Source organism: Geotrypetes seraphini, chromosome 12 (genome assembly GCF_902459505.1).
Source record: "Geotrypetes seraphini chromosome 12, aGeoSer1.1, whole genome shotgun sequence".
NCBI classification, from domain to species: Eukaryota; Metazoa; Chordata; class Amphibia; order Gymnophiona; family Dermophiidae; genus Geotrypetes; species Geotrypetes seraphini.
This window is the reverse complement of record NC_047095.1, coordinates 117,497,562-117,569,650: the sequence shown is the minus strand read 5'-3', so window position 1 is coordinate 117,569,650 and position 72,089 is coordinate 117,497,562. Positions and strand designations below refer to the sequence as shown.

The 72,089-nt window shown below is 42.3% G+C and overlaps 2 protein-coding genes and 1 pseudogene across 2 annotated transcripts; 1 reads left to right on the top strand and 2 right to left on the bottom strand.

Moving 5' to 3' along the window:
• Positions 1-39,340: 39,340 nt before the first annotated feature.
• Positions 39,341-40,120, top strand: LOC117346330 (annotated as a pseudogene).
• Positions 40,121-44,831: 4,711 nt separating this feature from the next.
• Positions 44,832-49,180, bottom strand: LOC117346362 (putative uncharacterized protein DDB_G0283467). The gene is made up of 4 exons (XM_033915785.1): positions 49,051-49,180; positions 45,963-46,151; positions 45,568-45,650; positions 44,832-45,453 (listed from the first exon to the last, which is right to left on the bottom strand). Exons 1-4 carry the CDS (start codon positions 49,127-49,129, stop codon positions 45,430-45,432), a joined length of 375 nt encoding a protein of 124 aa, XP_033771676.1. The 5' UTR covers positions 49,130-49,180; the 3' UTR covers positions 44,832-45,429.
• A 3,511-nt stretch (positions 49,181-52,691) lies between these two features.
• LOC117346804 (cell wall protein DAN4-like) lies at positions 52,692-58,667 on the bottom strand. The gene is made up of 5 exons (XM_033916913.1): positions 58,535-58,667; positions 57,058-57,189; positions 54,465-54,545; positions 53,473-53,555; positions 52,692-53,352 (listed from the first exon to the last, which is right to left on the bottom strand). Exons 1-5 carry the CDS (start codon positions 58,611-58,613, stop codon positions 53,329-53,331), a joined length of 399 nt encoding a protein of 132 aa, XP_033772804.1. The 5' UTR covers positions 58,614-58,667; the 3' UTR covers positions 52,692-53,328.
• Positions 58,668-72,089: the final 13,422 nt, after the last annotated feature.

Here is a 72,089-nt window from a genome sequence, read left to right as displayed (position 1 = left end):
GTCTGTTCATCCTATACGCTCCACCTCGCATGCTTTGTTCATCCCAACAAGCCCTTCTGTTTCTTCCTCCTCCCTCTTATCTTCACCTCGGCATCTCTCGTGACTCTGCTTTCTGTAGAGCTCCCTACCATTAGAATTCAGACTCAAACTCTCTTTTTGCAAATTTAAAAGGCAGATCAAGACCCGGCTATTTGACGGACCCTCTCGTCACAGTCACTTTTGCTCTCTCCCTCCCTCCGTGTCATTTGAGGGACCCGCCTTACACCCCTTTCTCTCCGTCTCCTGTTTTGGTCAAGAGAGACGGACAATGTAATTAACGACTTGGTTGTGTTGTAAATTTCTTAAGGATTAATTCTTTGCTTTTTTTTTTCTAATATCACAACTTGTTTTGTATGTGATTAAGATGAAAATTCAACAAAGAAAATATTATAAAAAAGTTTCAAGTTTCAAGTTTCAAGTTTATTTTAGATTTGTTGAATCGCTTATTTAAATTTACTAAGCGATTTACAAAAAAATAATACAAATAACAGGTTAGTTAAAATTTAATACAATGTTAAAAATAAAATTAAAATTATACAGACTAACGGACACATAAGGAAAGAAGGGTAAAATTACAATTGTATAAAAAAAACAAAAGGATTTGAAGGTAAAAAACATGAGGTAAGGGAAAGAAAAGAGGAAAAAGATAAGTTGAGGAAGAATTAGGAAAATTAGTTTCATACGTTATATGCGTCTTTAAAAAGGAAACTTTTTAAGCTACTTTTAAACTGCTTCAAATCTTTTTCTACTCTAAGATACTGGGGCAAGTTATTCCATAATTGTGGGGCTATAACAGAAAAAATGTCAGTACGACGAGTTCCAATAATTTTTAGTGATGGAACTGTTAGAAGATTTTGGTGGGTTGATCTTAAAGTGCGAGGAGTACAATATGGGATAAGTAGTCTGTTGATAAATTGAGGTTCATTTGAGATCAATGTTTTAAAAACTAAAAGTAGTATTTTAAAGGTAATACGATGAGAGATAGGGAGCCAATGAGATTCAATAAAAAGTGGTGTGACATGGTCAAATTTTTTACAATTATGTATTAATTTGATTGCTGTGTTTTGGACTATCTGGAGACGTTTTTTCTCTTTCTGAGAGATATTAAATAATAATGCATTACAATAATCCAGTTTTGAAATAATGAGTGAGTGAATAAGTATGTTTAATGATTTAGGCTCTAAAAATTTAGTAATTGATCTGATCATACGCAATCTAAAAAAAGATATTCTAATTGTATTTGTAATATGTTCATGAAAGAGAGACGGACAAAACATGCAGACAAGTAAAAATGAACATGTTTGCAGGGAACAACCAAACTGGGTGCTGAAAGCAGGAATACTGTGTTTGCGGTACCTGTAGTGCAGCCTGTAGTGGTAGAGCTTGAAGTAGTAGAGCCTGTAGTGGTAGAGCCTAAACTGGTGCTTGAAACTGTCGTTGTAACTACAAAGAAAGAAATGTAAGACACACTCGTTTCCAGGCTCTGCTAAACCTCCTGCTTCCTCTTCGCCATTGTTGGTAATATCCTGAATATCTGGATTTCTTATGCATGACAGAAAAGGTGGCCTATAATCAAATCTCACACTTTGGCGAACAACCCCCCAACATTCTACACCCAAATCAAACTGGGTTCCGCCAACACCATTCCAAAGAGCGTTCCTTCCTAGGACTGGCCACCTCAATTCAATACTTCCTAGGCCAGGGGTGTCAAAGTCCCTCCTCGAGGGCCGCAATCCAGTCGGGTTTTCAGGATTTCCCCAATGAATGTGCATGAGATCTATTTGCATGCGCTGCTTTCGTTGTATGCTAATTGATCCCATGCATATTCATTGGGGAAATCTTGAAAACCTGACTGGACTGAGGCCCTCGAGGAGAGACTTTGATTGACGGTGTCAGGTCAAAAGCGCGCCGGGACAAAGGCGCGCGCAGACAATTGAGCGCAGTGTGGAGGCACGCGCCGAAGAAAATTTCTGTTTTTAGGGGCTCCGACGAGGGGCGTGGGGGGGAATCCCCCCACTTTACTTAATACAGATCGTACGGCGTTGTGGGGGGTTTGGGGGGTTGTAACCCCCCACATTTTGCTGAAAACTTCACTTTTTCCCTGTTTTTAGGGAAAAAGTTGTTTCCAGTAAAATGTGGGGGTTACAACCCCCCAACCCCCCCCAACGCCACCGCGATCTGTATTAAGTAAAGTGGGGGGGCTCCCCAACAAAACCCTCCTTCGGAGCCCCTAAAAACAGTAATTTTCTTCGGCGCGCGCCTCCGTCTTTCGCTCAGTTGTCGGCGCGCACCTTTGTCTTCCGCGATTATGTCTATGAACCGACTTTGACACCTCTGGCCTAGGCCAACATAAGTCAGTAATTCTTATCTCATTAGACCTCTCAGCTGAATTCGATACATTCATTGCTCTTGAAAAGATGATCTACAAAAGGGATCAAACAACAGGTGGAACCAAGTCTAGATAAATTTAAAGGAGCTTTAAAAAGTTTCCTATTTAGAGAAGCCTTCGAACACTAACACCTGCACTCCTTCCTTGAATCCTTACAGGCAGCCCAAATGAACTCCCTCCCCTCCTTTTGTTTTTTATCCTTTCAGTGTGCTCTTTTCTTGATATTATTGTAGTTCACCCTCTCCCTTCTGTATCTTGTTTCTGTATTTCCCCGCATTGTAGGCCGCCCCTCTGCATAGGCAGCACCATATATAGACCGCAGAAAAGGGCGGCATATGTTTAAAAAACGGAAGATAAGCCGCCCCATGGTATTAGCTGCGGCTTATTTTCCGATAGCTCCCTGACTTTCAAAATCTTCCCCCTCCCCACCCCGGTACCTTTTTCGGAGCCCCCCTGGATGGCAGCCGCAATCTCTTCTGCATCCGGCCTGCCCCCGCACTGCTTACTGAATGGTTGATGTCAGCTCTCGCAGAATTTGCGGGGCAGGCCGGATGCTGAAGAGATCGCAGCTGTCCTGCACCGCTGGAAATTTACCGTCTGCCATCCAGGGAGCTCCGAAAAAGGTACCGAGGGTTGAGGGGGAAGATTAAAAATTTTTATATAGGCCGCCCCATATAACTAGGCCGCGCTCCTTACACGGGTTTGTAAAACCCATGGACTGTATATGGGGGAAATACGGTAGTCTGTGTTGTCTTTGTAATAAGTTATTTTCTTGATTTTTTTTATCCCTCCCCTGTTTTTATTACATTTTGTATAATCGCTTAGAATTTTGATAGGCGATACAGCAAATTATTGTTAAGCTTGAATCTTGATTTTATTTTTATCATAGGAATATAGTAAATGATGGCAGATAAAGACCTGAACGGTCCATCCAGTCTGCCCAAGGTCACGCTCATTATTAATGTCTCGCAGCGCTATTGAAATAAGTAGCAGCAGTAGTAGTAATTCATGATTAAATTGTTTTTCTTTGGCATTTCTAGGACGTAGATCGTAGAAGTCTGCCCAGTACTGTCATTAGGTTCCAACTAGCCCACTCCAGCCTATCCAAAATATCTTGTCATTTGCGGACACCCACCATAAAAGTCTGCCCAGCGGTGTCCTCATGGTCCAGATTATTGGAGTTCCTGTCGAAGCCCTCCCCAATCCATCCTAACCCGAATTGCCATATACGGGACACAGACTGTGCAAGTCTGCCTACTACTGGCCTTAGCTCTTCATTTTATAGAGATCCTCCGTGTTCATCCCACACATTTTTTAAATTCCATTACCATTTTCATCTTCTCCATCTTCGAGAGAGAGCATTCCAGGCATTAACCACCCTCTCCATGAAAATAATTTCCTAATATTACTCCTAAGTCTGCCATCCTGCAATCTCAACTCATGCTCTCTAATTTTACCATCTTCTCTTCTCTGGAAAAGATTTGTTTCTATATTAATACCTTTCAAGGTAAAATAACACTATTCGCCGATGACGCCAAACTATGTAATATAGTAAGTGAATGCAGTTTACAGAATTATATGGCGCAGGTCCTGCTTACATTGGAAAGTTGGTCCTCAACCTGGCAGCTAGGCTTCAATGCTAAGAAATGTAAGGTCATGCACTTCGGAAGCGGAAATCCATGCAGGACGTACTTCTTGAACGGAGAAACTTTAACTAGGACTTCAGCAGAACGAGATTTAGGAGTAATCATCAGTGCAGACATGAAAACTGCCAATCAAGTGGAGAAGGCTTCATCTAAGGCAAGGCAGATATTGGGTTGTATCAATAGAAGTTTCGTCAGCCGAAAGCCTGAAGTCATAATGCCGTTGTACAGGGCCATGGTGAGACCTCATCTGGAGTACTGTGTGCAATTCTGGAGGCCACATTACAGTAAAGATGTGCGCAGAATTGAATCGGTTCAGCGGACGGCCACCAGGATGATCTCGGGGCTCAAGGGTCTCTCGTACGAAGAGAGACTGAACAAATTGCAGCTCTACACTCTCGAGGAACGTAGGGAGAGGGGAGACATGATCGAAACATTTAAGTACCTCACAGGACGTGTCGAAGTGGAAGATGATATTTTCTTTCTCAAGGGACCCTCGGCCACAAGAGGGCACCCGCTCAAACTCAGGGGCGGAAAATTTCATGGCGACACCAGAAAGTATTTCTTCACAGAGAAAGCTTCCAGTGCAGGTGATCGAGGCAGACAGCGTGCCAGACTTTAAGAATAAATGGGATACCCATGTGGGATCCCTAAGAGGATCAAGATAAGGAAATTGGGTCATTAGGGCATAGACAGGGGGTGGGTAAGCAGAGTGGGCAGACTTGATGGGCTGTAGCCCTTTTCTGCCGTCATCTTCTATGTTTCTATGTTTCTAAGTTAAACATCTGTATCATATCTCCCATGTCCTTCCTCTCCTCTACATATTCAGGTCTTCCAGTTTTTTTCTTGTACATTTCTTGGTGCAAGCATCATATCATTTTTGTTGCTTTCCTCTGAATTGCTTCAAGTCTTTTTACATCCTTAGCCAGATATGGCCTCCAAAACTGAACTGTTCAGTCTAAATACAATACTCCAAGTGAGGCCTCACCAATGACTTCTACATTGATCCTTCTCTAATTTTAAGAGATAGGAACTGCAACTGTGTTGTGCTGCCAGAAATCTGTCTCCCTTTATTGGACTGAATTTTAATCCCTTGAGTCCAGAAGGCAGTGGCTCCCAATTCTCCCTAGGAGCACATTACCTCCTACTGTAGGACTCTGATAATAATAATAATAATAATAGTTTCTTTTTAATTTGAAGTACATTTCAGAAAATTTTATAGAGCTATACTTCAGAAAAAAGCATGCATCTGCCTCTGGAGCACATAAAAATATTTGTCCTTTTAAAATACACTAAGAGAAGTGGGTATTTTGTTAATGAGGAGCAGTAGGAGAAAACTGAGGTACTGAGACAGACCGAAGGTCCATCAATCCCAGTATCCTGTTTTCAACAGTGGCCAATCCAGGTCACAAATATCTGGCAATATCCCAAAAGAGTAAAACAAATTTTATGTTGCTTATCCCATAATTAAGCAATGGATTTTCCCAAGTCCATCTTAATAATGGCTTATGGACGTTTAGGAAATTATCCAAACCTTTTTTTAAACCCTGCTAGGATAACTGTTTTTTACCATGTTCTCCTTCCAAGACCTAACAAAATAGACATATTTTACTTTAAAAACTTCAAAGCACGCATGAAATAATATAGCATGCCCAGAGCTGTGACACAATTCTAGGCTTCTGTTCCAATTCACCTTTTACCTTAGATGTAAACCCCCCCACCCCAACTACTATTTCTCCCCAAGAAAAATAACCCTTTCCCCTCCTCTCTCACCTGTTGTATTATCTGCTGCTGCTACTACTTTATGGTAGCTCAGAGCCAGAATCAGCACCAGAAACCCAAAAGCCAACTTGGGACCACCAAATCCACGAGCCATTTCCAAAAAATGAGTATCAAAGGATGCCGGAGGAAAAGTCCGTAGAAAAACAAAAGCAGCTTGTACTGTCTCAGAGGATCAAATAGGAGTATATATAGTTCTTGGGAAGGGAGGTACCAGTTAGCTATAATTGTCCTTCATAGCCTGGGAATGACTGGGAATCTGTGCAGTGCCTTAGGCTCAAGACCTGGGATTACGAAATGCGCTACAGTTCCATTCCAAAACTTCGCAAAAGATGCACACAAAGAGATCTAGGGAAGAGCCCTATCAACACATACTTATTATCAGTCCTGATCGAAGTGGTAAAGGCCTACCATCTAATTAATTACAATTCTATTGGTTTTTATAACACTTTTCAATTAACGATGCCGATTAAGGTTTATTAATTAATTTAGGTGTGTAGATCAGCTAAGCGTGCCGATCGAGGCGCCAAACTTTAGACTTCTTTAATGGTGCTCAGCAGGGCAGGATTAACCAAGTAGGCACGTGCCTAGGGCCTGAAATGGTCAGGGGAGCCCGATGAAGGAGGGCATCAACATTGTTTTTTCTAAACGGCGATAGGCCCCTCCAGCATCGATCGGCAACGCGGCCCCCCCCCCGATCGGCAACGCGCCCCCCCCCCCATTGACGGAAAGTAAAACAAGCAAGTAACGCGGGTAAGAAAGGCAACAGGAAGTGTAATTGTGCAAGTGGTGCTGCTTGCCCAAAGCTTCCCTCTGACGCAGCTTCCTGTTTCCGCCTGGGTGCGGTGGGGCGGGGCAGGGGGCCCAGTGTACTTGGGTGCCTAGGGGCCCTCGACGAATTAATCCTGCCCTGGTGCTCAGGGTGGAGGAGTAGTTAGAGCAGGTGTCTCAGCACTCTGAGGTTGTGAGTTTAATTCCCACTGCAGAAACTTGTGACGCTAGGCAAGTCACTTAACCCTTCATTGACCTAGGTACAAAATAATTACCTGTCTAAAATACGTAAAAACCACTTTGTAACCACACAGAAAAAGTAGTATATCGAGTCCCATCCCCTTTAACGCGGAATTGAAAAATGAGCCAATCAATACAAACCATTGGGTCCCTAACAACCAACCATTGGTGTTAATTTAAATTTGCACGCGCGTGTAAATTTTGCGTGCAACTCCCCGAATGGGGCGTGGCCACGGGAGGGTCATAGGCAGATCAGTGGCCTTTTCGAATCAGGAGGAGCCGCGCCTAATTTAGGCGCAAGGATTTACATCCGAATTCTGTTGCTCTAAATCCTCATGGCTAAAGTCAGTTGCGCATCCCAGTGCCAAGCGCTATTCTGCAGATGGCACCATTGATAGAATAGCACTCAGCGTCAGCATCGATGACATACTAACCATTGCCAGACAGTAAGGCCCTGATTCTATAAACGGTGCATAAAAGATACGCGTCAAGCAATGCAGCGCATAGTGGCCGTCAATCTTCAATTTGGCACTGTCTATATCGAATCGCGCCTAGCAGCACTTAAATTGGACTTAGGAGCCAGGAGAGCGGGAAAACCTTAGGCGCCTTCCCATTTATGCCAGGCACCTACATGAAAAACATGCCCACGATCTGCCCGCGATCTGCCCCTAACTATGCCCACTTCCTGGTAGGCGCCTTGGTCTAGACGTCTACCTGGAAGTTGTAGGCGCCTACTAAGTCCATTAATTGCTTTTTGATCATTTTTACATTGCAATTTTCAATTCAAAGTGTTAAGCCTAATTGAATAATTAAGTTAGGCGTCTAATTGAACTCCGTGTGCCGATCTAGGCGCTTTACTGTAGGCACCGCTTATAGAATCTGAATCTACGGGCCGTCCCAGCAGACCATTCTATTCTGTAACGCCTCTTCTCGGTTATCTCTTCTGCCCTGTAAACGTTTGCCAGCTCTTAATTATTCATAATATGGAAGCAGGAGATCTGGTATTTTAGGGTGGAGATGTTAAGAATGTGATTTCAGAAACGAACAATTCAGGCTGCATTTCAGCAGTAATCCAACTGACGTACAAATATTCCACGTTCCGAAAGACACTATGCATGCAACTTGTATATTCTTTTGAGAGCAGTTACCCTGGAATTTGTACAGTGAGTGATAAATTAATTGCTACTTTGCACACACTGATGATATGTTAATGCATTGCTTTTTTCGGCAAAGGCTGCTACTGGTAGAGCTGCACAGCTGCTGAACAATGTGAAAGGATGTGCATTTCCCATGAATGAAAAAAGCAGAAACTATGGCAGGTTGGAGCTTAGGTAGGGCAGGGAGAGTGATTGTAATAGTAAGTAATAGAGCATTTTTATATACCGTCTTAACCAAATAACTCCGTTTAGTTTGCAATTCAAAAACAATCTATTTAGCTGAGAGCTGCATTTCAGTTTCAATTTTCAATCGTGATTAAGGGCAGGATTAAAATTTTTTTTCATTGTGATTAATCCGACAATTAAAGGTATTTTATTTATTTCCTCTCCCCCCACACACTGCAGCTCCTTATGACTTTGGACAAAGCATTTAATCTTTCACAGCCCCAGGTACAAAATAAGCAGCTGTATATAGTATGTAAACTGCTTTGATTGTAACCACAGAAAGGCAGTGTATAAAATCTGTCCTAAAGAAATTATAATTTCCCTCCCTCCTTTCCTCAAATCCAATATCTCTCCCTTTCTCTTCCTTCCCTCCCTCTCCTCTTCTCCTAGGTCCATTCTCTCTCTTTCCAACCTGAGGTCCATTCTCTCTCTCTTCCCTTCCTTCTTCTCTTTCATTGTACTGTACCTCTCCCTCCCTCCCCTCTCCCTCCATGAACAGTGGCACAAACTTGGTGGTGAGCAACACCAAGCTCTTCTTGCAGCTGCTGAAACTCCCTCCCTCAGCAATTGCTTCCACCAGTGGCCCCTCCAGGTCTGCAAGTCACTCTCTACCACCCACTCGGGGTTTGGCATCTTCCCCTCTCAATTCCCCCCCCAAGCTGATCTATCTTAAAGGTGCTATTCTGTTGGTCCCTGGCGGCAGCAGCATTGCTCATTGCTGCCTGCTGCCTGCTCTGAAGCTTTCCCTCTGGCCTTTCACACCTCCTCTGACATCACTTCCTGTTTCTGCATAAGTGGGATAGGTCAAAAGGGGAAGCTTCGGACCAGGCCACAGGCAGTGTGTGTGCAATACTGCAGCTACCAGGGATCAACAGAAGACTGTCTTTAAGGTAGACCGGCATGGGAGGGAGTGATATTGAATCATAGACAGGGGGAAGATGCCAGATCACTCTGAGGACAAGGGTTGGGGTGTGGAATGGAGCAGAAGAAATATCTGGAGACAGGAGATGCTGCATTGTGAATCAAGATTAATAATTAATTAATGCCTCAATCACAGAGTTAATTGTGATTAACTTGCAATCCCAATTTAGATTGACTCTAAAAGAAAAAAAAAATATGACAAAACTGTGGGCAAGTTTAAACATGATATTTCTGAAATAACCAGGATTTTCAACCAACAAAAGTAAGGATGGAAAGATGTTTCTACTTGGGGTCTCAGGTTTTCTATGTTTATTCAGGGTCTCAGATTTTCAATATTTATTTATTTACGTATGTAACAGGCAGGATAGTGTTTCGGCACTAAAATGCCTTCCTCGGGAGTCTAAATGCTGACCACTATAACCCAATATATGGAAAAAAAACTTCTCATCTGGTATTAATACTGGGTTATTTGCTAGATGAGAGATGAAAAACTGGTCGATATCTGACCCCAAAAAATCCTACTAAAATAGTATATGCACAAAAATTCAAATGGATATGAATGGTAGAACGCAAAACAGGTATACATACTCATATATAATTTGAAAATTGACTGTACCAAGGAACAAAAAACTATATTTGTTGAATTTATTGTATCAAGTGTTGGATGTAAAACTATACAATAGGCCAATTACTTTAATCTACAAAAGAGCAAAGTGTTTGGAAAAGGGGTTTTGTGTGTTAAACAGTGCGAAGATGATGTTAGACAGGCAAAAGTGCTGGTGTATGATATTTGCTCTGGAAAACTCCTTTTGCAAAAAAAAAAAATTCACAAAAAAGGCCAGTCTTGTACTAAACGTGCAAAAATTTATTTAGATGCAAATGAATGAGGCACTTTTCAAGCATGAGTAAACTAAAAAGGATTTCACAGGCACATTTCCACGAAAACAAGACCTACAGTTCAAGAGAAGTACACTTCTCCCTCCGTATTCGCTGTGATAGGGGATAAACAGAACCGCAAATACAGAAAAACCGCAAATAACTTTTTTGTATGTTATTCGCTGTTTTCTATTAAAAACCATCGTGAATAGGGTGAAACCGTGAATAACATGGCGGGAGACCTGGCCTGTTCCTGAAGGAGAGGCAAAACACGGCAAAGAAAGTGCTGGGAATCGGCGATTTTCTCTGCAAATGCTTGGAATCAGCGATTTCTCTATGCAAGCTGATGTAATTTGGGGGGAGGAGCCAGCAAGCCAAAAACCGTGAATAATCGAAACCTTGAATGCTGAAACCGCGAATAAGGAGGGAGAAGTGTATCTATTTTTTCAGAAAGCAACAAAATGTCCCTTTGTATAGCAGCAGCTCAAAATTAAAGGATTCCCAAGCCTCCAGCATCCTTTGAGGGCCCTCCAATCCCTGATGGTCTACTGGCCCATAAACTGAGCATGCAACAGGTGCAGACATCTGGTAGCTCACTCAAGCTGCCGCCGACTGTGCCATATCGGAAGGAGTTAGGGCAGTGGTTCCCAACCCTGTCCTGGAGGACTCCCAGGCCAGTCGGGTTTTCAGGATAGCCCTAATGAATATGCATGGAGCAGATTTGCATGCCTGGCACCTCCATTATATGCAAATCTCTCTCATGCATATTCATTAGGGCTATCTTGAAAACCCGACTGGCGTGGGGGTCCTCCAGGACAGGGTTGGGAACCACTGAGTTAGTGTGTCTTCGCAGACATCTCCAGCTAGCGGGACTTGGGAATCCCGGCCAACTCTGGCAATTGACAATTGAGTTGGCTAGAAATGTGGAGAGCGTGAAGGGGGGCAGGGTTGAACAGCGGATGTGACATTGTGCTCATCCGTTTTGGTAGTAGGCCCGTCCAAAAACTGGGGCCACTGATTTGAAGTGCAGTCGCACCTTGGAGCATTCAGAGAAAGAGATAATGGTTACTGCGGATGGGCAGACCAGATAAGCCATTTGGCCTTTATCTACCATCGTGTTTCTATAACCATAAAGCTCTATGACCTCACAATGCAGGTGTAAAGAGCTTTAGCCTATAGGGAGAGGAGATGCAAATGTTAAGAGCCTTAGCCTACAGGGAGAGGAGGAGATAGTGGATGCTGCGGATGGGCAGCTCTATGACCTCACAATGCAGGCACAGCGCCTTAGCCTATAGGAAGAGGAGATGCAAATGTTAAGAGCCTTAGCCTATAGGGAGAGGAGGAGATAGTGGATGCTGCGGATGGCCATTTGGCATTTTTCTGCCGTCATGTTTCTATGAAACTAAACCCTTTTGAATATTACCCTCATAATTGTTAGTTTGAAGAAAATGTTGCACTACTCAGATGCTCCCTTGCCCACCAATATATGTTTATGCTTTTTGCAGGTCTCGCTGCGTCTTGTCAGAGAACAAATATATGTTTATGCTTATTTAGGTTCTTGCTTTACCGCCTTTGCTAACGTACAGGTCAAAGCGGTGCAGAATTCTAAAATTGTTTGGAAACAAGAAAAGAACAACAGAGTGTAACAGGAAAGATCAGGATTCATTCAAAACCAGTCCCTTTTCTAAGACATGGAGTGGGGCTAGGAAAAGAAGGGAATTGGGAGTAAGGATACATAGAAGGGAGGGTGGTGAAGGGGGGTTGAGTAGGGTGGTGGGATTTAAACCCCTTCCAACGCTTGTTGGATGAAGCAAGTCTTTAAGGCATTCTTAAATTTCTTAAATGAGAGTTTCATTCTAAGAGGAAGTGGTAAGGAATTCCAAAGAAAAGGAGCCACGAATGAAGTGGGCCTGGTTGAATCTAGCTGCTCTTTTTTTGAACCAGGAAGTTCTAATTATAACGTTACGAGACCTGAAGGAACGGACGTGGCAATGCGGAATTGTGAGTGATGAAAGATCCAGTGGTAAGCTTATTCTGAATGCTTTAAAGCAGTGGTCTCAAACTCGTGGCCCAGGGGACACATGCGGCGTGCCAGGTACTATTTTGAGGCCTTCGGTATGTTTGTCATAATCACAAAAGTAAAATAAAACCATTTCTTAATCATATGTCTCTTTAGCTATAAATGACAATATTATTATTAAGACTTAGCCAAAAGGAAAGATTTATAAACTATAAGAGTTTTACCTCATGCAAAATTGTCATTTCTTTAATAAAACATTAACTATTTGTTCTGAGGCCCTCTAAGTACCTACAAATCCAAAATGTGGCCCTGCAAAGGTTTTGAGTTTGAGACCAGTGGCTTAACTGTAACCATGACATCCCGTTTGTCTTTGGGAAGCAGAGATGAGATTGTGATGTCATAATGCCTCATTCCACCAATAAGAGCCAACCTCATCAGTGATGTCATAATGGCTTGATTGTCCTGTTCTCCCCTCTGCCAACCAGCAGATTAACCGTTCCCCTTAACTCGTGGTTTTAAAACTACAAAAAGGCGGTAAACAAGTCCCAATCCCCCTATTCCTTATCAAAGTATCAACTAAACAAGTGTAACTGGCACTGAATTTTTAAAAACCTGTTCTTTGCTTCAACAGTCATTTCTAATTAGGCCGTACCTCTTGATCTCCTTTCCATGACACATTTCAAAATGCCTTTCTGTCATCATTCCAAAAGTTGAACTGCAAGTACTTAAATTTATGAGCCATCAACCTAGTATCATTCAGCACACAACCTCTAATAAAAGTGTAATTACGGAACTTACTTATTTACAGTATGCGTTTGTCACCTAATTTCTTGCTCTTTATGGTAATGGATCTTTAACCTAATGTTAAAGATATGTTTAGTGCTTACAACAAGTCAGGGTGACAAGCACCTTTCCCTCTAAACTGAGCGGGAGGCTTTGCTGCCAGTGGGAAGCAGTTCTTCAATATTGGGGGATTGGGTGTTCAATTGCTAGAGATAGCCAGGCTCCCTAAAGTCTTCCAGGGTAGAGAATGACACGGTGGCGGTTTACCCGCGGCCACCGCATTTTAGCCGCGGGTCACCGCCGAAAACGGGGAAGAAAACTAGCAGTCGCTGCGGCGATGGGGACAAGGCCATTCACCGCCCGCGGGGCGGTGAATGGGTCTTGTCCCCGCAGTGAGGCATGAAGGATCGCACGGTCCCCGCAGCTCACACCCGCCTGCCCAATCGATTCTAGTGTTTAGCCAGCTCTCTCCCTTCTCCTCACCTTAGTTTGTAGATTTTCTTTTTCGGCGACCCGCACACTATCAAAGAGCCGCTGCTGCTCAGTTTCGATCTTCTGCTCTGACGCAACCGGAAACAGGAAGTTGCAGCAGAGCAGAAGATTGAACACTGAGCAGCCGCACGTGTGCGGCTCTTTGTGAAAGCGTGCAGGTTGCTGAAAAAGAAAGCCTGCAAATTAAGGTGAGGAGAAGGGAGAGAGCTGGCTAAACACTAGGATCGATTGGGCAGGCGGGTGGGGGCTGCGAGGACCGTGCGATCACCCGTGTTCCCGGCTCAGACTGTAAGGAGGGAGTGAAAGGGAAAAGGATTCTGGGCCAAGGTGATGAAAACGGAAAGAAAAACCCACAGCAGGAAAGAAAGGGAAGGACAGGCAGGTGAGCCAGATGCTAGAAGCAGGGGGAGGGGGAAGAAAGAGGGAAAAAAGCTAGATGGGGTTGAAAAGAAGAGACACACTGGTATGGAAGAGGAAGATAGGGGAAATCTGGACACAGGAAGGTAACAGAAAGAGGGGAAATTATGTGCATGGGGCATAGGGACAGAGACAAAAAGGGGACATGCCATGGGGATGGTATATGGACACAGGGGGGGGCAATGGCAGATACATAGGGGAGATATTAGAAAAGTATATAAAATCGTACCCGTTTGAGGCTTTTATGTATGCAGCGGTGACGGTGACGGGGCAGTGAATGGGGTTGCAGTGGCGGTGACGGGGCAGTGAATGGGGTGGCAGTGGCGGTGACGGGGCGGTGAAGGGAATGGTGGTGACGGGGCGGTGCAGAGGATGGTGAGACGGGAACGGGGCGGTGACGGGGACCAATTTTTTCACCGTGTCATTCTCTATTCCAGGGCCCCACTATTGAAAGTGTAATACTGAAACAGCGCCACCGACTGGCAGGACTGTGAATGGAGGACTCCCGCTCAGCTTAGAACAGTGGTCTCAAACTCAGGGCCCGCCAGGTACTATTTTGAGGCCCTCGGTATGTTTATCATAATCACAAAAGTAAAATAAAACAGTTTCTTGATCATTTGTCTCTTTAGCTATAAATGACAATTTTATTATTAAGACTTAGCCAAAAGGAAAGATTTATAAACTATAAAGAGTTTTACCTCATGCAAAATTGTCATTGCTTTAATAAATAATATTGTAATCACAGCTATAATCTCTTGTTAATGATGTTACTTTCTTTCATTTATTTTAAATATTATTGTGAAGTGCTCAGACCAAGTAACCCAAAATATAGTGAAGTCACTACAATGAGGTTAACAAGGGGACCATCATCGCCTTCACCTGTCCCCTGCCCTCCCTACATGACCGTGAACTAATACAGATCAACTTGATGTACTTATCTGAATAGGGGGGTAGTTGTTTTTGTTAATTCTCATTGATGACTGTGTGCTAGTAAAATATATGTGCTCCGTTAAAATCCTAGAACCGTTCGTTCATTCTTCCAATCCCGTCCCCCCGACTCGAGTTTCACCTCTTCATCAGGGAGGGACACTAAGGAGAAATCAAACCAAGTTCAAGTTAACCTCATTGTAGTGACTTCACTATATTTTGGGTTACTTGGTCTGAGCACTTCACAATAATATTTAAAATAAATTAAAGAAAGTAACATCATTAACAAGAGATTATAGCTGTGATTACAATATTATATAGTAATTTCTGTCACAGAATACTAAGTTTTATCTCCCTATTAAGTAACAAAAACATTGTTTTAATAAGACATTAACTATTTTTTCTGAGGCCCTCCAAGTACCGATAAATCCAAAATGTGGCCCTGCTAAGGGTTTGAGTTGGAGACCACTGGCTTAGAGGGAACAGTGGTGACAAGTAGAAACTGCAAATAATGCAAAATTAAAGTTACATAAGTACATAAGTAGTCGCCTCCGCCGGGGCAGACCAGAGGTCCATCCAGCCCAGCGGTCCGCTCACGTGGCGGCCCATCAGGCATATTGCCTGGTCAGCGGTCCCTGACTAATTTTATTGCCTACCTCTACACTTATCTCTAAACCTTCCACTGCTCTTATCTGTACCCCTCAATCCCTTTGTCTTCCAGGAACCTATCCAGGTCATCCTTGAAACCCTGTACTGTGCTATTTCTTATCACGGCTTCCGGAAGGGTGTTCCATGTGTCCACCACCCTCTGTGTGAAAAAGTACTTCCTTGCGTTTGTTTTAAACCTGTCCCCCTTCAATTTCATCGAGTGACCCCTTGTTCTTGTGGTTTCTTTCAAATTGAAAAATCTGTCTTTGTCAACCTTTTCGATGCCCCTCAGGATCTTGAAGGTCTCTATCATATCTCCTCTGAGTCTCCGCTTTTCCAGGGAAAACAGCCCCAGCTTCTTCAGTCTGTCAGTGTATGTAAGGTTTTCCATACCCTTAATCAGTTTAGTTGCTCTTCTCTGGACTCCCTCAAGCATTGCCATGTCCTTTTTGAGGTACGGTGACCAGTACTGTACACAGTATTCCAGATGCGGGCGCACCATAGCCCGGTACAGTGGCAGGATGACTTCCTTCGTTCTGGTCGAGATACCCTTCTTAATGATACCTAACATTTGGTTTGCTTTCCTCGAGGCTGTGGCACATTGTGCCGACACCTTCAATGTCGTGTCTACCATCACTCCCAAGTCCCTTTCCAGATTACTGACCCCTAGCATTGATCCCCCCATTTTGTAAGTGAACATCGGGTTCCTTCTCCCTATATGCATGACCTTGCATTTCCCTACATTGAAGCTCATTTGCCACTTTTTCGCCCATTCTTCCAATGTCGTAAGATCCCTTTGGAGATTCTCGCAGTCAACCGTGGTTTCAACCTTGCTGAATAGTTTGGTGTCATCTGCGAATTTGATGACCTCGCATTTTGTTCCCGCCTCCAGGTCGTCAATGAATATGTTAAACAGGAGCGGTCCCAGCACCGATCCTTGAGGAACCCCGCTCGTGACCCCTTGCCAGTCCGAGTAATGGCCCTTTACACCAACCCTCTGCTTCCTGTCTGCCAGCCAGTTTTTGATCCATCGGTGGACCTCCCCGTGCACCCCATGGTTCCATAGCTTCCTGAGCAACCGCTCATGTGGTACCTTATCGAAGGCTTTCTGGAAGTCTAGGTAAATTATGTCTATGGGTTCACCTTTATATGTCTTCCATGCTATGTTCCGTCATGAACACTGGCTTTACCATTTTTGCCAAGTCGTGTCATACTATGTCAGCCATGCTTTGTAATACTAGGTTTGCCATGCTATGTTTTGCCAATCTATATTCACCATGCTGTCTCTCCATGCCATGTTGTGTCATATTATGTTTTACCATGTTTTGTTAACTATGTTTTGCCATCTTCTACCATACTATGGGCTAGATTCACTAAGGCCATGGATCACCGACCACAAGGATCACTCTCCAGCGATCCTGATGCAAGCGCAGACCATCTCCTTTGCCTGTAGATGGTCTGCAAACTTTCGTGAGTCCGTGGTTTTAATCTGCGGGTTGAAAGCAGCGCTGAACGCGGATTAAAACTACGGAGTCGGGGCAGAGAGCAGTAGATCAGGGCAGAGAGCAGGAGATCGGGGCACAGAGCAGAGAAGCAGAATGGGGGCAGAGAGCAGGAGATCAGGCCAGAGAAGCAGAATCAGGGCAGAGAGCAGGAGATCGGGGCAGGGGGCAGAGAAGCAAAATCGGGGCAGGAGCTGAAAAGCAGAATGGGGGCAGAGAGCAGGAGATCAGGCCAGAGAAGCAGAATCAGGGCAGGAGCGAAAAGCAGAATCGGGGCAGAGAGCAGGAGATCGGGGCAGAGAGCAGAGAAGCAAAATCGGGGCAGAGATTGGGCCAGAGAGCAGAAAAGCAGAATCGGGGCAGAGGTCAGAGCGCCAAGAGCAGGAGAATCAGGGCAGAGAGCATGGTTTTTGCTCAAGCGACTGGTCCTCACCAGTCGCTTGTTTTTGGATCGGCCAGCCCAGTCTTTAGTTTAGTGAATCACATCCTTCCCACTTTGCATGCCGTTTCCCCTTATTTGCATGCGAGGATCGGATGATCGGCCGCGAGGTTAGTGAATCGATTCGGAGGAAAATCAGGTCGCAAAATGGTCGGGACACGATCAGTGTCCTTAATGACTCTAGCTCTATGACTGAGAGTGTGGTGCAGGGGTTAAAGCTATAGCTTCAGCTTCAAACCCACACTGCTCCTTGCGACCCTGGGCAAGTCAGGGAGAACAGTATAGAAAATTGAATGAATAAATAAATAAATTTAATAGAAGCATTGATTAGAAGCAAAAAATCAGTACTAATCCTCTAGCCTTCACATGCATATATACAGAGCCCTGCTCTCAAAAGATTGTTGCATTGTGCACAGTGGGAGAAATTCTATAAAAGGCGCCTAAAATTAACTTACCCTTTTACAAAGCAGCGAAAGGGTTTTATTTAGCGCTGGCGTGTGCGCTGAATGCTCTGCGCTGCTCCCGACACTCATAGAGTACTTTCCCTTTGCAATTTTATGCAAAGCCCATGAGTTAAAAAAACACTCATGGACTTTCCACAAAAGAAGACATTTTAAAAATGGCCTCCTTATTATAATGAAGATCTAAAACAGGCTTTGAAAGTTGACTATTAAACAATAAAAAAAAACTTAAACCATAATAACGAGTATTTAAATGCTCATAAATGTTGCGCTCAGAATTGCGAAACCAGTCAAGCAGCCAATAGGTAATTAAATTCCATCATTGCACAATTCAAGTCAAACTCCAGGAATATTAAAGTATTGCCTGGAAGGTTTTTGTTATTTTATTCTGTTATATATGTTGTCATCCTCTTTCCTGCAGTTGGCACTGTGAAAAGCAGAATATAAAGTGTGATGAAGCAAATCAAATCTGTGCAACAAGTGATGAGAAGAGGTTGTGGGAGACATGTCTTTAGCACCAACTATCCTAAGGCCCACCAGGAGGTATTGGGTTGTCTCTAAATCTCTAATCTTTTCTCTAACAGTGTCTCTCAAACTTTCTCGAGCTGGGACACATTAAAGGTAGTGGCCACGGCTTAAGGCACCCAGAATTGCGCAGACGTCGCCATGATGACATGACGCATATGCATGACATCATCACATCAACTTCTGCGCATGTGCAGAGGCCATCCAGATGGGCCCTGAGACGCCAGTAGGGGGTGCCAGCAGAGAAGAGGGCCGGAGAGAAGGAGAGGCACTGGCGCCAGTTGATTGCCTACAGCAGTGTTTCTCAGCTACTTCAAGCTAAGTACCCCCTAAGTCTAACAACCTCCTTAGCCCAACCCAAGCTCTGCCCCAGATCCCATCCCCTTTACTAATTATAATGCAATTTTTTCCATTCATTTTTCATATACACACAATATATACAGCAGATATAAATTCTCAAAACACATTTCAATCACTATATTGAAAATAAAATCATTTTACCTACCGGCGATCCTCTGCAGGCTGCTGTAATTAGCTTTAAAGGTGAGACCGGGAGGCCAGGGTGGAAGCCAGAGGACGCTAGAGAGAAGGGGGAAACATACAGGCCTTCGGCGAATCGGGCAGCGCTGGCGATGTACCGCGTAGGGAAGTCAGCTGGCAGGTGCCTCTCTTCCTCCTCAGTGTGCCGCAGCACACAGTTTGAGATACACTGCTCTAACAGAATATACCAAAGGAGCCCCTGTATGTGGCTCCCTAATAACCACTAGGGGGCATTGGGTCATTTCTATGACCATTATGTGTGGGTGTGTCTCTTTTCCTCCCAGAATTTCCTCTTTAGCAGAAGCTGTCTTATCATTATGTACTTGCAAAAAAAGTAGACAGGTATAATATCACTGCCCTTTTATTTTTCCCTTTTTTTTTATTCCTCCATTATTATTTCCCAACACTTTGGGGTCAAAGTTGATATGGTGCCATGTGGCTTGACTACATATATTAAATCCTTTTCTTTCTTTATTTATTTATTTGCAACATTTATATTCTGTGCGATCTAAATTTCTCACATCAGTTAATACACTCATAATCTGAAATAACAGACAAAATCACTAACAAATCCTAATCTTTACTGTCTCATTCAAAGCATGTTATTTCTGTTAGACTAAGGGCCTGTTTTACAAAGCCACGCTTGCGGCTGCAGCACGGTAACGGCCCTGAAGCCCATAGAAATTTAAAGGGCTTCGGGGCTGTTGCCACATGGCTTTGTAAAACAGGCCCCGTAAGCTTGCCTAAATAAATATGTTTTAATTCTTTTTCAAATTCCTCTATTTGTCAAATATTTCTAAGGCAGTTGCCAACGTGAGAAATAATAGAGAAGCAGACCACAAAGGACAAAAATCAGTGCCTATTAAACGTACTCCCAGGGTATAGAGAAATGCCCAACATGGTCACGTTTCATCAAAAATGGCTGCCTCAAGAGCAAGTTAACCAGCTGATGATTGACACACTAATTACACCAAAGCTGCACTAAAGATGTGTGTTGCAAATAACTTGCCCCTGAGGCAGCCACTTTGGGCGAAACATCAGGCACTTATCTATACTCTAGTTCTGCAGTTTGAAACATCGAGGCTCAGTATTCTTCCAGCCTCACCACATGGAAAGACGGTACCTCTTAACAATGCCTTCTTGGCCGATCTTAATGCTTTTCCTAGATGATAAATCTGCAAGCTGCTTTTGTATGCAAAATGTGGAAGCTGCTGCTCTGAAATTATCAAAGGTGTTCCTATGTGTGGCTCCCTAATGACCACTAGAGGGCATTAAGTAGTTTCTGCTAAAACCTTTTCTCTAATACAACGGCTTCCTATAATTATGCCCTTGCAAATAAGGAAGACTAGTTCTACAGTACATAAATACTATTGTCCTTTTCTTTTTCCCATTTTTTTACTGCTCGGTTATTATGTCTCAGTAGTCTGAGGTGTTTATCACTGACTGTTGGATCAATGCCATATGGCTTGACTGTATATATTAAATCCTGTATGCAAAAGATGGAAGCTGGAGCTCTGAAGGTAGCCTGCACCTGTTGTTTCGATGGATTCAGATGTTTGCAGGTAGCTATTGTTGACTGAGACTTTTGTAACCAAAAAGTTAATTGTTTTCAATGGACTATTCTAATTTGAATCTGATTGCAGCATGGAATGAATTCAGAGAACTGAAAAATTATTGGTGTCTCTTCTCCTTTGGTTTAAATCATAGAAATATTATCAAGCTACCTATAGATTTAGAGGGGCATAATCAAAAGGAACATCTAAGTCTGTTTTCGTCCAAGTCACAAGTTGTCCAAAGTAAAAAATAGCTTAGGACACATTTTTGAAAAATACGTCCAAATTTTTTTTCATTTCGAAAATCGTCTAATCCTGCTGATCTGATTGTCCAAGCCATTAAATCGTCCATCTTTATACCACATTTTCGTTCAACTTTTTGTCCAAGTCAAAAATGCCTAGAACAAGCCCTGATGGACATGGGAGGGGTCTGCAAATGGTGGACTGAACACCCATACATGGCACCTAAATAGTGGGGTACCTTACAGGGCACTGCTGTAAACTTCACAAAAAGGGTGCCATGTCTTCATCTCACTACAGCTTCTTTATAGGGCATGGTGAGCCCCCCAACCTCCTCCAGAATCCCCTAGACCCACTTATCTACCACCCCAATAGCCCTTATGGCTGCAGGAGCCACTTATATGCTAGTAAAAAAGGGTTTTGGGGTGTGTAGGGGTGTGCACATGTTTCAATATCAATGCAGTGATTACAGGGGCTTATGGGCAGGGGTTCACCTCTCTACGGGTCCCTAACCCACCCCCAAGACGGTTTAAGATGCCTCTGTGTAGCACGACTAGGCTTTCCTATACCAGGTTGCCAGCTGATGATGTTCTGGAGGCACAATTTTCAAGTTGTGATTAATATTTTATGGTGGGGAGGGTCGGTGATCACTGGGGTAGTGTGTGGGGAGTCTGTATTATGTATTTGCAGTGCTTATTTCGTCACTTTAGGTGTTTTTTTGTGATTTAGACCATGTTTTAAATGGTCTGAGTCACAACGTCCAAGTTCCGTCGATCGTGGGCTGTATAACTTTCGGTTATACATGCAGTACGACTAAGTCTAAGCCTGCTCACGTCCCGCCCAAATCCCGCCCTCGACACTCCTCCTGAAACGCCCCGTTTAGCTATGGTCGTTCAGCGGCACTATGAAGGCCTAGGTCATTTAGAAATACGTCCAAAACCCGGTTTGATTATCGGAACTTGGACGTCTTTCATTTATGATCGTCTAAGTGCCGACTTAGGCCGGTTTTTGGACGTTTTTCTCTTTCAATTATGAGCCCCTTAGGGTCCTTTTATCAAGCTGCGCTAGAGGTGTTTAGCACGAGCCAGTACGATAAATGCTCTGATGGTCATGGAATTCCAATTAGTGTTGGAGCACTTATCTTGCCGGCCCATGCTAAAAGCCTTTAGAGCAGCTTGTTACATGGGCGAAGGGTGGTTAGAGTAGTATCTGTTCAATATTAGGGCTACCAACAGATGTCTCGTAAGAAGCTATGTCCTTTTTTCAGCTCTTTCTGATATGTCCTCCAGGGTTTTTTTATTTGTAGGTAAATGGCCTATTTTTCACCAGGGGGGAGAAAATAAAACAAAACACAAGACTGGATGAAGGCCGGGGAGGTGACAATGCACCATCATTTTTTGTCACTATTTGACAAAACATGTAGCAAAATACAATGTATTTGCCATCCAAATTTTATTTATTTGGATTTATTGGTATTTGTGTATTTTGGCCATCCAAATGTTACAAAATATAAAATATGGCCCCCAGTAGACAAAAGCTGGATGAGCATAGGTAGATAACATCCCAAATGGTTGTCCTCTGCAAAGCATTGGTTCATTGTATGGAATAGATTAGATATCTTTTTGCACGGGTGACAAAGAGAATCGTTGTTGGTGTATGAAGGGAGACCAGTTCCTCTTGAAAATATGTATCTAATGTTCCTTTGCATCTTGGAAATATATATCTGCTCTTTAATACCAGATGTGGCTGCAGATCAATACCTGAAATATTTAAAAGCTCTAAGCTCTGGTTTGTTTAAAAATTACTCTAAAGAGTCACCTTAGTATCAAGAACGTGCTGGATACAGTAATCAAAGGCAATTGAGACACAGACCAGATTTGATAAAGGACATGTTTGTTTACTTTGAGCCATACCATACAGAAAAAAAGAGTTTATAAGCTTGGAAAAGATTCAGCAAAAATACTTTTTATTTAAATACCAATTAGATAAATCCCTTGATCTGAAATACAGTACTTGCAAAGCATTCTGGGATAAGGCCTGCCTTTTCCCAGGAAAGAAACACAACTACAAGTCCCAGAATGATATAGCCAATCAGAAAGGGGGGTGCTGTTTCCATGCAACAACCGGGTGACAATAACTCCAGGTCAACATGGGCTGGTAGAGCCTTTTCTGCTTTAGCACCCCGCTCTTTCCCTCAGGGCAGGCTGGGTTCTTTAACTCCTAATTTTCTTGGACACTGAAATGAGAAATCTCAGGAAATGGTGAGACATCAGGAACCAGGACTAGCTCACTTTGTTACGGTATCTTAAATACTGTGTGATATACATATAGGATGATTTTAAATGTTGTACATCGCATAAATACTGATTAAATATAAGTGTGAAGAAACAAAATTATTATTTTGTGAAGGAAGGTAGAGGGATCCTTGTTTCGCTTCCTCTCAGCTTAAGATTCTCCGGTGAAATCTCCATCTTCTCACTATGATCTCACTATCGAATAGACCTGGAAAGGAGAGAGAAAAGGGGGGGGGGTGAGTTCAGAATAAGGAGCACCCTGACTTTCAGTGCTAAAATCAGAGACAGTGAAAACGGGGCAGGAGGGAGGGAAGTAAAAAAGTCTTACCCAGCAGCCAATGATGCACAGGGTCAGCAAAAAGATCAAGCAGGCCATCACCAGAAGTGCAATGCCAAAGCCTGGGACCGCACCTAGAAGAAATGAGAAAAACATAGGTTAAATAATCATGCCATGGGTTCAGGTTCTGGCTTTGGCTCGGCGCTTTCAGAGAGAGACCTGGGTTTCATACCATTCCCAGTGCTATCTCCTCTGATTTATTTATTCAATTTTCTATAAAGTTCTCCCCGGGGAGCTCAGAACGGTTTAAATGAAGTTACTAAGGAGACCTGAGGAATGGGTTCCATTCTTGGCTTTGGCTTCACATTTTAGGAGTTTGTGCACGAGTTGAGGTTAGACCTGAGATCCAATCCTAGCATGAGTGGTCAGTGTCCAACTCCAGCAAAGGAGCATATTATTTACATCAAGGTCATTTAAATCTTGTGACAAGTCTCAACAGGAGCTGAAGCCTGGAATGCTTTACCTGTGGTGGTGGTGGTGGTAGGAGTAGAAGTAGAAGTTGGAGTTGTGGTGGTGGTGGTGGTGGCGGTGGTGGCGGTGGTGATATTCTGTGAATCTGAAAAGTAAGAACAAGACATTAGTGCGAGGCTTCACAGATCCTCTTGTTTCATCTGCTACTCTGTCAGTAAAATCTTAAATATTGGGGCACCCAAATTAAAAAAACATTAGGGCTCCTAAATCGTTTAAAATTGTGACCTATTTTGGGCCAAATTTTGGAGCCCGAGGGGTCAATATTCGGCCCTCTTTAACCGGATAGGAGAGACTCCTGCCTAGTTAAAAAGCCCTGTTGTGGCCCAACCACCCATATTCAACAGCACTAAACTGTAATGCCTCCTAATATTTATTATTTTTTATTCATTTATATCAGCTCTGACTGCTGTGGTAGGCGCTGGTGCTAAATATTAGCAGATAGCCAGATAACTTACAGCACCTGAGAAAGCTAGATTGTGAGCCCACCAGGACAGATAGGGAAAATGCGTTATGTTAATCAGGTTTTCTAATCCGCCCTTACCGATTCAGTTCAAGGTCGGATTACATTACAAGAGGTTGGGTCAATGGACAGATTGACTTGGACATTGGTTTGCTAGTACAGGTACTAATACAGTTAGATCATAGTTACATAAGAACATAAGAATTTCCATACTGGGACAAACCAAAGGTCCATCAAGCCCAGCATCCTGTTTCTAACAGTGGCCAACCCAGGTCCCAAGTACCTGGCAGAACCCCAAAGAGTAGCAACATTCCTGAGCTGAGATTGTGATGTCATAATGCCCTATTCCACCAATGCCTAAGAGCCAACCTCCAGTGATATCACAATGGCTTGATTATCCTATACTGTACATGGCTCACATAAGAACATAAGAGCTGCTTACTGGGACAGACCGAAGGTCCATCAAGCCCAGCATCCTGTTTCTAACAGTGGCCAACCCAGGTCCCAAGTACCTGGCAGAACCTCAAAGAGTAGCAACATTCCAGAGCTGAGATTGTGATGTCATCCTGTCTCATTCCACCAATGCCTAAGAGCCACCCTCATCAGTGATGTCATAATGGCTTGATTATCCTATACTTGGCTCACATAAGAACATAAGAGCTGCCATACTGGGACAGACCAAAGGTCCATCAAGCCCAGCATCCTGTTTCTAATAGTGGCCAACCCAGGTCCCAAGTACCCGGCAGAACCCCAAAGAGTAGCAACATTCCAGAGCTGAGATTGTGATGTCATCCTGTCTCATTCCACCAATGCCTAAGAGCCAACCTCCAGTGATATCACAATGGCTTGATTATCCTCTACTTGGCTCACATAAGAACATAAGAGTTGCCATACTGGGACAGACAAAAGGTCCATCAAGCCCAGTATCTTGTTTCCAACCATGGCCATTCCAGGTCCCAAGTCCCTAGCTAGATCCCAAGTAGTAAAACAGATTTTATGTTGCTTATCCTAGGAATAAGCAGTGGATTTCCCCAAGGCATCTCAATAATGGCTTATGGACCTCTCTTTTCGGAAATTATCCAAACCTTTCTTAAACGCCGCTAAGCTAATTGATATCAGCACATTCTCTGGCAACAAATTCCAGAGTTCAATTACACATTGTGTGAAGAAATATTTTCTCCAGTTTGGTTTAAATGTACTACTTAGTAGCTTCAGCGCATGCCCCCCTAGTCCTAGTATTTTTGGAAAGAGTGAACGAGCGACTCATATCTACCCTTTCCACTCCACTCATTATTTTATAGACCTCTATCATATCACCCCTGAGCTGTGTCTTCTCCAAGCTGAAGAGCCCCAGCCGCTTTAGCCTTTCCTCATAAGTTACAAGTATAATGCTGCCCACATATGTATATTACATCACCTTATGAAAGACTCTGGTGGTGATGCCCATGTTAGGCTCGGCATTGAATCTATGGTTTAATTCAGCCCTTGTAGTCTTACACTTGAGACTTTCTGCATTAACATCCTGTATGGTTGCTAGCTTGTTACAAAACTTGTTCTTTCAATCAAATAGCTTTTGAAATTTGTTCACGCAGCTACATGTTTTGCGCTCTTTTATTGCCTTATGTAAATATTATGTTATGCTGTAGTTTTTTAGAGTTTTTCTCCTGATGAAATATGGTATTTTGATGGTCCTATTTCCAGATTTTTACTACACAGCTTTGTTTTATCCCAGACCTGTCATCTGTGAACGTATATGCCAAAGGTTTATGAATTTGCATATACATTATCATATATTTTGTTTGTCATGTATACATATCTTTGACATATTTATCATTCGTTGTATTTATATGGCTTATAAAAAATTTTGTACTTTTTATATGATGTGATTTAATATGTTTTATGTTTTTATGTTTAGTGACCCCCTGATGCAGGCGTTCCTCAGATGCCGAAACACAGCTTCTGCTTGTGTCCTTTTCTGAAATAAACAAGTTGGTTTTACATCAGTGATCTTCAGTGGAGTGTTCATTGTCCGTTCACATTTCCTTTTGTACCACTTAATTCAGCCCTTGGCAGCAGAGCCCCTGGCCCATGCCCCGCCCCTCAGTCCACGCCCCACTCCTGGTCTATACCTCCTCCTTCCTCTGACACTGCTGCCCTGTCCCAGCAGGATGTGGCTTCATAGGCCAGCATCAGTGTCAAGCGGTAGCATCAGAGGAGGAAAGTGCTTCACTTCTGACCTATGAAGGCTTATCCTGCCGGGACAGTGCAGAAGCATCAGAAGAGGGAGGAGGAGAAAGGAGGGAAGCCGCAGGGTAGCTCAACTTATGAGCTAGTGAGGTCATGGCCCTGAGCATTTGGTGCCCTTTAGCGCTGGCGTCCTTGATCAGAGATTCACATGGTCCATAGGTTAAGCTAGCCCTGCTTGGCAGGCAGCATATAACAATAAAAGAAAACCACTGCTCACTACAGCCTGTATTTTGCCTGCTAAATTTTCAGTGGAAAATTCAACTTGAGTTGGGAGCTTAAAAATGATGGGGGTCAATTTCAGCTGGTGGCGATGAGTGTTATTTTAGCCACCAGTGGTGTTATTCCAGGATCTCCAAGGCTGGGAAGGAATGGAAAACAAAAGCGAGAAAGCTATAATTCCCTTATTTCAACTCCATGGTGCAGCTGCACCTCGAATGCTGTGTGCAATTCTGGCCTCCGCATCTCAAAAAAGATAAAGCAGAATTAGAAAAGGTACAGAGAAAGGCAACAAAAAGGATAAAAGGGATGGGACGACTTCCCTATGAGGAATGGCTGAAGTGGCTAGGCCTCTTCAGTCTGGAGAAGAGACAGCACAAGGGAGATATGATAGAGGTCTATAAAATGCTGAGCGGAGTACAGCGGACAGATGTGAGTCACTTGTTTACTCTTTCCAAAAATACTAGGACTAGGGGGCATGTAATGAAGCTACTAAGTAGTAGATTTTAAAACAAACAGAAGAACATATTTCTTCACTCAACGTGTAATTAAACTCTGGACTTCTTTACCAGAGAACGTGGTAAAAGCAGTTAGCTTAACAGAGTTTAAAAAAAAAGTTTGGATAACTTCCTGAAAAAAGATGGACTTGGGGAAATCCGCTGCTTGTTCCAGGCTCTTCAGTTTACATGAAGCATCAGTCCCCCTCTTTATTCCAACCATAAGGTCCTACAATAACCCAAGCTAGCACCAGTATCACAGTGACTGTTAACTGACCAATGTGGCCTCTGGTCTTACCAGCTGACAGCCAGTCACTTACAACTTGCCATACAGATCCAGAATACAAGAACAGCTTCCCTGGGTCATCTAGCCCTGTATCCCGTCTTCACAGTGTCCAATCCAGGTCACAAGTACCTAGCAAAAACCCAAAGAGTAGAAACATTCCATGCTACTAAGCCAGGGCAAGCAGTGGCCCTCTCCCATTTCTGTCTCAATAGCAGACTAAGGACTTTTCCTCTAGGAAATTATCCAAACCGTTTTTAAAACCAGCTACTTTAACCGCTCTTACCACATCCTCTGGCAACGCATTCCACAGCTTAACTAAAGTATATGATAAATAATACAAAGATAATGGAAAAGCTCCTAAATCTTAGCTCATGTATTGTAACACCATTACCAAAGCTCATGTTTTGTAACATCATTACCAAAGCTCATCTATAGTAACACCATTATATGAGATCATAAATTAGAGTTCATGTATAGTAACATCATTACCAAAGGGCATATATTGTAACACCATTTACTCAGGTACTGTAACATCATTACTGTAGCTCTGGTATTGTAACATCAGTATAGGAGCTCATAATTGCACCTCAAGTATAGTAACACCATTCCTGAAGCTCAGGTATTGTAATACTGTTATAAAAGCTTAGGTGGACCGCTCTGAATTGACTATCCACTCATTCGTAGCGGTATAGAAGCTTTCAATAAACATAAGCATAAACAGCAGGCACATTCAGGGGCATAATTAAAACATTAAAAATATCCCCCAAAACGCCTAAGTTAGCACTTGGAAGTTTTTCTCACCAAAACTTCCAAGTACCAATTTTTGAAACTAGATATTTGGACGGCTTGAAGGGCGTTCGTCCTCCAGAGCGTCTAAATCTAAAAAGGGGCATGTAAGAGGTATGTTATGGGCGGGCTTTGGGGCGGCTTAGACTTGGATGTCTTGCAGCAATAATCAAACCTTTTACAAGACGTCTTGGAAGGAACTTAGATGTTTTCGGCTAGACCTGTTTTACAAGTGTCTAAGTGTCAAAAAGGGGCCCAAACTGACCACTGGAGGGATTAAGTCATGACCCCCCTACACTCCCCCAGTGGTCATTGACCCTATCCAACTCGCCAAATTTCTAAATCAAACAGTGCATGACTGTATCTAGAACAGCAGTATTTAGTATGGAAAAGCCTAGTGGAGCATTATACAGGTGCCTTAAGTAGCTTAGTGGATGGGCTAATGAACCATAGAGAGGAGGAGCCAGACCCATAAGCCACTCCAACCACATTTATGGTGGAAAATTGGAGCTCACCAAAATATACTGCCATATAGGTGCCACTTGCAGCCATAAGGGCTTGAGTACCTGAATGTAAAAACCACCTAGACAACCTCCGTTGATAGGCAGTATATAAATAACTAATAAACTTGGAAACTATTAGGATGGTAAATAGGTGGGTATAGTAAGTTTTGGTGGCGTTTTGAGGGCTCAGCTTAAATTATAAGGGGGTTATGGTGAGATGTACATCTGGCACCCTTATGTGAAGTCCACAGCAGTGTTCTCTAAGGTGCCCCACTGCTCTGTTGGTATGTCTGTGTGGCCAATCCATTAAAATGCGGGACCCTCCCACATCTCAATGGTGTCCATTTGGACATTTTTGTGGTTGAAAATGGCGAATAAAGTTAGATGTTCTGCCGGTCTAGATGTTTTGGCGGCCAAGATTTCTAAGTAGGCGATTTAAAAAATATATGTCTAGTGACTTTGTCAGTTTTGAAAATGGCTGTTTCTCCGCGCCCCCCCCCACCCCCCAACTTTGGACATTTTGCAAGTCGGCCTTAGATGCCCTAGCGAAACTCCCCTCAAAGCCTTTCCTATGCCAAGCATAACAAGTCCTTTCAACAAAAACATTTTAGACTTTATACTTCAGAAACAAGCTTGCTTGCTTACAGCCACTTCTAGGGTGGAAAAGTCATCAAAATGTTTGTAACATCTGGACTGTTGAACAACTCCCAAACTAGTGATTATTAGCCAAGTGTAAGGAAGGAAGGCTAAGACACATGGAAATGAAGTTACTTGTCCTGCAGTCACACACAGAATCACTGACAGGGCATGAATAGATAAAGCAACTTTCCCTATGGTAAGACAGAGAAAATTAGTGGCAGATCTATGGACTGGTACACACGGTTCCAAAAGCAGGTCTGAATCATAGCCTCAAGGCCATCCCTTCTAACAAAACAGCACACAAAAGCAAAACTGATGCCCTCCGAACTATGAATCAAATACAGAATCTTGAACCAACTTAAACTTGCCTTCGGCCCCTAAATGGCCCTCGGCCCTTTGTATACCCCATTCCCTCTCCTCCTCCTCTCTCACCTGCTGTATGGTAGCTCAGAGCCAGAATCAGCATCAGAAACCCAAGAGCCAACTTGGGAGCAGCAAATCCAAGAGCCATTTCCAAAACGTAGGTACCAACGGACGCTGGAGGCCAAGTCGACAGAAAGTCAAAGGTGGCGTGTGCTGTCCTAGAGCATGAAACAGGAGTATATATAGTTCCTGAGCAAGGAGGTCATGCTACAGGCTGTAATTATCCCTCATAGACTAGGAATGGCCTGGGTGCTGCAGCAGTGTCTCAGGCTCAAAGTATGGGATTGAGAAATAAGAAATAGATTGTTTTCAAATCTTTGCAAAAGATACACTCATGTGCAGGGGAGAGCTATATCAACAAATATTGAATATTAATCTTGATAGCAGACTGAGTCATGCCTCAGATCTCTCTATCTGTGTTCACACCCTGTTTCCTCATGTTAAGGTTGTGATGCCATCACAACTGGAGCCTCTACCATTTTTTTTTGTCTCCAGAGAAGGGGGTGGGCTATGGAAAGCAAACTCTCCTATTACTGCTCCCCTCTTTATCCTTCTGACACCATAGGATCTGCAGAGGGGACCCCCGGGCGTGAGATTAAAAACCTCACGTAAAACCGTGCCTTTGGATAAGGCCTGAAACGATTTCAGGATATGCAAAAGCCCTGCAAATCAACTTTCCTCCTGAGGAAATGTCCCTGATTACAAGAGCGCCTCTCACAGATTACAAATTTGTTCCCCCAACCCGCAAAATATGTAATAGTCAACTAAGAGCATAGATTGCGAACCTACTAGGGCCAGAAAAAAGTACCTGCATATAATATATATGTAAACCACTTTGAATTTATCCACAGAAAGGTGGTATGTCAAATTCATTACCCTCACCCTATCACATCACATTACAACTTATTTTCAAGTGCCACAGGACCGTGAATTTCTATGCGGTTTACAAAAGAAGTTGGACAATAATTAATCAGAGTTAGAAAATAAGAACCTTAAAACACACTCTCCTCTCCCGTTTATCTTCAGCCTCTGTATGTTCTTGTACTATTTTAATTTTATGTTTTAGTTCATTTTATAACCCACTTAGATTTTACAATGGTTATATTTGTGGTATATCAAATAAACTGAACTGAACTCTGTGGCTTCTAGCTAGTTAGAGACCCTATTCAATCTCTAGTTACTCTATGTTCCCATTTGGTTTTACCACATTTGTATCTATCCTGCTATACTGGGATAATAATGATAATAATAACAGTATATATACCGCAGGACCGTGAAGTTCTATGCGGTTTACAACAATTAAAAGATGTTACAGATTGAGATTGTGCAGGTTAGTTGCCTAAATACTTTAGGAACAGATATGTTTTTAGGTGTTTCCTAAATTCCCCATAAGTAGTAGACGTAAGCAATTGTTCTAGATCTTTACCCTATAATGCTGCCTGATGTGAGAGGAGATGTTGATGATGTCTTTTAAATTGACATCCTCTAACCGGAGGGGAAACAAAATTCAAGTGCGAGCTTCTCTTATGTCGGTTGGCTGAGAAAGAGAAAAGGTCAGTTATGTATTTAGGGGCTAAACCGAATAGTACCTTAAAACAGAAACAACCAAACTTGAACGTCACACGTGCCTCCATCGGCAGCCAATGCAGAAGTCGGTAGGAAGGTGTAACATGGTCAAGCTTCTTCAACCCGAAGATCACTCTGATCGCTGTATTTTGCACTAGTTGTAGTCACCGAAGGTCCATCAAGCTCAGTATCTTAGTAACATAGTAAATGACGGCAGATAAAGACCAAAATAATAATAATAATAACTTTATTTTTCTATACCGCCAACACCCAAAAAGTTCTAGGCGGTTCACAGAATAATTGAACTGGACATTCCAGTGATGATACAAAGCACACAGAAAAGCAGTACAATATTTCAATAGTTACAAATACAATAAGAAACTATGACATAGTCATCTATCAAGTAATGAATTTTTTGAACAGGTGTAGGTCTTAACCAATTTTCTAAAGGTGTAATGAGATGCAGATTGTTGAATCAGGTCATCTAACCATACTTGAACTTTACTTGCTTGATAAGCCAAAGATCGATCAAAATATTTTTTATAACGGCAATTTTTGGAATTAGGAAAAGTAAATAAACCAGTACGTCGAGTAGGACTAGTCGAACAGTACCATTCAAAATGAGAGAGGAGATATAGCGGAACTAATCCAAATAACATCTTATAGCAAATACAAGCAAATTTGAAAAGTACTCTTGCTTCCATCCAGCCTACCCAACCATACATAAATTCATGATTTAAATTAAATTCTCCTTTTTCTTAGATATTTCTGGACCCGAAACCCAGAGCTCTGCCCAGTACTGCACATAGGTTCTATCTACTGGAGTCATTGTCAAAGCTCACTCCAGTCCATCTAACCCATTTCAGCTGTCGAACCCCTCCCCAGCCCATCCTCAACTGAATGTTCATATACAGGACACAGACAGTACAAGTCTTCCCAGTACTGGCCTCAGTTCTTCAATAAATACCCATTATTTTCTGATTAGAGTTCATAGTCTGTTATTAAGAAAGACATGGGGGAAGCCACTGCTTGCCCTGTATTGGTAGCATGGAATATTGCTATCTTGGGTTTTGGCCAGGTACTAGTGACCTGGATTGGCCACCGTGAGAACGGGTACTGGGCTTGATAGACCATTGGTCTGACCCAGTAAGGCTATTCTTATGTTTTCTGTATTCATGCCATGCTGTTTTGAACTCTGTCACTGTTTTCCGCTCCACCACCTCCCTCGAGAGGGCATTCCAGGCATCAACCCTCTCCTTAAAGAATTTCCTAATATTATTCTTAAGCCTTGCACCCCTCAACCTCTGGTTTTACCATTTTCTTTTCTCTGGAAAAGGTTTTGTTCTATGTTAATATCTTTCAAGTATTTGAACATTTGAGTCATATCTCCCCTGTCCCTCCTGTCTTCTAGGGTATACATATTCAGGGCTTCCAGTCTCTCCTCATACGTCTTTTTGGTACAAATCTCCTACCATTTTCGTCGCCTTTCTCTGGACCACTTCAAGTCTTCTTATGTCCTTTGCCAGATACGGTCTCCAAAACTGAACACAATACTCCAAGTGGGGCCTCACCAACTACCTGTACATGGGCATCAATACTTTCTTTCTTCTACTGGTCATGCTTCTCTCTATACAGCCCAGCATCCTTCTGGCAACAGCCACCGCCTTGTCACACTTTTCTTTGCCTTTAGATCTTCGGACACTATCACCCCAAGGTCCCTCTCCCCATCCATGCATATCAGCTTCTCACCTCCCAGCACATATGGCGCCTTCTGATTTCTAATCCCCAAATGCATTACACTGAACTTCTTTGCATTGAATTTTAGTTGCCAGATATTAGACCATTCTTCTAACTTTTGCAGATCCTTTTTCATGTTTTACATTCCCTCCTCCGTGTCTACTCTGTTACAAATCTTGGTATCATCCGCAAAAAGGCAAACTTTTACTTCTAACCCCTCAGCAATGTCACTCACAAACATATTGAACAGGATCAGCCCCAGCTCCGATCCTTAATGGACTCCACTACTCACCCTTCTTTCTTCCGAGCGAATTCCATTAACCACCACCCTTTGGCATCTGTCCGTCAACTAATTTCTAATCCAGTTCACCACTTTGGGTCCTAACTTCAGCCTGTCAAGTTTGTTCAAGAGCCTCCTATGAGGAACAGTATTAAAGACGTTGCTTAAATCTAAGTAAATTACATATAGAATATGTACTCAATCAAAAAATTCAATCAGATGCATTTGGCACAATTTACCTTTAGTAAAACCATGTTACCTCGGATCCTGTAACCCATTAGATTCTAGGAATTTCACTATCTTTTTTTCAGCACCGCTTCCATTATTTTTCCAATAACTGAAGCGAGGCTTACTGGCCTGTAGTTTCCCGCTTCATCTCTGCGACCATTTTTGTGAATAGGGACCAGATCCACTCTTCTCCAATCCCTAGGAACCACTCCTGTCTCCAAAGATTTGTTGAACAAAACTTTAATAGGACCCGCCAGAATCTCTCTGAGCTCCTTCAATATCCTGGGATCCCATCCGCTCCCATTGCTTTGCCCACCTTCAATTTTTAAATTTGTTCATAAACACTTTCTTCCGTGAATGGAGCAGTATCTACTCTATTCTTGTGTGTAACTTTGCTAGACAATCTCAGTCCTTCTCCAGGATTTTCTTCCCTGAACACAGAAGTATTTGTTTAACATGTTTGCTTTCTTCTCATCGTTCTCCACATATTGGTTCATAACATCTTTTAGTTCCGCAATTCCATTTTTCAACTTCCTAGCCATTTGCTCTTCCGCTTGTGCTTTTGCCAGCCAAATCTCTCTTTTGGCTTCTTTCAGTTTCACCTGGTAGTCCTTTCTGTACTCCTCTTCTTGGGTTTTTTTTAAATATTTCACAAACACCAACTCTTTTGCCTTTATTTTCTCTGCCATTAGTTTGGAGAACCATATTGGTTTTCTTTTTCAGAATAAAGATTATGTTTTTTAGGATCCACTACTGCTAGAACTATTTTGAAAGACACTGAGAATAAACAGTCTTCATAGAAATATTTAAGCTAATGTGCAACGCTGTTATACTAATAGGACTAAATGTCCTAATTGTTGCATTTGTATTTTCTTCTAATTTAGGTAACAACTTCACTCTATGGAAACCGCCCTTGCTAAAGTCTCCAATGACCTGCTCCTGGTCAGATCTCAAGGCCTCTATTCTGTCCTCATCCTCCTTGATCTCTCTGCTGCTTCTGACACTGTTGATCACGTGTCGATATGCTTTCCTTGCTTGGGTTTCGGGGCTCTGTTATTTCTTGGTTTTCTTCTTATCTTTTCCATTGCACTTTGAGTGTATGCTCTGGTGAATCCTCCTCCACCGCTATCCCGCTATCAGTCAGTGTACCCCAGGGCTCTGCATTGGGACCTCTTCTTTTCTTCATTTTTCCATTTACACTTATTCCCTTGGCGTTCTGATCTCATCCCATGGTTTTCAGTATCACCTCTACGCTGAGAACTCACGGATTTACATCTCTACACCTGACGTTTCTACAGAAATTGAGGCCCCGAGTCTCAGCCTGCCTATCCGACATTACTGCCTGAATATTTCAGCACCATTTAAAACTAAACATAGCCAAGACTGAGCTTCTTATCTTTCCTCCTAAACCTACATTTCCTCTTACTCCATTCTGTATTCCAGTGGACAACACTCTTATCATCCCGATCTCATCAGCTCACATCCTCAGAATTATCTTTGACTCATCTCTCTCCTTCTCTGCACAAATCCAACAGATTGCTAAAGCTTGTCATTTCTTTCTCTCTAATATCGCTAAAATCTGACCTTTCCTGTCTGATCACACTACCAAAACCCCTATCCACATGCTCATCACCTCTCACCTAGATTACTGCAATTTGCTTCTTACAGGTCTTCTGCCAAACCATCTCTCTTCCCTTCAATCGGTTCAAAATTCCGCTGCATGACTTCGCTATGCTCACATCACCCCTCTCCTCAGTTCACTCCATTGGCTCCCTATTCACTTCAGCATATAGCTCAAATTCCTCTTATTGACCTACAAGGGCGTTAGTTCTGCAGCTCCTCGGTATCTTTCTCTCTATTCCTCCCGGTCGTTGGATAAGTCTCTCTTAGCTATACCCTTCACCTCTACTGCTAACTCCAGACTTTGTCCCTTCTATCTTGCTGCATCGTATGCCTGGAACAGATTGCCCAAGTTGATACATCAAGCTCCATCTCTGGAAGTGTTCAAATCCAGACTATAAGCCCACTTTTTCGAGGCTGCTTTTATCTCCTAGCTCTGACCCACCTACAATGTACCCATGTCTATTTTGTCACTCCCTCTGTAATTCCCTGCTTGTCTTTCTGATTAGATTGTAAGCACTGTTGAGCAGGGAATGTCTCTTACATGGTTAATATAATGTATAGTGCTGCAAACGTCTGGCAGTGCTATAGAAATGATAAGTAGTAGTAGTAACTTTTCCTCCAATTTCTTACAGTTTAAGGCAGGAATGGGCAACCTTTATACACAGAGGGCCACATAAATGTCAGTTCTATCCCTAGTGGGCCACTTATGGAAAATTAACAAATGTGCTATATATTCACTGCCAAGAAAACTCAATGGGATGACTGAATGAACATAAGTTATTACCAGAATGCTCTGTTATTGTATACTTCTGTTTTTCCAAACAGCTGCTAACACTGTCAAACAAGTCTTATCTTGTAGTTACATCCTTCAGTGATACCATTCACAACAAAACTCTGGTTATTGTTACTTCCTGTGTATACTTCCCATCTTCTCAAGGACACATAAAGTTCATTTCTGAGACACAGGTGGTCCACCCCTGGTTTAAGGTGTATTAAAATGATAACTGCCATTCATCTTTGATAGCAAGGTAGTGTACCAACAAAAAGCTATGGAAGAACATCTGCACACAAAAAAGTGCAAAGATTTAATTCCAAAGATTAACTGATACCTGGATAAATTGCAGGAGCCATCATTGACCGAGATTTTCAGTGTCGGTACCCAAACAAGCATGGGATGAACACAGAGGATCTCTAATCAGAAAATAATGGGTAGACATTGAAGGAACTAAGGCCATACTGGGCAAGCTTGCACAGCCTGTGTTCCTTATATGGACATTTGGTGGAGGATGGGCTGGGGAGGGTTTCGATGGCTGGGATGGTTAAGTTGGGCTGGAGTGAGCTTTGATGGAGACTCCAGTTGATGGAACCTAAGCACACTACTGGGCAGGGCTCTGGGTTTCTGGCCCAGAAATATCTAAGTAAAAGGTCCACTTAAACTAAATAATTAATTTATGGAGCATGTATGGTTGGGCAGACTGGATTGACCACTCAGGTCTTTATCTGCCGTCATTTACTATGTTACTATATGTAGGCTGGCATTGAATACATACATCTAGTTCAGCCCATGTGGCTAGTATTTTAAAAATCCTCATGATAAAATATATATCTGAAGAACTAGTAGATCTATCAGGATTCATTTAAATGAACATAAATCTAAAATAAAAATCAGTGTCCCATTGGATACAGAAAAATCATGCTCTTTCAGATAGTCACACTGCAAGTCACGCAAAACACAGCAGCCAGACTGATAATGGGAACATCGAAATATGTTTACATTACGCCCTATCTCCAACCACTACACTGGCTGTCAGTTGCGTTCAGAGTTCAGAACAAAGCAGTGATGATTTGTCACCAATTCCTGTACGGTACTATACCTGAACTATTCAAGAGCAAGATGACTAATTATCTGCCGAATAGATCACTACGCTCTGAGAATTTAACCCTATTACATTACATTACATTAGGGATTTCTATTCCGCCATTACCTTGCAGTTCAAGGCGGATTACAAAAGAATTATCAAGGAAGTATTACAAAAAGATCTTACCAAAAAGAGATTTGGTCATTTTCAAAGAGAGTAAGAAATGAGTATAGTTATTTGTTTAGGGTAGTTGGCTTTAGTGAGAGGCGGTGTTTGATACTTGCGGTGTTATTTATTTTTCAGGGATTTCTTGAATAGTATGGTCTTTATTTCTTTTCTAAAAGTTTTGTAGTCTAGGGATGCTGTCAGATTGGCGATTTGGTTGTCTAGTTTGGCTGCTTGAGTGGCTAGTAGGCCATCATATCGTTTTTTCCGTTTGGTCTCCTTAATTGGGGGGTATGAGAATGGGGTGTGAGTTTTCCTATGTCTGGTTGAGGTGTTGTGGATGAGGCGGTTATTCAGGTAGTTTGGACTGTCTCCGTATAAAGTCTTAAATAGTAGGCAGTAGAATTTAAATTGTATTCTTGCTGGGATCGGAAGCCAGTGCGATTGGAGATATGCTTCTGTAATGTGATCATGTTTCTTTAATGAGTAGATGAGTCTTAGTGCTGTGTTTTGGATAGTTTGTAGTTGTTTTGTTATGGTTGTAGGGCATGGGAGGTAGAGAAAAGGCAAGTCGAAATAAAATAGGTTTTCAAGCTTTTCTGAAATGTCAAAAAATCAGAGGTCAGACGGATAGAATCTGGAACCGAGTTCCATGGTAAAGGTTCGGCTACTTGGAATATACGTGATCAATTTGCAACTTTGGCGACAGAGTGGAAACAGCCAAAAAAGCTTTCTCTAGTGATCTCAAAGAACGAGAAGGCACACAAGTCTGTAGCAGAGAACATAAAAATTGCCGCTGCTGGGTCAGACCAGTGGTCCATTGTGCCTAGCAGTCCGCTCAAGCAGTGGCCCCCAGGTCAAAGACCAGTGTTCTAAATGAGTCCAGCCTCCCCTGCATACGTTCCAGTTTAGCAGGAACTTGTCCAACTTTGTCTTGAATCCCGGGAGAGTGTTTTCCCCTATAACAGAATCTGGAAGAGCGCTCCAGTTTTCTACCACTCTCTAGGTGAAGAAGAACTTCCTTATGTTTGTACGGAATCTATCCCCTTTCAACTTTAGAGAGTGCCCTCTCGTTCTCCCTACCTTGGAGAGGGTGAAGCAATCACCTTGGGCAATAGATCCCAGAAAGATTTGAATACTAAGGTTAGAAGCTTAAATTGTAATCTCCAAACAACCGGCAACCAGTGAAGTTCGGTCGGCACAGGTGTAACATGGAAATAACGGGGCAATCTAGCTATTACCCTGGCAATGGTATTTTGAGCCACCTGAAGTGCTCTGAGTGAAGTCTTCGGCAAGCAGCAGAAAAGAGAATTACAATAGTTTAGATGTGGTAAGACATAACTCTGCATAACCAATCTAAAGTTCATAGCTGACAGCAAATCCCATAGTTTTAACACCATCCTTATTTTAAAGAAAACAGTTTTGACTACTGCAACAATGTGGCTGTGAAATTTTAATGAGGTATCAAGGATTACTCCCAAACTCTTCATTTTCTGTTATAAGAGTAAGATGTTGTGACTATTTTGTAAAGAGAAGACAACCAAAGGAGTTCCTGTGTATGGCTTCCTAATGATCACTAGAGGGCATTGGGTAGTCTCTATCTCTGTGACATTTCCTCTAATAGAATATAATCAAAGGAGAGAACTGGATGGGTCATATGGGCCTTTACCTATCATCATTTTCTGTTTCTTTACCAAAGGAGCTCCTGTATGTGGTTCCCTAATGACCACTAGTGAGCACTGGGTAGCCTCGGTCTCTATTGTACTTTAACAGAATGAACCAAAGGTGTTCCAGTGTGAGGATCCATAATGACCACTAGAGGGCATTGGTACTCTCTACTATAACCTTTTCCTTAATAGAAAGGCTCTCTGATCATGTTCTTGCAGATAAGGTAGACTTCCCATTGCTTAAGGCTGGTTGACTGGAAAATCTCTTGAGAACCTCTGGTGGGTGGCACGGGTGAATGGGTGACTAGTTTAGGAGATCGAGCTGCTGCAGAACCTTAGCTTTAATGTGGATTGGTAGCAGTTGGAGGTGCATAGACAACATTTTGAACTTTGACTGGAGTGACAGGAATCATTGGGTTGGCGTGCAGAGTCCTCTCCCGCAACCCTCCCTCTTACCTCAGGTATAAAGATGGATTTGGTACTGAACTATGCAGATTATTACATTTTTACACCATATGTATATCAAGCTACCTGGCCAGAGGATGATGGCCTTCGACATGTCTCCTTATTGTGACAAATACTGGTGGACTTATCATTTACTTCCTGTTTGGAATACTCAGTTATTATCTTTTTTTTTTTTTTTTACTACAATTTGATGAAACATCCACAGTTTTGAAGAACCAGGTGCAGCATGAGATCAAGTTTTCAGTGCAGTCCATGCCATGGATGAGTATTCCCACTGTTACTCTCTTTTTTGTCGAAGTCAGAGGGTACAGCAGACTTTATAACAACATTGAAGACTCACCATATGGCTGGTTTGAAATAATATTCAGTATACTTTCGTTTATTTTCTTCACGGACTTGGGTATCTATTGGATCCATCAATTTCTCCATCCTAAGCTTTAAGACTTTTCACAAGCCCCATCATATATGGAAGGTTCCTTCTCCATTTGCAAGCCATGCTTTCCATGGGTTCCTTCAGAGTCTGCTGTATCATATTTATCCTTTTATTTTTCCTTTACACCAAGTGGCTTACTTAGGTCTCTACATCTTTGTCAATATCTGGATTGTATCAATTCATGATGGTGGTTATTGTGTCCCACAATATCTAAGTTATGTTATCAATGGCTTGGTCCTTAACACTGACCATCATCTGTATTTTGATTACAACTATGGTCAGTATTTCACTCTATGGAATAAAATCAGTGGCTCCTATAAAAACCCCTCTTCCTTGATCATGATTATTTGAGAAAGTTGAAAGAATGTGCATCAAACAGGACAAGCAATGGTTTTGAAAATGGAACACATGAATATGGGAAAAAATAAATTTATTGATTCCTAAGAGAAAGCCATGAGTATATACTGTTCATAAAAAGAAACCAATATCAACCTGATTTGAAGTTATTTTAAAAAGAGAGAAAAGATTATTGATGCTGTTTTGTTAGAACAATGGATCTTGGCATCTTGGGGGAGAGTGTGGACCAGTGGTCAAAGCTACAGCCTCAAAACCCTGAGTTTGTGGGTTCAAACCTGTGCTGTTCCTTGTGACCCTGGGCAAGTCACTTAATCCCCCCCCCCCATTGTCCCAGGTACATTAGATAGATTGTGAGCCCACCAGGAAAGACAGGGAAAGATGCTCAAGTACCTGAATAAATTCATGTAAACCATTCTGAATTCCCTTAGGAGAACAATTACATTACATTAAAGATTTCTATTCCACCATTGCCTTGCGGTTCAAGGCGGATTATAAAAGAATTACAAAAAACATATTTCAAGAAGAAGATATCTGGTAATTTCTAGAGGAGATAAAGAGTAGATGAGGTTGCTTTGGGGAATCGGAAATAATAATAATAATAATAACAACTTTATTTTTGTATACCGCCATACCCCAAAGAGTTCTAGGCAGTTCACATTAGTTAAACAGAGATTACAAGTGGTTACATATCCAATTGATCATAGAGTTGCAAACAGCAAGGAGAGAGTAGTTACAAGAGGTTACATATCAAAATGATCGTAGAGTTGCGAACCGCAAGGAGAGGAGTAGGGGGGAGAGGAGGGGGAGGGGAGTAGATCAGAAGGGGGGGGGAGGAGGAGGATGGAAAAGGGGCATTAAGGGTCTAGGTCTCGAAAAAGTATTGGGATGTGGTATTGGGAAGTGGGAAGGAGCTAGTGGTATATAGAAAATTGAATAATAAATAGTTATACATAATACCACTGCCCTGTCTCTTTTTTATTACTATTTCCCAGTAGTTTGAGATGTTTGTCACACCATTACATTACATTACATATTTATGGATTGCTAATACAAGGGGGGTGCTGAAAAGTTCTCAGCCCAACCAACCAACTTCCTAAATTCTGAGCATTATTTTGCCATTGAAAAGAGTGTTATCTTATATCATTAAGTGCCAATTTACAGAAATGAAATTCTATGTTTTGACATTGTTTCAGATCATTGATTGAACCATATCCACATCGTTCACTTTTTGGCACTTTTTAACCACTGCGCCACACTCTCCCCTGTGCGCCACACTCTCTCATGTATGACATCATCACTGTATGACATCATCACTGTATGACTCTCATGTATGACATCATCACTGTATGACATCCATGCATGCGCGGAGGCCCTCCGGCCGTGACCCTGAGCCTGTTACTTTGCCAGTGGGGGATCCGGGTGGAGGGAAGGTGCGGGGAGAGGAGGAGACGCTGGCACCGCCTGACTGCCTACAAGACGAGCCTCTCGCCACAAGAAGTACATCCTGTAAGCAGTCAGTCAGCACCAGTGCCTCTCCTCCTTGCCGGCATCTCGGCGGGGTACACCTGGAACCGACTGCAGCACACTAGCGCACCGTGTTCTTATGAATGATTGCTACCCCTCCGCCTCTTTTTTCTTTCTGCATAGATGTAATATTTTGTAACCGTATGAAAGAAGATCTCTTATTATCAGTCATCCTGTAATTGTAGCCAGGTTTCAGTTACCAGTAGTAATCCTGGTTGTTTTTGCATTAGCCAGTCCCTGCTTTGTTTATCAGAGAGCTAGCATGAGTACAGTAGCCAGGGATTGGGAGAACTCAATATATTGATCCACTCATTAATTATTTCAAAACTTGATTATTGTAACTCTTTATTAATAAATGTCACCCAAAAAGAAAAGAGGCGACTTCAGATAGTTCAAAATACCGCCATCAAACTAATATACAACCGTAAAAAATTTGATCATGTTACACCAACTCCTGATTGATTCGCACTGGCTTCCTGTCGCTCATCGCATTACTTTCAAAATTTTGCTTTTAGATTTTAAAACATTGTCCTCAAACGAACCCCAATTCATTAATAAATTACTTATTCCCCATAGTACATCACGTTCTTTAAGGTCCACTAATCGAAAACTTTTAACAGTTCCGTCATTAAAAGTTATTGGAACTCGTCGCCTTGATATCTTTTCTGTAATGGCCCCACAATTATGGGGCCTCAGTATATAAGAGAGGAAAATGACCTCAGTATATAAGAGAGGAAAATGACCTTATATACCTTATATGACCTTATATACCTTATATGACCTTATATACCTCAGTATATAAGAGAGGAAAATGACCTAAAACATTTTAAAGGTATTCTGAAGAGCTTCCTTTTTAAAGATGCTTTTAATTTATAAATCATATTTGACGATTATCTTTTTTTCTCTCTCTTTTCCTCTTTTAATTTTATTCACCTTACCTTGCTGTTTTTACCATCTATGTTACCTTTTATATATACAATTGTAGTTCTGCCCTCTCTTCCCTTATGTATCTGTTAGTTTGTATGTCAGTATGTCAAACTTATTTAATTAATTATAAATAACCTAATGTATACACTTTTTTCTTCCTTTTTATTTGTAAATCGCTTAGCAAATTAAATTAAGCGATTCAATAAGTTAAAAATAAACTTGAAACTTGAACTTGTTTGAGGAGGCGTTATGTTTTACCTTTCAAGTCCTAAGGTTGTTAATCGATCTACCGTTGTCTGGTTTCTTGTGTAGCTTCTTCTGGGGTCTGTTACCAATGACAACCTCCATTTGCCTCATTTCTGGGATGAGGCATTTTGAGTATTCATTTGTGTATGAAGGGTCTACCCTGGGCTCTACATGATTTCTATTGGTCACCTTAATAGGTAATTGTCTATTCGATAATATGTCCTCTGTTAATTGTCCTAGTAGTATTATCAGCAGTCCAAGTCCTATACATATTCTAGCTATGTTTCTCAGCATTTTGAGTGTTAAAATAGAAAGAAGAGGAGATAGGGAATAATTGTTTATACAATATTTAAGGTTAATATATCAAATCTCTGGTAGTCTTCTCTTTGCTCAGTGTTTGGCTCTCATTGAGGGTAAGTTTTTCTGTCACTTGACTGCATAATGTGCAAAGGGTGGAAGCTGCACTTGTCATTTTGATGAATCCAGATGTTTATAGGTACTTATTGTTGACTGAGATTACTGCAGGGAAATACTTTTAAAACCAATAGGAGGGAATATTTTTTCACTCATAGACTAGTTAAGCTCTGGAACGCGTTGCCAGAAGCTGTGGTAAAAGCGGAAAGCGTAGCTGGTTTTAAGAAAGGTTTGGACAAATTCCTGGAGGAAAAGTCCATAGCCTGTTATTAAGACATGGGGGAAGCCTCTGCTTCCTGGATCGGTAGCATTGAATGTTGCTACTCTTTGGGTTTTGGCCAGGTACTAGGGTCCTGGATTGACCACCATGAGAACAGGCTACTGGGCTTGATGGACCATTGGTCTAACACAGTAAAGCTATTCTTATGTCCTTATTGTAACCAAAAAGTTAATTATTTTCAATGGACTATTCTAATTTGAATCTGATTGAAGAATAGAATTAATGCAGAGAACTGAAAACTTATTGGAGAGTCTCTTCTCCTTTGGGTTTAAATCATAAAAATCTCATCAAGCTAACTATATTATAGATTTAGTCTAGTATCTGTTCAGTATGAGGGCTACCAATAGTTTTCTTTCTGGTACATCCTCCAGGTGTTTTGGTTTTTAGACAAGTGGCCTCTTTTTCATGACAGAAATCATGACTGGCTAATAGTCTGGAGACATGGGGGTACTAAATTTACCTCAGAATGGGCAATGGATGACACAGCGCTGCCAGCTTATAGTGGGAGAAGAGTAACAAAGCATTTGGTAGAGGTTTTTAAACAGTTTTCCACATTTGAACTTAAGCCGAGTTCGAAATTGAGATACAATAGGCATTTCCCTTCCCCAGAGGACTTATAATCTCAAATTGTTGATGAGGCAGGGGAGAGAGCGCCCAAAGACACAAAGAAAGACAGTAGAAGAAGCAAGATCTGAATTCTGGTTTCTCAGCCTATTGGGAGCTGTTGGAACAACACCCATATGTGGCTGACTCATCCTGCTTGTCCTAGGAGAATCTGGTTTCTCAGCCTACTGTTCTCACCAGTAAACCATTCCTCCATTCTCCATTGCACAGGCAGAAAGTGATGACAGCTCTGTCTGCTCACAGCTAACGCTCACTGGTCAGGACTTTTAATACTGAGAAATCCATTATATAAATGTTTCAATTCATGCCTCCAAGTCCAGGACTCTTGTCCCATGGCTCCTGGTTTTCCCATCAGCCAGTAAATGTTTCATGTCATGTAGATAACATCAAAGGTGACAGTCCCATGCAAGGCACTGGTTCATCAGATTAGGCATTCATTGCAAGGGTGAGAAAGGGAATAATTGTTGGGGTATGAATGGAGGACTGTTCCTTTAAATTGGTTTCACACGTACGTTCCTTTGCTTTCTCAGAAATATATATATATCTGTTCCTTAATGCCAAATGTGGATACAGTAATCAAAGACAGTAGGGACAGGGACTAGATTTGATAAATGACACATTTATTCACTTTTGTTCCATACCATACAGAAAAAGGGTTTACAGGCTCTGAAAAGATTCAGTAAAGATTCTTATTTTAGACCAACCAGATGAAATTCCCCTGTTCTCAAAACATTCACCCATCCTTTGTCCATCTTCACTTACAAAGCATTCTGCAATATGTCCTGCCTTTTCCCAGGTAAGAAACTCAAGAACTACAATACCCAGAATGCCACAGAAGGAAATAGCGAATCAGAAAGCAGCTTTAAGAGGTAGGGAGATGTGCTGTCTCCATGCAACATGGGAATAAACAGCTCCAGATCAACAGGGTTAGGTGGAGCCTATCATGCTTTTACATCCTGCTCTATCCCCCAGGGCATGCTGGGATTTTAGCTCTTAATTTTCTTCGACACTGAAATGAGAAATTTCAGCAAACAGTGAGAAGTGAGGAACTGGCTCAGTTTGACATCATGCTCTTAAATACTGCGTGATGCACTCACAAGTATATAGAATGATTTTAAATACTGTACATGGAATAAATACTGGTTAGATTCATACATGTATATATAGGGTGAAGAATCAAAATTATTAGATTGTGAACAAAAGAAGGCTCCATGTCTCGCTTCCTCTCAGCATAAGACTTTCCTGTGTTCTCAGATAAGATGTCGATCTTCTCACAAGATGTCGGTCATTATGCTCTCCATACGAAATACCCCTGGGAGGGAAAATGACAGAGAGAGGGGGGTCTATGAATGCAGAATAAAAGATGTCCTATCTTTTAGTACTAAAATCAGAAAGAAAAAATGCGATAAGAGGGAGAGAGTCTTACCCAGGAGCAGCAGATGCACAGAACAAGGACTATGATGAAGGAGAGCATCACCAGAAGTGCAATGGCATAGTTTGGGACCGAAGCTAGTGGGATTGAGAGAAATAGAGAAGGTTAGATGATCACACTATGATCCAAGACCTGGCTCTAGATTAGTCTCAGCAGGCTCTAGATTAGTCTCAGCAGTATCAGAGAAGAAGATCTGGGTTTCACATCGTTCCTCATCTTATCTTCTCTGACTCAGCTGGGGCGAGATCTGGGGTCCAGTCCCCAGTGATGAGGAAGACACTAATGGGCAATGTCTAATTGCAGAAGATGGGCTTATCATTTAATTGCAGTACACAGGTTCACAATCATATGACAAGTCAAAACAGGAGTTGAAGTGTAGAATATTTTACTTGTAGAGGTTGTGGAAGAGGTGGTAGCGGTGCCGGTAGTGGTTGTGGAAGCGGTGGTAGGAGTTGTGGAAGCGGTGTTAGGAGTTGTGGAAGCGGTGGTAGCGGTGCCAGTAGTGGTTGTGGAAGAGGTGGTAGGAGTTGTGGAAGTGGTGGTAGAAGTTGTGGAAGCGGTGGTGGAGTTCTGTGAATCTGAAAAGTAAGAACAAGACATTTATTTTATTTATTGGGATTTATTAAACACCTTTATAAAGAGATTCACCCAAAGCACTGGACAACAGGTACAGTTTAACATAAAACTTACATTTTTGTTAACAGCATAACAATAGCAAAATGACCAAGTATAAACATGTATACAAAAAATGAGGCAAACTTAGAAACATTAGCTTCCAGGCTTCACAAATAAGAACATAAGAATAGCCCACAGGGTCAGACCAATGGTCCATCAAGCCCAGTATCCTGCTTCCAACAGAGGCCAATCCAGGTCACAAGTTCCTGGCAGAAACCCAAAGAGTAGCAACATCCCAGAATCTCAAAAAGTAAGGGAGATTCTGGAACCTCAACGAGTAGCAACAATCCAGAATCTCATAGAATAAGTGAGATTCCAGAACCCAAAGAGTAGCAACATTCCAGAATCTCAAAGAGTAAGCGAGATTCCAGAACCTCAAAGAGTAAATGAGATTCCGGAACCTCAAAGAGTAGCAACATTCCAGAATCTCAAAGAGTAAGGGAGATTCCGGAACCTCAAAGAGTAAACAAGATTCTGGAACCCCAAAAAGTAGCAACATTCCAGAATCTCAAAGAGTAAGGGAGATTTCAGAACCCAAACAGTAGCAACATTCCATGTGGAATCCCCAAAGAGTAGCAAAATTCCTTGCTACCAATCCCAGGACAAACAGTGCCTTCCCTATGTCTGTCTCAATAGCAATAAAAATATAAACAACTAAGGCCTCACAAATAGCAGCCCTTATTCTGCCTGGTTATCAATCCAGACACTGAATATTGGCCAGTATCCAGATAGATTCCGACAGCTGTGAGAGGCCTGGATACTCAATGCCTGCATGTGGTTTAGACACAGCACTGAATATTTGGGTCTAATTCATCCTATGGTCGTCTGTGTTTTATAAAAACACTTTCACAAGTTAATTATTCATCTTAATTTAGAAGCTTAGGAGTCTAATGCTGAAAATCCTTTACCCTCCTGTCCTAAATCAGCCCGCCTGTTCCCACCCATTTTTTTACACTCCTAAATTTAGGCGTTTAGCCAAATTTGGGGGACAATAATCATCCTGCAGTGGTCAGAGTTGCTGTAAACACAGCAAGGCTGCCAACTGGATCCAGATGGGCAGGGTTGATCCAGTCCTGGGTATACCAGGAACTTGTAGTTCTGATTTCCTCACTGTATGCCCTAAGAAAAACAAGACTACAGGTCCCAGCATGCACTGAATCAACCCTGTCCTGCAAATCTGGATCTAGTTGGCAGCCTTATGCTACAGCAGGGGTGTCAAATTCCCTCCTCGAGGGCCACAATCCAGTCGGGTTTTCAGGATTTCCCCAATGAATATGCATGAGATCTATTTGCATGCACTGCTTTCATGGTATGCTAATAGATCTCATGCATATTCATTGGGGAAATCCTGAAAACCTGACTGGATTGCGGCCCTCGAGGAGGAACTTTGACACCCCTGTGCTACAGGCTCGATTGTGCCCAGATGTTGAATGCCAGCACCAGTACAGGTATTTGATTTGAGTAACCAGGTCAGAGGTGACCTTTTTGTTGTATTTACTTTATCCAGGTACTTAATAGGATAGTGAACTGAAAATTGCTGTCCCTAGGTAAGTCAAGCCTCTGCCCTACTCCATCCCCCAGTCTCTCCTGCATGGCCCAGATATTGACTGGTTTGTGCTGACATTCAGTGACATCACACAGTTTGGGCTGACCCACAGATCATAAGTTAACTGGGCTGCAGCCTTTCCAGCCCGGTTAACTCCATTTAAATATAAGTTCTTTGACTATAAACGTTGGGACGTAGCTATAGTTATAGTAAATTTTTCAAGGAGGCCAAGGTAGAAGCATAAATCTTTTGAATATTGAACCCTGAATTTCCAACATCTGCCATTTTGTTTTTAATTGGTGGCCATGCCTCTCCATAAGAAGCAGGAAGTGCAGCTGAGGACATGTAAGGGCAACCCCTTGCACTTCCTTTTCTTAAAAGCTGGTCCTTCAAACCCTCATGCTAGACAGTGATACATTCTGTTCCGGACAGTAGACACATCACCTTTTCCTACAACAGTTTCTGTCATCTAAACTCGACTAGTTTTATACTTCAGAAACACGCTTACAGCTACTTCCAGAGTGGACAAGTCATCAAAATATTTATAATAACCTGAACTGCTGTGCAGCTTCCAAACTGGTGATTATTAGCCAAGTGTAGAAGAGGAAGACTTAATTGCCCAGGGAGCTAAAATAATGTGTCTTATGTCACACAGAGTTACCGAGAGGGCTTAAATAGATATAGCAACTCTTCCTAAGGCAATAATTCCCAAACCTGTCTTGGGAGAACTCAGGTTTTCAAGATATCCACAAAGAATATGCATGAGATAAATTTGCGTAAGAAGAAGGCAGTGTAGGCAAATCGATCTCGTGCATATTCATTGTGGATATCCTGAAAACCTGAGAGGCTGAAGTTTCCCCAGGACAGGTTTGAGAATCACTGCTCCAAGGTAAAGTTACTGGCAGATCTATAGACTAGAATTCGAGGTCCCAAGAGCAGGCCTGAAACACAGCCTTAGACCTGCACCTCTTGTATTCTAACAGAACATCGGGCTTCTTTTAAAAAGCTGTGCAGCAAACACTCCAATGTCCATTAATTCCTTATGGACGTCGGAACGATTACCACAGCAGCAGCCGTTAGCACGGCTTTGTAAAACGGGAGGTGGGGGGGAGAGGGGAGGGGGGGAAGGATTGTTCATATCTTTTCTCTCTCTTCAAAATAACTTCAAGGCACACAAAAGCAAAATTGAACCATCTTAAACCCGCCTTCTGCCCCCAATTGCTCCTGAACCCCTGTTATACCGCTTTTTCTCTCACCTGCTGTATGGTAGCTCAGAGCCAGAATCAGCACCAGAAACCCAAGGGCCAACTTGGGAGCAGCGAATCCAAGAGCCATGTCCAAAAAAGTGGGTGCCAAAGGATGCCGGAGGAGAAATCGATAGAAAACCAAAAGCAGCTTGTACTGGCCCGGAGAAACAAACAAGAGTATATATAGTTCCTGGGCAAGGAGGGCATTCCTCAAACTGCAATTATCCCTCATGGAGTTGGAATGATCCAGGTGCCGCAGTGCCTGAAGCTGAAAGTATGGGATTGAGAAATGTGGAATAGACGGTTTCCTAAACTTTTCAGAGGCGCATGCATGGAGAGCCATATCTGCAAATGCTCATTATCATTCTTGATTTCAGGCTGAGTCATGTCTCAGGCCTCTGCTACTGTTTCCTCGTGTTAGGAAGCTGATGCTATTATGCAAAAATCTCTCCACAAGTTACTTCTTCAGATATTTGAAAATCATCATGAACAGCAAAAAAAAAAGAAGATAAGAAACGCTCAATTACGAGTGCCACATAAAAATATGTGCTAATAGAATTCTAAATTATATATAGTGCTCAGTCACCAACCAAACAGTGTCATAAAAATGCCAGCAATGGTTGTACAGAGGGACCGTCATAGCACATAGAGAGTCCCTCTTACTGCCCTCCAAGTAACACGATATTAAAATATTAGATGTATCGTATAATAGGTAATGATAAATATGAACGTTACTTATCTGAATAGGATAAATTAAATGTGCCTGCTTCGCCTTCAAGATCCTACATGGCGTCCTTCCTCCCGTCATCCCGCTCTTTTGGAATTCCTCAAACCCACACTCCACCAGACCCTCCCAAAAACTGAAACTATCATTCCCCTCTGTAAAAGGTATATCCCGCGCAGGAAAACTTGGAACATCCCTCCCCTTTAGAACCACAGAACTCTGGAACAACCTCTCATCCCCGCTCAGAAACTCAAGCTCCTTCCAATCCTTCCGCAAACATTTGAAAACTTGGCTCTTTGCAAAAATCTAATCACCTCCCATTCTCCAGTATTCTGTCCCTCTCTTTCCTCTCCTTTATCCCTTATTGTAGTTCCTTTCCTCTTAACTCTGTAAACCGTGCGGAGCTCTGCGCTTGCGGAGATGGCGTGGTATACAAACCTAAGGTTTAGTTTAGTTTAGGATGAAGAGATTAGTGGAGGTAGGGATTTAACGATAATGCTGGACAGTTTGCTTTTGAAATCTCAATCAAATGCTGTGAAACTTTTACAACCCCATATTCGCTGGACTACTGGCCTCCCTTCGACTCGAGTTTCGCTCAAGGCGTCGTCCGGAAGGGGGCATAGCACGGCCAACGGGTTCGCTGCAATTCAGAGAGGGCAGCAAAAGCTGATGCTATAAACCAGGGCCACTACCTGTTCTTTTCTCTAGGGAGGGGCTACAGGAAGCTAACTCTCCTATTCCGTCTCCCCTGACTGCCCAGCATCTGTTTGTAAGTTGTGTTTTTTTTTTAAAAAAAAGCCCACTCATGTACAACTCTTTTGAGGATAAGGTCACATATACAGAAGCTTTTCAATAAATGATACGTTTTAAGATGAATGATTCTATGAAGATCTATGAATTCTTGGTTTCAAGATGTAACTATTTATTTGTACTTTAAGATATATGTATAAGTCGTGTTTTTTTACTTTAGGTATGTTACTTTTGTAATGCCGCTTAGGAATAGGCGATTGACAAATTATTTTAATAAATAAACTCTCTCTCCTATGGCCTGGAAAGAATCCCAGATCACTAAAGCCCAGGTAATCAACTTTTCTCCTGTAGTAATATTCCTTTTTGCAAGAGTGCCTCTCACAGATTACAGATTTGTCCCCACTTATAAACTACCTGTTTCTCCTGCCCACAAATTAAATAATACCCAATATATCATGGTAGCAGAAAATAAGACCTTTATGATCCATTTGGCGTATTTACCACCTTATCTACTGGCTTGCATGTTTCTTACAATCTGAGTGTGGTGATTTTACATCTCTCAGCCCTCGTCGTTCCCGTTATTTGATTGTAAACCACCTTGTTCTACCTTAGGAAAGGCGGTATATTTAAAATAATAAACCATAATAGATTACCCTATATACTTTTGTATGAGTCAAGAAATTTTGATTCCAAAATGCCTTCAAAAAACGAGGGTCGTCTTATCTCTGTCTAAGATCCCTTGGGTACCCAGCTGCTGGGACGTTGCCACATAAAGTATATTTTTCTTTAAAGTAGGGCCATGGGCAGGACCAGTGGTAAGCTGGCAGGCCATCGCAAGCACTCTCTACACAGTCTCTTTGACATGAAACAGACCATTCCTGGAGTTGTGAAAAGAAACTCAAACTTTTACTCCTTGTTCCAACGGGAATAAGAGGCACTCTTAAACAATACAGTTCCCACAGAAACAGGCACTATGCAGTCTTTCTCCTTACGTTTTAAAAGATAAAATCTCCTAGCAAAAGATCCTCCGTTTTGGCTGAATCATGATCTGTTGGGGGGAGATCTGCCTAAAGACAATTCTCCAGCCCAAAGCATGAGTTTAAGAGCCCTCTGATGATGTCACTCATGTTTCTTTAAATCCACCATTCAGAGAGAGCCAAGCATTGCCTGGGTCACATTCACTGCATGTTTCCAGAAGCTGCTGGAACTCAAAGGCTGAGTTTCCAACTTTGTATACCCTTCATTATCAGGGCAGATCAGACCATCACCACCTCCTAACCACCACATTTTTATGACCAGCAGCCCTAAGCCTAGGGACTGCTATCAACCATTATAACTCGACAAATCAAGGTCAGGAGAGATTCATGCACCAATACTTCTAGCTCCCTGGAATATGAAGCCTACCCCTAGATGCATATGGGTCTTTTTCCATAAGTAGCATAATCCAACATCTCTCCTTCTGCCTGCCAGCCCAGGTTTGGCGTCTCAATCCCTCTTCCCCTTACAGGGGGAGCTCTCTGGAGTAGGTCACAGACAGCCGTGCTCTCACTGCTCTATAAGGTCAATGGGGGGACTGGGATGCCAAACTGTGGGCTGGCAAAGGAGGAGAGGGATATATGCTACCAATCACCAGGGAGGGGAAGTGAGAGACAGAGATTGATGCTGGATAAAGGGGCAGAATGATGGAGGAGGATGGAGGGGAGGTGATGTTGGACTTGGAGGTGGAGAAGTTTGAGAGAGAGGGAACCATGTTGGACCCAGAGATAGAGAGGAAGGAGAGAGAGGGAGCAGTGGTAGACCCAGAGGTGGAAGGGAGGGAGTAATATTTGACACATTTTCAGCCTTGACTTATACATGGGTTATAGTAATTTTGGTCAATTGTAGTCTCCAAACTGCTCTTGACTTATACATGAGTGCATTAGGTAAGTGTCTTTTAAATGGCTGAAACAAGGAAAAGGTTGTTGGGGGTATGAAAATGTACACACACCCCCTAATATGAAGTGTGGCTGCATACCAGTGCCTGAAGTCTTATAAAATTTTAAGCCCAGGTTTGTCAGAAAGTTACCCTGAAGAGTTACCTTAACATCAAGGATATGCTGGATATAGAAATCAAAGGCAGAAGAGACACAGACCAGATTTCGGAAAGGATGTTTATTAATTTTATTTCATATTGTACAGATAAAAATAAATAAATAAATATAGGCTCTGAAAAGACTCAGTAAAGATTATTTTTACTTTATAGCAACCGGATGGATCCCCTGCTTTCAAAACATTGGCCCATCCTTTCCCCAGCTTCACTTGCAAAGCATTCTGGGATAAGTGCTGCCTTTTCCAAAGTAAGAAACCGAGCAACTACAATACCCAGAATGCTACAGAATGAAAACACCAATGAGAAAGCAGTTTTCAAAAGAGGGTGAAGAGAGGAGTGGGCTGCCTCCAAGAAACAACCAGGTCAACATAGATAGGTGAAGCCTATCCTGCTTTTGCGTCCCACTCTTTCCTCCAGGGCAGGCTGGGATCTTAGCTCCTAATTTTCTTGGACACTGAAATGAGAAATCTCAGCAAACAGTGAGAAGTGGGGAACCAGGACTGGCTCAGTTTGATATTATGGTAGCTTAAATGCCGCGTGATGCACACATAAGAATATAGGTTGATTTTAAACGTTGTTCATAGAATAAATTCTGATTATATATATAATCACAGAGTGAAGAAACACAATTCTTAGATTTTGAAAGAAGAAAGAGGACTCCTTGTCTCGCCTCCTGCTGTATTCTTAGATGAGATGTCGATCTTCTCACAAGATATGTCAGTCTTTATGCAAACATTATGAAATAGATCTAGGAGGGGAAATAACAGAGAAGGAGGCAGTGAGTGCAGAGTACGAGGCATCTTGACTTTCAATGCTAAAATCAGAGACCGAAAAAAGGGGCAGGAGGAGAAAAGTGGGACAATCTTACCATGATGCCAGTGAGGCACAGGCCCACAGCACAGGAGATGGCGGCCATTACCACAAGTGCAATGCCATAGGGCGGGACTGAAGCTGGAGGGAATGAGAGAAATGGAGAAGGTGAGATGATCACGCCATGGATTCAAGCTCTATTTCCTCTGTCTCAGGAGAATGGAGGAATGGGTTCCATTCCAAGCTCTGCCTTCTGGGTCTATGGGTTTGTGCTGCCAGCTGAGCGAGACCCAGGGTTCATTTACAGCACCACCGCCCCAGGAGCAGGCCATCCTCACTATGCCACTGGATAAAGTATTCCAGACTTCATCTCCTCTTGATACTTGTCATGTGATTGTTAACGTTTATACCAGACATGGGCAACTCCGGTCCTTGAGGGCCAGAATCCAATCGGGTTTTCAGGATTTCCCCAATGAATATGCATTGAAAGCAGTGCATGCAAATAGATCTCATTCATATTCATTGGGGAAAACCTGAAAACCTGATTTGATTCTGGCCCTCAAGGACCGGAGTTGCCCATGTCTGGTATAAACATTAACAATCATATGACAAGTCTCAAGAGGAGATGAAGTCTGGAATACTTTATCCAGTGGCATAGTGAGGGTGGCCGGCTCCTGGGACTGTGGTGCCCCTCTCCCACCCTCTTCCCCATCCCCTGCTGCCAGGGGCTTGCGCCCGCGCTCCTTCCCTGTACCTCTTTAACTTTGGTGCGAGCCGCAATGAACTTGCTGCCCGCGTCATCATCGTTGCTCTCTCTGATGTCTCCTCCCCGGAAGTGACATCAGAGAAAGCGCCGAAGCTGAGAGTGGCAAATTTGTCACTGCTCGCGACATAGTTAAAAATGTACGAGGAAGGGGCACGTGCACACGGCAGGAGGAGGAGTGGGAAAGGGGGGCAGAGAGGAGGAGGGGTGCCGGCACGCTGAGGAAGACCACACCTGGGGCAGACTGCCCCCCCTTCGCACCCTCCTTACTACGCCACTGACTTTACCTGCAGTAGTTGCAGTGGTGGTCTGGCTCGTGGAAGTGGTACTGGTGGTACTGGTGATACTGGTGGTACTGGAGTTAGTATCTGAAAAATAGGAACAAGAGATTACCTACTAGGATCCCATCAGCCTCTCTCTTAGTACATAAGAACATAAGAACATAAGCAATGCCTCCACTGAGTCAGACCCGAGGTCCATCGTACCCAGCAGTCCGCTCACGCGGCGGCCCAACAGGTCCAGGACCTGCGCAGTAGCCCCCTATCTATACCCCTCTATCCCTTTCTTCAGCAGGAAATTGTCCAATCCTTTCTTGAACTCCAGTACCATACTCTGTCCTATTACGTCCTCTGGAAGCGCATTCCAGGTGTCCACCACACGCTGAGTAAAGAAAAACTTCCTAGCATTTGTTTTGAATCTATCCCCTATCGTCCTAAAATAACTGGGGACCCAAAATTCAAGAAAAGCTGAGCTCCTTCTATGTTTGTGACCTATTTTCAGCCAAATTTTGGAGCCTAGAGGAGGTTAAATAGCGCTGTGTGGCCCAGCTGCTGATGCCCAAGGGTACTTTACTGCACAGTGTCACTGAATATTAGCTTTGACCACTGTGGCACTATCCGGTCAGTGTTGGGTTGGTTTAGAGACGGAGTCAGGCCATTGAATATCCAGGTTAAATTCAGACTGTGGCAATCAGCATTAAAAAAAAAAAAAAAAGCTGGTCGCCATGGGCTGTATGTTGCCCCCTGTTTCCAGCTGAAAATTCATCTTTATCTAGGTCGGGAGCTTAAAAAGGGTCAATATTCAAAGTAATTTAACCAGGCAGGAGAGGTTTAATGTCAGCGTTAACCACTAAAGTCATAGCCAACGGTTTTATGGGTGTTCTGGAGGCAGAGTCAGCACTTATGCAGTTAATTGTCGATATTTAACCCTTAAACGCCTAGGTTAAGAAGACAAATTGGGGCGAATAAAACAGTCCGGTTTCAAGTGAATTGTAGGGATGGAGATCTGATAAGTTCTGATCCAGGACATCAGAACACAGGCAGGGTCAGCACACAGGCGGTTCTGAACACAGGCCAGGTCGGCACACGGATCTAGGCCTACAGTGAATATTGCACTCAACTAGATCAAGGACAGACGGCTGCACAAAACCAGATAATTCGATGCCAGTGCCTGGACATTATGAGCCTAATTTAGGAGACTAGTACTGAAATTCAGGAAAACTCTTAACTTTTGTCCCTTGCCCTAAATCCACTCCTGTTGCCACCCACTTTTTCTGTTCCTAAATTTAAGAGTTCAGTGAAATTCAGTCCACAGAAGTCAGTATTATTGTACATGCAGACTGCCACAGGTTGAATTATGCCTGGATACTGAATGCCAGCCCCTATCCAGGTACTGTCTTCCAGTATCCATGTCTTTGTTAGCACCTGGAATTAGGGTTATCATATTTCTTCCAGTATAAGAGAGGACACATGGTTCCGCCTCAGCCCTGCCCTGTTCTGCGCAAGCCCCACACTAACTTCCTCCTTTCCTTCCCTGAGCTCAGGCCTATATCTGGATGGCCTCCAAGCATGTGTGGATGCGATGTGGTGATATCAGAGGCATGCGCGCATGCGTAGATGACCTCCAGATGCGGCCCCAAGCTCCTAAACCTGGACAAACTTCTGAGTTTTCAAAAACCGCCCAGACACCCGAACAGGTCTCTATATAGAAAACATATCCGGGCTAATCCGGACATATGGTATCCCTACCCGGAAGTTACCTGGGTACTAACGATATTCAGATCTGGTACCCAGATAATTAGCCTTTTTGCTTTCCTAAATTATTTGGGGATTTTCCTAGATAATGGACTAAAAATTGCTGCTACTCGAGTAAGTCCTGACTAAACCCTCAGATCATCCCTGTAGTGCAGGGGTGTTGAAGTCCCTCCTTGAGGGCCGCAATCCAGTCGGGTTTTCAGGATTTCCCCAATGAACATGCATGAGATCTATTGGCATACAATGAAAGCAGTGCATGCAAATAGATCTCATGCATATTCATTGGGGAAATCCCGAAAACCCGACTGGATTGCGGCCCTCGAGGGGGACTTTGACACCCCTGCTGTAGTGTAAAGATACTGCCAGAGTGGTCTGTGCCGACATTCATGGCATTACACAGTTTAATGCTGCTGCCACAGACTGTGCGTTAACTGTGCTTAACTCGGTTTAAATATCAGGCCCTCTGAGTGTCAATGTAGACACTTAGCCCTGGTAAATATAAATCTTTGCATACTGGGCCCTGGATTTCCAGTGACTGCCATTTTGTTTTAATTGTTTGCAGTATCCTCCTCTAGTGGTAAGAGGCAGGAACTGCAGCTAAGAATATTTAACAGCAGCTTTGCCCTTTGCTCCCTCTTTTTTTTTTTTTTAATCCTAATTCTCAAGATCAGAGAATGATAGGCTAACATTCCCTTTCCCTAGGCCAAGCATAAGTACAGCTCCATTCATCTAAACTAGCCCCAAAACATGCATGCAGCTTCTTCCAGGGTTGACAAATCATCTATAACACCTGGACTGCTGATCATATGACAAGTCAAAACAGGAGATGAAGTGTAGAATACTTTACCTGTAGTGTTCTTAGGGGTTGTGGAAGCGGTGTTAGGAGTTGTGGAAGCGGTGTTAGGAGTTGTGGAAGCGGTGTTAGGAGTTGTGGAAGCGGTGTTAGGAGTTGTGGAAGCGGTGCTGAAGCTCTGTGAATCTGAAAAGTAAGAACAAGACATTTATTTTATTTATTGGGATTTATTAAACACCTTTATAAAGAGATTCACCCAAAGCACTGGATAACAGGTACAGTTTAACATAAAACTTACATTTTTGTTAACAGCATAACGATAGCAAAATGATCAAGTATAAACATAAATTCAAAAAATGAGGCAAACTTAGAAACATTAGCTTCCAGGCTTCACAAATAAGAACATAAGAATAGCCCACAGGGTCAGACCAATGGTCCATCAAGCCCAGTATCCTGCTTCAACAGTGGCCAATCCAGGTCACAAGTACCTGGCAGAAACAACAAAGAGGAGAGCAACACGTCTGATAAAAGGGATGGAAAACCTCTCATACACTGAGAGATTGGAGAAACTGGGTCTCTTTTCCCTGGAGAAAAGGAGACTTAGAGGGGATATGATAGAGACTTACAAGATCATGAAGGGCATAGAGAGAGTAGAGAGGGACAGGTTCTTCAAACTTTCAAAAAATAAAAGAACAAGAAGGCATTCGGAAAAGCTGAAAGGGGACAGATTCAAAACAAATGCTAGGAAGTTCTTCTTTATCCAGTGTGGGGTGGACATCTGGAATGCGCTTCCAGAGGACGTAATAGGGCAGAGTACGGTATTGGGGTTTAAGAAAGGATTGGACAATTCCCTGCTGGAAAAGAGGATAGAAGGGTATAAATAGAGGATCACTGCACAGGTCCTGGACCTGTTGGGCCGCCGTGTGAGCGGGCTGCTGGGCATGATGGACCTCAGGTCTGACCCAGCAGAGGCATTGCTTATGTTCATATGTTCTTATAAGTAGCAACATTCCAGAATCTCAAAGAGTAGCAACTGGTGATTATTAGACAAGTATAGAAGAGGAAAACTGAATCTCAAAGAGCTAAAATCACCTGCCTATGGTCACACACAGAGTCACTGACAGGGCACAAGTAGGTAAAGCAACTCTCCTTAAGGTAATGAACAGAAAATTAGTGGCATATCTATGGACTAGAACATACTGTCCCAGGAGCAGGCCAGAATCGATCATCTTTTCTTTCTTTCTTTTTCAATAACTTCAAAGTACACCAAAGCAAAGCTGGTGCACTCAGGAAAATGAAACAAATCCAAATTCTTGAATCATCTTAAACCCACCTTCTGCCCCTAATTGATCCTGAGCCCCTGCTATACCCCATTCCCTCTCCTCCTCCTCCTGCCTTTCAAAAATTTTAAGAAGTTTTGTTTTAATACTATTTGTTATCATTTATGATATTTTACTGTACATCGCTTAGAAATTGTTATAGGCGATACATCAAATAAAATTGAACTTGAACTTGAACTTGAACTCCTCACCTGCTGTATGGTAGCTCAGCGCCAGAATCAGCACCAGAAATCCAAGAGCCAACTTGGAAGCAGCAAATCCACGAGCCATTTCCTAAAAATGGTACCAAAGGATGCAAGAGGACAAATTGGTCGAAAGGCAGAGGCAGCTTGTACAGTCCCTGAGTGCGAACCAGGAGAATATATAGTCCCTGAGCGAGGAGGGTAGTGCCTCGGGCTGAAAGCTTGTGACTGAGAAATGAGAAACAGACTGTTTTCAAAACTTTGCGAAAGATACACTCGCATGCAGGGAAGAGCTACATCAACAAATATTGATTGTTTTTGATAGCAGGTTGAGTCATGCCTCACATCTGTGACCTGCTTTCTTCCATTTCCTCATATTATGGGGCCACAGCCAGTTCTTTTCTCGGGGTAGGAGTGCCTGGGTAACTGTTTGGGTTAAATGAAACATAGTCTCCAATTCCTTCTCTCCCCCTTTGTCCCTCTGACGCCACAGAATCTGAAGAAGAGGCCCTCCATTTCCTCATGAAAACTGGGGCCACTACCAGTTCTTTTCTTGGGGTAGGAGTGCTTGGGGTAACTGTTTGGGTTAAATGAAACAAAGTCTCCAATTCCTTCTCACCCCCCCCCCCCCCCCTTTGTTCCTCTGACGCCACAGGATCTGAAGAAGAGGCACTGTCTGTGAGTTTTATAAAACTCACGTACAACTGTGGATAAGAGCCGACTTCGCTCAAAATGATTGGGAGGTGCTAAACTTAATGGAAATGACCCCCCGACACACACAAACACACACAGTCAAAGAGTTTGTGTACTATTGGGACCGCTCAAGTACCCTTAGAGCTGGTTCCTATGCATCTGTGTTGTTGGATAAGCTTATAGCAGCCAAGAAAGCTTCAAGACCAGCACAAACATAACATTACAGATTTCTATTCCGCCAGTACCTTTTGGTTCAAAGCGGATTACAAAAAGAGTTATGGAAGAAGGGTTACACAGTTAGATCAGAGATCGTTTCCAAGAGAGGGATAAGAAGGATCAGGGGTTGGGGAGGGGATGGTAAGAAGGGGTATTCATGGTATTAAGCTTTATTAAGGGATTTCTTGAAGAGTATAGTTTTTACTTCCTTTCTGAACATCTTGAAGTCTGGGGTTGTTATCAATAGGTTGGAGATTTGGTTATCTATTTTTGCTGCTTGAGTGGCTAGTAGGCCGTCGTATAGTTTTTTCCGTTTTACTTCTTTGATTGGGGGGTAAGTGAATGGAGTGTATGTTTTTCTATGCCTGGTAGAGGTAGTTTGGATGAGGCGGTCGTTTAGGTAGATTGGGCTGTCTCCATTTATAGTTTTAAACAGTATACAGTAGAATTTAAATTGATTCTTTCCTGGATTGGAAGCCAATGTGAGTCGATGAATGCCTCAGTAACATGGTCATGTTTCTTCAATGAGTAGACGAGTCTCAGAGCTGTATTCTGAATTGTCTGTAGTTGTTTAATCATTATTGCAGGGCAGGGGAGGTAGAGGATGTTGCAGTAGTCTAGGATACTTAGGATTAGAGATGAAAATCAACTTTTCTAGTGAAGAAATGTAAGGTCTGATAGACAAACACAGCTTCTAAATTTATGCCGTTTCAGCTGAAAATTCATCCACAATTAGGAATGCAGACGTTAATGCTTATAAATTTAGACCTGCTATTCATTTGCCTAGATTTATGAGCCCACTGCTGAAAATCAGCACTTAGGTCCAACTCCCCCCCCCAAATCCATCCCTTTTGCCCCTGCTCCTAAATTAAGAGTTTAGTGACATTTTGAGTATAAAGGTCCCCTTTTATCAAGCCGCGGTAGAGGGCTTTACTGCAGGCCGGCGAGATAAATGCGCCGACGCTCATAAGAACTGGATGAGCGTCGGCGCATTTACTTCACCGGCCCACGGTAAAATGCTCTGTCGTGGCTTGATCAAAGGAGTCTCAGCCCTGATCAATTTTCCGAGAGGCCTTTGAATATTAGGCCCTGTACCCAATATCTCATGTTAACTTACCCCCTGTTTTACCAAGGTGCGCTAACCAATTAGCGCACACTAATAGAATTAGCATGCGCTAAATGCTAACGCGGCCATAGACTAACATGCATGTGTTAGCGTTTAGCGCACGCTAATCAGCGTGCCTTAGTAAAAGAGGGCCTCAGTTATCAGAAAATAAGACCATCATGGCCCATCCTAATTATCCTGGGCTTCTATAGGGTAACAAACTAGAGAATGACACGGGGACCGTTTATTGTGGCAAACCGCGGTTCACCGCAGTAAATCCGCAGGAGTGGAGACATTTGCAACTGGTTTACCGCGGGAATGGGGACAAGACCTTTTACCGCCCCATGGGAGCGGTGAAAAGTCTTACTCCTGTGGTAAAAAAAATTGCGCCCATGTCAGACTCGGTATCTTCTCCCCAGCTCCTCTTGCACCTATTTTACCTTCAGGAGCCAGCCATGCCACGATGAAAACAGAAGGAACCTAAAACCAGAGCCTGAGACCAATGTGATTTGAAGAATAAAATTACCAGACAACAAAAATTTATTTTATATTTTGTGATTAGAATATTTCAGATTTGAAACATGTATCCTGCTAGAGCTGGTATTAGACATAACTGGTGACCGCAAAGCCCAGGCTGTGCTTAGGGTTCTCTCTCTGACCAGGGGGCAGTTGCCCTAGTTGCTCTCCCCTAACACTGTTCCTGCCATGTGTGACTGAAGTATTCTGTTAGCTTGATTTTTTTATGTAGCATTCTGTAGTAATTTGGTTTGTTTAGTTTTCACAATAGTGAAGAGGATATTTATGAAAGGGAGGGGAGATCGGTTTTGTTGGATCTTGCTCTGTTTTATTTGTGTTTATAAAATGACAATTGTCAGAGGAGAAGCTTCCGCCCACACACACGCAACTGCAGGGCGGCACAGATAGGCTTCACCGGCATCAGTTTCTTTTCTAAAGCGCCGCGAAGATAAGGGGGAGGGATGTAGATAGATTTGGCCGGAGGTAGAGAGGGAGGGAAGGGGTCAAGTGCGCGATCGGTGATAGCGATCCTTCCTTAAGTTTCTTTACGATGCAAAGATAAGGGGGAGGGAATGAGATTCTCGGGCCACTGAAGGGCGGTGAGGTGGCGAGAGGGAAGGGTGGATGCTGCGGGAATGGGGACGGGGTGGTGAAGGGGATGGCAGATTCGGGGATGGGGCGGTGAAGAGGACGGTGGTCCGGTGACGGGCCAGTGACGGGGACAGATTTTTTCCCCGTGTCATTCTCTATAACAAACCATATTCAATTTATGGTAACTTTCTTCTCTGCTTTACTAATGGTCTTTACAACTGCCTTAAATTCTGCATGAGTTTGGCTTCCAATTTCTCCTGACATCTAACACTCTTAAGTATTTACAAAATACTAAAGACATTTCCTCTGATTTTCCCTTCATCATATGGTTTAAGGCTTATTAGAATTTGATGAACTGCCCGTCATCATTGAGAACAAAATGCTAAGGGGTTCTTTTACTAAGCTGGAGTAGAATTTGTGAATCGATATTTTACTCCATCAAAAATTGCAAAGACTAGGGGGACACTCAATGAAATTACAAGGAAATACTTTTAAAATCCAGTAGGAGGAAATATTTTTTTTTTCCACTCAAAGAATAGTTAAGCCACTTTTTCCAGAGGATGTGGTAAAAGCGGTTAATGTAGATGTGTTTAAAAAAAGGCTTGGACAAGTTCCTGGAGGAAAAGTCCATAATCTGCTATTGAGACGGCCATGGGGGAAGCCACTGCTTGTTCTGGGAAGGCCGCATGGAATGTTGCTACTATTTGGGTTTCTGCCAGGTACTTATGACCTGGATTGGCCTCTGTGGAAACTGGGATAGATGGTCTGACCTAATATGGCTATTCATATGTTATGTTCTTATGGCTTTAACACACCCTTACACCGGTCTTTCCCGCATAGTGCAACCATTTACCACAGAGGCACGTACCATTTCCTATTTTGTAGGCAGTAAGGGGTCCCGCATTATCCACGTGTTAATCAATTAGTGTGAGTAATGTATGGAAAGCCCACTCTCTGCCCTGACATGCCCTCTCAAAAATTATTTAGCACACAATTGCTCAAAAAAGAACAAAGATTAAAGCACAGAAGAGCCATTCAGGACTGTACCAAACAAGAATTGTGCCCTGTGCCATATGCACGCTGGTGCCCCATTCCATCATGCACCCTGACCAAGCAGAGCAGACAACAGATAGGGAACAATTTTGGACCACTTCTCCCTGACCGCCCTCCCCTCCTTGTGCCCTGTGCAGCCACACAACTTACACAGATCTGGAATAACTAATACATTATCAACCTAGCATCACCGGCAGATAAGATAGAGTTTGAAAATACAGGTAAGGAGACTAATTTAGTGCAAGTTGCACATGAAGTCAGAAGGGTGCATGAATTACTGGATATTGTTCAAGTCAGGCTGTTTTTGCTATAAGGCTTTACATGGAACAGCCCCTCTCTACCTGGCTAATAGATTTTCTATAGCCTCACATAAACATAGCAGGAAACCCCACGCCTTGTTTAGTTATCCCCCCGTACAAGGTTGCAAAAGTAAGAAACTTCTCAATCACACTCTAGCATTCCAGGAAGCTTCTTACGACAAATAATTTTGATCATTGTTGCTCACAGCTCATTCTTATACACATTTTAGAACAAAGTTGAAGACATCTTTTTTTCTAAATACCTGGGTTAACTAATCTGTTCTCTTTCCTAGATTATGTTCACTGCTAATAACTTTTTGTACACCGCGTTGAACTTACGGTTACGCGGTTAATAAGCACATTGCTATGTTATGTTGCGTTATGTTGTGTTGTGTTAATCAGGTTTTCTATTTTCCTTTACCTATTCAGTTCAAGGTCAGATTGCATTACAAGAGGTTGGGTCAGTTACCCAAGAAGTTACAATGGACAGAATGACACAGACACTCAGTAGGATTTCTAGTACAGGTAGATCAGTACAACTATTAATACAGTTTGGTCATAGTTACAAGTACAAGTCATTGTTGGCTTGTCATTATGTCTCAGGGGTCGTATTAGGCAGTTTAGAAATGGGCTTTTACAATTATCATTTCAGTTACTTTAGGGTTGGCTCCCTGTCTTGGTACAGAAATGCTTTAAAAAACTTTCTGAACCTGAGATTGTGGATCAGATTAATTGGGACAGCTGAGAAGTATTGGAAAATACCTGTGATTAGACCAATTCAGACTGTTGGTTCAGTTATTAATCTTAAGCAAATTAGATTACTGTAACATCAATTTCGTCGGAGTATCCAAGAATTTGCTTAAGAGAATACAGATGGATCAGAATACAAACTTTCTGAATACAGATGGTTCAGAATACAAACTTTCTGAACATGAGATTGTGGATCAGATTAATTGGGACAACTGAGAAGTATTGGAAAATACCTGTGATTAGACCAATTCAGACTGCTGGTTCAGTTATTAATCTTAAGCAAATTAGATTACTGTAACATCAATTTCCTCGCAGTATCCAAGAATTTGCTTAAGAGAATACAGATGGTTCAGAACTCAGAGGTTCGGTTGATCTATAAGTTGAGAAAATCTGATAGGATTACACCTTTTTATATTGTTTTACACTGGCTTCCCATGTATTGTATGGTTTGACTCCCCAGTATATGAACCAGTTAGTATGTAGATCATTGGCCATTATAATGTGCAAGATGCATTGCCAGTACAAATCCCTAGCCCTAAAGAGATAATTTCATAAAAGCTGTCCAATACTCCAAATTTATTAAAATCTTACTACCCTGCACCTAGGGAAAAACTGTCAGGGAGGCTTACAAACTAAGTATCCAAAAATATACTAAAACAATAAAGTAGAATTAAAATTTACAAAAGTAGAACAAAACACATAAGTTAAAGGGCAGGGGGAGAAACTCCATAATATAATAGGAAAGCAACGGAGGGAAACACATTAGGGGATTTTCCATTTTCTTATCAGGCTGCTTCTATTTGGTCTATTTTTCCAACTCAATTACGATCTACTCATATACCAAATTTCAATACTTTTAGAGAAGCACTTAAAACTGTTCTGTTTCAAAAGTATAATCTTTGCAGATATTAGGATAATGCCCATCTATATTGTAATTTGATATATCATATGTACATTCTAGATTTATTAATCTAGCTTCTTTGTGACGTTATCCATTATGAACGTATTGTTGACTATAGCAGAAAATAAATGATTTGACTGTAACTGTGAATATAATTTCAGCTGGGGTGGGAGTGGGTAAACAAGTCCTGCTATAGTATGTGCAGTCGGTATTAGTCCTTGAACAGTTTTTCTCTGCTCTTAAGTTCGGACCGAAGTGTATTCTAGAGTCAAAGAGCTAAAAGGGTAAAAGCTGAATTAGTACCTAGTCGAACAGCAACAGGAGAGGGAAATCAAAACAGATACAATGGTCAAGACCTGAGAGGTGAAGAAGAGGCGTTTGGTGTGAAATCGATGCCAAGTACAGTGGAAATCCCATATGAAGGACGTGAGGGCTCAACCACTGGAATTTGAACTGAATACGAAAAGAAATATGGGACTCCAAAAGTTGGCATAAACCGGCCCTTGGACGTCCTAATTGCCAAGATGTTCAAGTGCCGATTTTCAAAACCGAGTTTCTGGATGTCTTCGTAGGCTCTAGTCTAGCTGCTGTGTGTTCAAATTTCAAGGGGGGAGTGTTGGAAGCATGTTTTGGGCAGGCTTTGGGCATGATTAGCACTTGGATGTCTTGAAGTGATAATCAAACCTTTCCCAGAATGGAACTTAGATGTCTAGAGCTAGATCTGTTTTAAAAGATCTAAGTGCTAAAATAAGGTACCCAAACTAACCAGATGACCACTGGAGGAATTAAGTAATGCCCCCTCCCATACACTCCCCCAATGGGTAGAGTAGGTATTGGGGGTTGTTTTGGAGGGTTCTCCATCATTATAAGGGTGTTATGTTGAGTTGTACACCTGGCAACCTTTATGTGAAGTTCACGGCAGTGCTCTTGAGGGTGTCCCACTCCTCTGTTGGCATGTCTATGTGGCCAGTCCATTACAATGCTGGCCCCTCCCACGTCCAAATGGTCTGGATTTTGGGCATTTTGAACTTGGATGCTTTTGTATTCAAGAATGGCCAAAAAAGTTAGGCGTCCTTAGGTTGGACGTCCTGAATGCCAAGACAATTAAATAGGCAATTTTTGAAAAAGAAATTTGGACATCTAGCTGTTTCAAAATTTGAATTTCTCCATCCTGATTTTTGGATGTCTTACAGGGAACATCCAAAGTTGGACTTAGACGTCCTAACGAAAATGGCCGTCCACTTAACCAATGGTATTCATACAACAGGTTAAGGTGGTCTTATTTTCCCTGGTAAGACATCTCACCAGTGTATCTTGAATAGTCTGCAGCCTTTTTAGGAATTAGTCCTTGAGTCCAGCAGACAAGAAATTACAGTAATAATTAAATACTGGAGACCTTTATTATCTAACAAAAGTCTAGCAACCCCATAGCTGCTTTAATATATACAACAAAGAATAGAACAAAGTGGAGTGTGTTTATTAAACGTTCAACTAGAATTTAATTCAGTTTCCAAAACAGAAGTCACAACCTGATAAGACAGAGAAGTACTGAGGATTATTAGCACTAAAGTGGAAGTCCCTGTGAGAAAACTAGATAGCCACTGCCTTGTCTGGGTTAAGTTTCAACCTCTGCTTCCCCCCCCCCCCAATTGCTTCTGCCAAATGGCAGGAATTGAGAGGTTTAAATATCAAATGAAATGGATCAATAGGGCCACCAATTTTGAAGCTTGTTAAATATTTGACTGTTTCCAACATAACTTTTCTTCCATTAAATATGTATTGAATGTTTTAAGCCTCCCTTCCAGAGGGGGGAGCAGTGATGGTTTGAACAGCAGATATGACCCAGAAGCTGATGGCATCTTAAAAGCTCAGTAAATCAAAAGAGAGGTAATTCCAAACCAAAGGGTGATGGTCTTCCTTTTAAACTCGTTATTATTTAGCATTAGATAAAAACAATATTGAATGGTCTAATAAGAACATAAGAATAGCCATATTATTTCTATGTTTCTATATTGGGTCAGACCAGTGGCCAGGAAGGGCCAATCCAGATCACAAGTACTTGGCAGAATCCCAAATAGTAGCAAGATTCCATGCTACCAATCCCAGGGCCAGTAGTGGCCTCCCCCATGTCTATTTCAATAAAAGAGTATGGACTTTTCCTCTAGAAACTTGTCCAAATCGTTTTTAAACCTAGACATATTAACCGCTGTTACCACATCCTCTGGCAAAGAGTTTGAGAGATTCAAAACTATTCTTTGAGTGAAAAAATATTTCCTTAATTTACACGTAATTCTTTCTTATATTAAATTCAGAAGTTTGTTAAAAACTTATCTTTTTGGATTAGCATTTTCTCGGGTCAGTATTTTTCCCCCCCAAAAGGAGAATTAGTATTATATTTTGATATGAACGTTGAGGGAGAGATTTGCAGTTGTGGCCTTTCTATTATAATTTTGCAATTTTATGTTATCTATTTAAACTTGTATTTAACTTTTTTTTTTACTCATTGCCTATTTTGAATTTGATGATGGAGTTCCTTTCCTTCTGTTTTATATTATGTAAACCGCTATGATATGGTATCGAAGAGCGGCCTACTGTATAAACGCAAATAAACATAAACATATTTTAAAAATTCTAACCCACTTAAACCTTAGCGGTTTACAAAATACAAATATAATCATCATATAACAAACAAAGCATACAGACAGGCAAAACTCATCTCGAATAAATATCACGGCCCACTCAATTAAAAGCCTCCATCAACAAAATTGTTTTCAGTACTTTCTTAAATTTCTGGCTATCAGAGAGTAACCTCAATGGTCCTGTCAAATTATTCCATATGTAGGTACTTTCTATCCCTTAGTAGGCTTACAGTTTAATTTTTGTACCTGGGGCAAAGAAGGGTGACAAATCCCCCACAATGTGCCATCAAGTGAGAGAGCCCCAGGTACTTTAGATAGATTGTGAGCCCACCGGGACAGATAGGGAAAATGCTTGAGTACCTGATTGTCAAAACTGCTTAGAAAACCTTGATAGGCGGTATAGAAAATCCTAATAAACTTAAACGATGGACCTTGAATATTTAATCACCCCTTCTTTTACTAAGCTAAACGCTAACACATCCATAGAATATAATGGATGCGTTATCATTTAGCACGCGCTACATCGGCAAGCGTACCTTAGTAAAAGGACCCCTCAGTTTCTTAGCTCATACATTCTAATGGCATATAAAATCTTCATTCAACTGTACACTTCTCCCTCCGTATTCGCTGTGATAGGCGATTAACAGAACCGCAAATACAGAAAAACCGCAAATAATTTTTTCATGTTAGCCGCTGTTTTCTATTAAAAACCATCGTGACTAGGGTGAAACCGCGAATAACATGGTGGGAGGCCTGGCCTGTTCCTGAAGGAGAGGCAAAACACGGTGAAGGAAGTGCCGGGAATCGGCGATTTTCTCTGTAAACGCTGGGAATCGGCGATTTCTCTAGGCAAGCTGAAGTAATTTGGGAGGAGGAGCCAGCAAGCTAAAGACCGCGAATAATCAAAACCGCGAATGCTGAAACCGCAAATACGGAGGGAGACATGTACATATAATTTGCCTCCTCTGCTACATATTAAAATGTAGATGTTTCTTTGTGTTGTACAAAAAGCATCATATCTACCCCCCTCCGCCCCCTTTTTTTTTCTAAGCTGCGGTCAAGGTTTCTACCACAGCCTGGAGCGCTAAATGCTTCAACGCCGCTCTGATGTTCACAGAATTCCTGCATCGCAGCTTGGTAAAAGAGAGCGTATGTTATTTGAATGTCCTACTGCACGACTATTAGGTGTTTCATTGGTATTGTGCTGAAATAATGAGTGTCACATCTATGCTATTTGAATGTTCTTCCATGCGACTTATTATGGTATCATTTGCATTGTATTGACATTTTTCATATTTCTGTTCTATATGATTGTTTTACAGTGCGGCTTATGTCTGATTCTGCTTCATGCTAGTTCTGAGGAGAGTGTGGCCTTGTAGTTAAAACTGCTGCCTCGGCACCCTGAGGTTGCGAGTTTGATCCCAGCCTGCTCCTCATGGCTCTGGGCAAGTCACTTAGGCCCTCTTTTACTAAGCCTTGATAGAGATTTCTACCATGGCCAAGGGCGTTACATGCTCTGACACGGCTCCAAGGCTCACAAAATTGCTATGAGCGTTGGATCATTTAGCGCTCCAGGCCATAGTAAAAACCTCTATCGCAACTTAGTAAAAGAGGAAGTTAACTTGCCATTGCCCTAGGTACTGTGAGCCTGCCAGGACAAATAGAGAAAATACCTAAGAATACCTGATTACTATTCAATGTATTGTAAAGCACTTTGGGTGAATCTCTTCATGTAGCACTGACAGCTGATAATGTAAGATATGCGGCAACTCAACTTCAAATGTTTTCCATTGCTGGAATATCATATTGGAACAAGCTTACCGGGCAACTAAGATTCTCTGCCGGCCATTAGAGTTTTAAGAAAATGTTGAAAACCAAGCTGTTTGTAGACGCACACTTTTGATCTGTCTTTCCTAACGTTGTTTGGGCATTTTTGTAACATTTTTTTTTTAATATGTTATTGAAGAATTTGTAGGTTTTGTTGTGTTGTGTTGTGTTGATATTATTTTGAAGAATGGTTTGCATTGTTTTTAATCTATGTAGGTTTATTTGGAAGCCGCTGTGAATTCAGGCGATATATTCAGTTTTTATATAAATAATAAAAAAAAATAAATCCCAATCAATATTACAAGGATTCAAATTTACCATCTCTGATTGTCTTTATGCTTATTTTGGTTCATACAAGGGCTCATATAGTACCTATAGGCCTGATATTCAGACCAAGGGAGACAGCCTATCTCCCGTGGTCAGCATCGACCTCGGAAATTCAATGCTGGGCTATATCCGGTGACTGGCACTGAATTTCCAGGAGATTTTTGGCAGCTAGAAACATAGCTGATTAAGCTGATATTCATCAGCTGGCCGGCTAAGCTATAACGGTCAAAGATAGACCTGCTGTTTATACGAATCTATCTGGCCCTAAACTTAGCCAGTCAGCCAATGAATATTGGCGCTGTCACCAGGCTAGCAGCTAAGCACTAATATTCAGCAGCTATCTCACGTTGAATTTTAGCGCTATTTAACTGGCCAGGAGCCAGCCTGGTCAGTTAAATAGCGCTGAATATAGTACTGTGTGTCTAAACCCCCCTTTTACTAAACCACAGTAGAGGTTTCTATCGTGGTCCGGAGCACTAGATGTTCCAACGCTCATATAATTCCTATGAGCATCAGAGCATTTAGCGCTACGAGCCGTGGTAGAAACCTCTACCGCAGCTTAGTAAAAGAGGGCCTTAGTGCTTTGAAAATGAGTCCCTGTACTAGTATTTATGCTGTTAACAAAATTGTTTAATTTTACGTCACACTGCACCTGCTGTACACCGCCTTGGGTGAATCTCTTCATAAAGGCGGTTAATAAATTCCAAAAAATGTATCTATATATTTCATCATTGAAATTCTGCCTTTAGCCAAGATGGATCACAGTGAAACATTCATTAAAAATAAATATAAAGAAAACAAGGACTAGATCTTTAGGCTGAACTTTTAAGACTGGTCAAAAAGTTGCATATATGATATACCAGATATGTCCAGTTTGTCTGTCTTGACTAGATTGTAAGCTCTTTTGAGCAAAGAGGCCCAGATAACTGGCACTGATTCTTTAGGCGCGCAAACTCTGCAAAAAGCATCAAACAATGTTCTAAACTGAGTTTCAAGGTGCCTAAAAAATCGGTGCCAGAATCGCACCTCTGTAGGCACTTTAGGCCGTCTAATGTCATTGTGGGCGTGGCTAATGCCAGAAGTGGCACACTGTTCACGTAGGCCTGGAAAAACATGGCCTACATTTCCGGGGCCTACCTGTGCCGGAGGCACAATTCGGAACCCGGTGCTGTTGCATGATTGACATACGATCGGCAGCTACTTTTCAAGTGGTCACCAATAATGGCACCGGTTACAGGATCTAGGCAATACTGTCGCTTCTATGTTTTGATGTACAGTATTGCGTATGTCTAGCAGTGCTATAGAAATGATAAGTAATAATATAACATAAAGAGAATTTGCTGTCATTTAATTGCTTTAGGAAATACTCTGCATTCCTAAAAAGACTACACAGGGAATTTCTATATTCCTATCAAAGCAGATATCCTGGAAGTTTATATAGTGAGTGATAAATTGTTGAGACTTGTCATCTTTGCAAAGGCTGACATCAGTGGAAGTTGTGCAAGTGCCGAACAAAGGCACTACCCATGAAGAAAACAAATCCAGAATCCTGGCCTAAGCCTGAAATAGTTAGAATCTGGGCAGGAAAACCATGAGAGGGATTTCATAGTGAAACTTTTCTAATTCCCCCGCCAAATGGATTTCTACAGTCTGTGTCCCATGAAATTTCAAGGTGAAACTTCTGAGTCCCCTGCCAGATGGACTTCTACAGTCTGTGCCCCATGAAATTTCAAGGTGAAACTTCTGAGTCCCCTGCCAGATGGACTTCTACAGTCTGTGTCCCATGAAATTTCACAGTGAAACTTCTGAGTCCCTTGCCAGATGGACTTCTACAGTCTGTCCCACATGAAAATTCACGGTGAAACTTCTGAGTCCCCTGCCAGATGGACATCTACAGTCTGGTGTCCCATGAAATTTCATGGTGAAACTTCTGAGTCCCTTGCCAGATTGACTTCTACAGTGTGTGCCCCATGAAATTTCACGGTAAAACTTCTGAGTCCCCTGCCAGATGGACTTCTATAGTCTGTGCCCCATGAAAATTCACGGTGAAACTTCTGAGTCCCCTGCCAGATGGACATCTACAGTCTGGTGTCCCATGAAATTTCATGGTGAAACTTCTGAGTCCCTTGCCAGATTGACTTCTACAGTCTGTGCCCCATGAAATTTCATTGTGAAACTTCTGAGACCCCTCCCAGATGGACTTCTACAGTCTGTGCCCCATGAAATTTCACGGTGAAACTACTGAGTCCCCTGCCAGATGGACTTCTACAGTGTGTGCCCCATGAAATTTCACGGTGAAACTTCTGAGTCCCTTGCCAGATGGACTTCTACAGTCTGTGTCCCATGAAATTTCACGGTGAAACTTCTGAGTCCCTTTCCAGATGGACTTCTACAGTCTGTGCCCCATGAAATTTCACGGTGAAACTTCTGAATCCCCTGCCAGATGAACTACTACAGTCTGTGCCCCATGAAATTTCACGGTGAAACTTCTGAGTCCCTTTCCAGATGGACTTCTACAATCTGTGCCCCATGAAATTTCACGGTGAAACTTCTGAGTCCCCTGCCAGATGGACTTCTACAGTCTGTGCCCCATGCAATTTCACGGTGAAACTTCTGATTCCCCTGCCAGATGGACTTCTACAGTCTG

Coding starts and splice junctions, on each gene's coding strand:
- LOC117346362 (XM_033915785.1), bottom strand. CDS start 49,129: ATGGCTCTTGGATTCGCTGCTCCCAAGTTGGCCCTTGGGTTTCTGGTG. Junction 45,651..45,962: donor CTCTTCCACAACCTCTACAA/GTAAAATATTCT, acceptor CAATCCCACTAG/CTTCGGTCCCAAACTATGCC. Junction 45,454..45,567: donor TGTGCATCTGCTGCTCCTGG/GTAAGACTCTCT, acceptor TTTCCCTCCCAG/GGGTATTTCGTATGGAGAGC.
- LOC117346804 (XM_033916913.1), bottom strand. CDS start 58,613: ATGGCTCGTGGATTTGCTGCTTCCAAGTTGGCTCTTGGATTTCTGGTG. Junction 57,190..58,534: donor GCTGAGCTACCATACAGCAG/GTGAGGAGTTCA, acceptor CTTACTTTTCAG/ATTCACAGAGCTTCAGCACC. Junction 54,546..57,057: donor AACCCCTAAGAACACTACAG/GTAAAGTATTCT, acceptor CCTATTTTTCAG/ATACTAACTCCAGTACCACC.